This window comes from Oncorhynchus mykiss, chromosome 6 (assembly GCF_013265735.2).
Source record: "Oncorhynchus mykiss isolate Arlee chromosome 6, USDA_OmykA_1.1, whole genome shotgun sequence".
Taxonomy (NCBI): Eukaryota; Metazoa; Chordata; class Actinopteri; order Salmoniformes; family Salmonidae; genus Oncorhynchus; species Oncorhynchus mykiss.
In genome coordinates, this window is record NC_048570.1 from 50910970 (window position 1) to 50975198 (window position 64229).

At 41.7% G+C, this 64229-nt stretch overlaps 2 protein-coding genes and 1 long non-coding RNA gene across 7 annotated transcripts; 1 reads left to right on the forward strand and 2 right to left on the reverse strand.

The window, feature by feature from the left end:
- Window positions 1-727: 727 nt before the first annotated feature.
- Window positions 728-11137, forward strand: LOC110526128. The gene is made up of 3 exons (XR_005052159.1): window positions 728-1150; window positions 9505-9671; window positions 10132-11137. It is a non-coding gene; the product is annotated as an uncharacterized LOC110526128 (long non-coding RNA).
- An 11443-nt stretch (window positions 11138-22580) lies between these two features.
- On the reverse strand, window positions 22581-39448 carry LOC110526129 (phosphatidylinositol 3-kinase regulatory subunit alpha). Its single transcript, XM_021606760.2, has 16 exons — window positions 39227-39448; window positions 38055-38647; window positions 37343-37435; window positions 37154-37228; window positions 36091-36207; window positions 35649-35850; window positions 34582-34664; window positions 29744-29849; window positions 29518-29616; window positions 27890-28070; window positions 27575-27700; window positions 27350-27492; window positions 24352-24528; window positions 24174-24248; window positions 23857-24027; window positions 22581-23247 (listed from the first exon to the last, which is right to left on the reverse strand). The coding sequence occupies exons 2-16, from the start codon at window positions 38380-38382 to the stop codon at window positions 23058-23060; spliced, it is 2166 nt and encodes a 721-aa protein (XP_021462435.2). The 5' UTR covers window positions 38383-38647; window positions 39227-39448; the 3' UTR covers window positions 22581-23057.
- A 13209-nt stretch (window positions 39449-52657) lies between these two features.
- On the reverse strand, window positions 52658-59604 carry zgc:101664 (uncharacterized protein LOC450064 homolog). Of its 5 annotated transcripts, XM_021606762.2 has the most exons (3): window positions 59019-59153; window positions 54481-54669; window positions 52658-53838 (listed from the first exon to the last, which is right to left on the reverse strand). In XM_021606762.2, the coding sequence occupies exon 3, from the start codon at window positions 53812-53814 to the stop codon at window positions 53056-53058; it is 759 nt and encodes a 252-aa protein (XP_021462437.1). In that variant the 5' UTR covers window positions 53815-53838; window positions 54481-54669; window positions 59019-59153; the 3' UTR covers window positions 52658-53055. The 5 variants fall into 5 exon arrangements, with proteins under 5 accessions (XP_021462437.1, XP_036836297.1, XP_021462439.1 ...); XM_036980402.1 differs by lacking the exons at window positions 54481-54669; window positions 59019-59153 and adding an exon at window positions 59518-59604; XM_021606764.2 differs by lacking the exon at window positions 54481-54669 and having other exon boundaries at window positions 59019-59156.
- Window positions 59605-64229: the final 4625 nt, after the last annotated feature.

Sequence of the window (64229 nt, forward strand, 5' to 3'; positions counted from 1 at the left end):
TTCAACCACAGACCAGGGAGGTTTTCCAATGCCTTGCAAAGAAGGGCACCTATTGGCAGATGGGTAAAACACAAAAAAGCAGACATTGAATATCCCTTTGAGCATGATAAAGTTATTAATTACACTTTGGATGGTGTATCAATACACCCAGTCACCACAAAGATACAGACATCCTTCTGTAACTGTTAAGGTTCCAGAGTTTAATGGTTGTAATAGAAAACTGAGGATGGCTCAACAACATTGTAGTGAATCCACAATATACTAACCTAATTGACAGAGTGAAAAAAAGGAAGTTTGTACAGAAAACAAATATTCTGAAACATGCATCCTGTTTGCAACAATTCACTTTTTGTCCTGAATACAAAGTTTTATGTTTGGGGCAAATCCAACACAACACATTACTGAGTACCACTCTCCTTATATTCAAGCATAGTGGTAGCTACATCATGTTATGGATACTGTGGTGTAAAGTTACAAATTAGACATGCCATGCATTTTGTTACTTAGAGTACTGTCTATTGTTATATGATAGTGTTTTTTCTACTGATACAAACTGTCTTTGAGTAACTTAGTCATGTGGCAAAGGGCCGTTTGGGGGTGACCACAGTAAGTGATACATCCTGTTATTTTGGTATCCACCAAGGGCACAGCTGTGTGGAGATATGCAAGAGAACAGAAACTAGCTGGAGCAGCAGCACCTAAATATCAGCAGAAAATAGTAACAAAACATCACTTGTCTGCACTCTATTCCTCCACCCATGTCTTCACACATCTGCTAACTGCCACGTAGACAGAGGTTGTACTTTTCTATAAAAGCTGAAACCCAACTCCGTTTGTTGGGCTCCTAACTCTGCACCATTGAGTGATTTGTTTACCGCTTCAGATTTAAAAGTCTTATAATAAAGTTGATGTTTTAAGAATCTACAGTCTCTCTTCATTTGGGTTAGAATTTCCACAACAATTCTTGGAGACAAGGATGAGATGTCTAATTCCGCTTGCTGATCGTTCCCAGGGACACCAACGTTAACTGTGCATAGAGGCTAGGTAAGACGTGGCTCAGGGAGCCTACACTCCGATTGAGAGGAGCAGAAGGAAACTGCCTCGGACCCGGCAGGGAGTGAGGCGCCATCCCGAAAATACAGAGTTATGGGTGAGACTGATTTTCTTAAACACAACCTCCAATTGGGGAAAGTTCTGTTAACTTTAAGAAAATCTTGTTCTGGAAACAGGTCATGTGTGTTAGAGATACCAGGACAGTCCTGTTGAAAGCGATTCCATGATAAGATCCTGTGGTACTATAGAGATACCAGGACAGGATCCTGATGAAAGTATTCCAGGACAAGGTCCTGAAGTAATATGCCATGGGTTACGATCGTTAGATGTAAATGCACGAGCTATGTGATTCCAGGACAGGGTCCTGAGGTAGAAATAAGAAATATTCCTGATGGTTAAAACATTTTTTATTGTAGAAAATAAGGAATCAATTAAACAGTTGATTATAATTGGGATTTGACTGTGGTGGAAGAAGAGGAGGACCAATGTGCAGCTTGGTAAGTGTCCATATTGATAATTTATTATCATGAACACAAAAACTAAATAATGAGAACGAACTAAACAAAACAGTCCTGTCTGGTGTCATACACAAAGACAGAAAACAATCACCCACACCACACAGGTGGGAAAAGGCTACCCAAGTATGATTCTCAATCAGAGACAACTAACGACACCTGCCTCTGATTGAGAACCATACCAGGCCAAACACAAAAACACCACATAGAAAAATGAACATAGACAACCCACCCAACTCATGCCATACTAAAACAAAGACAAAACAAAAGAACTAAGGTCAGAACGTGACAACTTGTACAAAAAGTATGACAATTTGTGTAGGATCAACTACCATCTGGGTACAACATGTTAAATTACATAGAGTAATTGAACTTCTTATGGGCAGGTAGGACGGTGGGGTCCCACCTGGCCAACATCCAGTGAAATTGCAGAGTGCGAATTTCAAATTAAAGAAATATAAATATTTAACATTCATGAAAATACAAGTATTATACATCAAAATAAAGAGTTACTTCTTGTTAATCCAGACGCTGTGTCGGATTTCAAAAAGGCTTTACGGCGAAAGCACACCATGCGATTATCTGAGGACAGCGCCCCGCATACAAACACATGAAAAACATTTTTCAACCAGGCAAGTGCCTGGTAACGAGAACGAGAAAGTCAGAAATAGCGATATAATAAATGCCTTACCTTTGAAGATCTTCTTCTGTTGGCACTCCAAAAGGTCCCAGTTACATCACAAATGGTCCTTTTGTTCGATAAAGTCCTTCTTTATATCCATAAAAACTCAGTTTAGCTGGTGTGCTTCATTCGATAATCCACCAATTTCTCTTCTTCAAAATGCATACAAAATGAATCACAATAAACTTATCCAAACAAGTCAAACAATGTTTATAATCAAACCTCAGGTACCCTAATACGTAAATAAACAAAATTTAAGACGGAGAATAGTATGTTCATTACCGGAGATAAATAACAAAGAACGCACGTTCACCCACGCGCTTGGAAACACTACAGCAAAAATGGGAGCCACTTAGAAAAACTACAACTTCTAGCTTATTTTTCCAAAAACCAGCCTGAAACTCTTTCTGTTGACATCTAGTGGAAGCCCCAGGAACTGCAATCTGGGAGGACTTTGCCTCATAATAAGTATGAAAGCCATTGGAAAAAGTGGAAGGCTGTAGTCATTGAATGCTTATAGAGTATCTAATTGGTTAGGACCCAGATTGCAGTTCCTATGGCTTCCACTAGATGTCAACAGTCTTTAGACATTGTTTCAGGCTTGTTTTCTGAAAAATGAAGAAGAATGAGACCTTTCTCTCAGTGGACTGTAGAATCATGCAGTGCTGGTTTTGCACATGACCGAGTGTGCGCCCTTCGTTGTTTATCATTTCTATTGAATATGCAATTGTCCGGTTGAAATACTATCAACAATTGACAACCTGAGGATGAATTATAAACATTGTTTGACATGTTTCGACAAACTTTACTGGTACTATTAGGATGTATTCGTCTGCATGTTTTGACTGAGTTTTTGGGATATAAAGAGTGACTTTATCGAACAAAACTAACATTTATTGTGTAGCTGGGACTCTTGTGACTGCAACCATATGAAGATCTTCAAAGGTAAGTGATTCATTTTATTGCTATTTCTGACTTTTGTAATTCCTTTACTTGGTTGTAAAATGTTGTATGCTTTTGTAAGCAGGGCGCTGTCCTCATGCTTTCGCCATTAAGCCTTTTTGAAATCTGACAAAGCGGCTGGACTAACTTCTCTAGGGTAGGGGGCAGCATTCTGAATTTTGGATGAAAAGCGTGCCCAAATTAAATTGCCTTCTACTCAGGCCCAGAAGATAGGATATGCATATAATATATGCATATATGCATATAATTGTTAAAATAGTGTATGTGAGTATAACAGAACTGATTTGGCAGGCAAAAACCTGAGAAAAATCCATTCAGGAAGCAGGATTTTTTTTGCGACTGTAGTTTTCTATTCAATGCCATTACATTACAATATCCATGGAAGGCAGTTCCTATGCCTTCCACTAGATGTCAACTGTCTTTAGAAATTGTTTCAGGCTTGTATTCTGAAAAATGAGGGAATAAGAGCAGTCTGAATGAGTGGACCCTGCAGTGTCACAGAGCTTTTTCATGCGTGCGACCGAGAGTGCCTTTCTTGTTTACCTTTTATATTGACGACGTTATTGTCCAGTTGAAATATTATCGATTATTTAGGCTTAAAACAACCTGAGATTTGAATATAAACATCGTTTGACATGTTTCTATGTTACATGTTACGGATACAATTAGGATTTTTTGTCTGCCTGTTGTGACTGCGTTTGAACCTTAATCACCCTGATTAACTCCTTAGTTATATCACAGTTGACCTATTTGCTTATGGTTTTGCCTACACCTAGTGACCTGCTTTTTAAATTATATGAACAAAAAATATTCCATTTTATTTGGAACGGCAAACCAGATCAAATTAAAAGGGCCTATTTATATAACGAATATGAATTTGGTGGGCAGAAATGATTAAATATTAAAGCATTAGACTTCTCACTAGGCATCAGTCATACAAAGTTATACTTACTGGTTCCAAACTGGTTCTCTAGTAAATTGGTACGAATGTCTCATCCTATATTCAGGAAGGGCCTTTTCCCCTTTATTCAGATTACACCTGCTCAATTTCGGTTGTTTGAAAAGGAAATAATCTCCAAAATATCTTTATTTTTTTAAACAAGCCTTAGAAAGTTGGTTGCAATTTCAGTTTAATCCACCTGAAAGGACGGAACAAATAGTACAACAAATATTGTGGTTACATTAAAATATACTAATTGATTAAAAAAACTGTATTTATCGAAGACATTTTTTAAAAAGGAATACTTTTAGTGAATGATATCATAAATAGGACAGGTGGAGTTATGTCACACATGCAGCTAACACAGACATATGGAAATGTCTGCTCTACCCAAAATTACAACCAATTAATTGCAGCATTACCACAAAAATGGAAGAGGCAAGTAGAAGGGGAAAAAAGTAAGGAACTTGTATGTCGTCCCTGTATTAAAGAACATAAATGGTTAAACAAAAGTGTGATAAATAAAAAAATATACCATTTTCATTTAAGGACCAAAAAACTGACAGCTGTGCCATATAAATTGCAAAATAGTTGGGAAGAGATTTTCGATGTACCCATTCCATGGCAGAATGGTTTATGAATTGATACGCCGGATTCAAAACTTCAAAATTCTTGCAACTAATAGAATGTTATATATATGGGGGATACAATCTTCCCAGCTCTGCAGATTCTGTTGTGAGGAGGCAGAGTCATTAGATCATTTATTTTGGTATTGTCCATATGTAGCTCATTTTTGGTCACAGGTCCAGGAATGGCTGAAGAATTGCAACATTTGCCTAGAACTAACACTACAGATAGCAATACTGGGTGATTTGAAAAGCCATAGTCAATCAATCAATCAATAATATAATAATTATTTTAGCAAAAATGTTTATTTTTAATTTACAATCTGTAGAAGCTATGAGAATAGGAAGGTTCAATTATTTTGTGAAGCATCACAGCACAGTTGAAAAATATATGGCAAGTAGAAATCCAAAATGGATGATGTTGAGAGACAGATGGGAGGGGTTGAATGGAGCTGAAGGGTGGGACTAATAACAAGATAAACAATGTAAAGCATACGGGATCTGTAAAATGTATATAGGTTCGGAACTTTTGTGAAATAGCATAGTTACAAATAGAAATCAAACTGGATGGACATCAGAAATAGAGGAAGGACTAAGAACAAACAAGAGAGAACTATTGTAAAGTAGACTGTCTGTAGAATGTGTATAAGATGTATGGATTGAAGGTAGAAGCAGAAGTGTTTATTAGTTTACTTCAATTGGGGGATCGGCGGTAGAGTTTGTGGGGAATAATAATAAAGGTATATTCTTTTAAAAAGTATGTATGTCTATATAGGTATGTGTATGTACATATGTGTATATATATGCATGCGTGTTTGGATATATATATTTACCAAAAAAATATGGGGGATTGGAAATGATGCAGACAATTACATTGGAAGCAACATTCTTTCCGCAATCTTAAGCTGATCCACCGTCTAATATAAAAAAAATTAAAAAGGTAAGTGATTCATTGTATCTCTATTTCTGACTTGTGTAACTCTTCTACTTGGCTGGTTACTGTTTGTAATGATTTGTCTGCTGGGTGATGTTCTAAAATAATCGTAAGGTATGCTTTCGCCGTGAAGCCTTTTTGAAATCTAACACCGAAGTTAATCTTTAAACCTATGTAAAATACTTGTATGTTTTCTGAATTTTTATAATGAGTATTTTTGGATTTGAATTTGGTGCTCTGCAATTTCACTGGATGTTGGCCAGATGGGACGCTAGCGTCCCACATACCCTAGTAAGGTTAAGACGACCTGCATTAGCTGGGAAACTACAACCCTACAGACGGTCATTGAACACTGTAAACATGCTGAGAGGCAGCAACTGTCTCAAGAAGATAAGATGAAACAGAGAATGGAAAAGGAGGGCGTGAGACTACAAGCTGCACAGCTGGCCTTCTATCAAGGACAGGGCCAGCAGCGGCAGGCTCAGGGAGGACCTCAAAATGGTGGACAGAGAGGAAAGGAAGGGGTAGAGGAAGAGGAGGCAGAGGAGACTGCTGAAGGATGGGCTGGACAACGGACATCACAAGGTAATAGCTTGACCTGCTATATCTGTGGACAGGAGGGGCATTTCGCCAGAACATGTCGAAGCAAACCTACCGAACATGGGGCAGTGGGGGGGGGGGGGGGGGGGGGACGTGACGACGACCGCCGAAAACGACCACATATTGACGGACATGAGGTAGAGAGTTGACCCCCTTGGACAGCATTTAAGGATTTTTTTCAAGCCCTCGTGAGGAGCCAATGGTTCTTCTCCTCATCAATGGTGAGTCTGTTGAATTTCTAGTTGATACTGGGGCTGCAATGTCTGTCATAAATTCTAAAACCATGTCTGACTCTCCTATGTCAAATGAATCAGTCAGCACCGTGGGGGCCTCAGGAACAATGAATGAATTGCTCACAATGATCCTGCTGGTTAAAATAAGTGTTTCACACACCAATTTATCGCCTCCAAATGGTGCCCTGTCAATTTCATGGGAAGAGAACTTCTCTGCAAATTGGGACTTAACCTCTCTGGGATCGTTCGGGACGTGAGCGTCCCACCTCGCCAACAGCCAGTGAAATTGCAGGGCGCCAAATTCAAACAACAGAAATCTCATAATTAAAATTCCTCAAACATACAAGTATTATACACCATTATAAAAGATAAACTTCTTGTTAATTCAGCCACAGTGTCCGATTTCAAAAAGGCTTTACGTCGAAAGCACACCATGCGTTTATATTAGGTCAGCGCCTAGCCACAGAAAACCATACAGCCACACCTCCTTTTTGTTTGTGCGTTTATCCAGTAATCCAAATGCACAAAACGCGGGCACAAAGTCCAGACGAAAAGTAAAAAAAGTTCCATTAAGGTTCGTAGAAACATGTCAAACGATGTATAGAATCAATCTTTAGGATATTTTTTATCATATATCTTCAAAAATATTCCAACCGGACAATTCCGTTGGGAAAGGGAACGACCGTTGCGCTCACGGCCACGCGCAAGACTAAACTAAAGGCTTTCAGCCTGACCACTTTTTGATACAGCTCTTATTCGATCCCCTTTCACAATACAAGCCTGAAACAACTTCTAAAGACTGTTGACATCTATTGGAAGCCTTAGGAAGTGCAATCTGACCCCATAGACGCAGGATATTGGATAGGCAATCACTTTAAAAAAACTACAAACCTCAGATTTCCCACTTCCTGGTTGGATTTTTCTCAGGTTTATGCCTGCCATATGAATTCTGTTATACTCACAGACATTATTTTAACAGTTTGGAAACTATAGTATTTCTATGCATACCTATGCATATCCTAGCTTCTGGGCTTGAGTAACAGGCAATTTACTCTGGGCACGCTTTTCATCCAAACTTCCCAATGCTGCCCCCTATCCCAATGAAGTTAACTTCTCTAAGATAGGGGGCAGCATTTGGAATTTTGGATGAAAAGCATGCCCAAATTCAACTGCCTGCTACTCATCCCCAGAAGATAATTAGTAGATTTGGATAGAAAACACTCTGAAACTGTTTGAATCATGTCTGTGAGTATAACAGAACTTATGTAGCAGGCGAAACCCCGAGGACAAACCATTCAGATTTTTGGTGTTTCATTGGGAATCCAGATTTCTAAGGGACTTGCTTTCAGTTCCTACCGCTTCCACTGGATGTCACCAGTCTTTAGAAATTGGTTGAGGTTTTTCCTTTGTGTAATGAAGAAGTATCCCTGTTCAAAACGAGGTACTATTTGATAGAGGCGCGTGACCAGAAAGCTGGCGTCAGTTTGTTTTCTTCCTGTATTGAACACAGATCATCCCGTCTTCAATTTGATCGATTATTTACTTTAAAAAGTACAACTAAAGTTGTATTACAAAAGTAGTTTGAAATGTTTTGGCAAGGTTTACAGGTAACTTTTGAGATATTTTGTAGTCACGTTGCGCAAGTTGGAACCAGTGTTTTTCTGGATCAAACATGCCAAATAAATGGACATTTTGGATATATATGGACGGAATTAATCAAACAAAAGGACCATTGGTGATGTTTATGGGACATATTGGAGTGCCAACAGAAGAAGTTTGTCAAAGGTAAGGCATGATTTATATTTTTATTTCTGCGTTTTGTGTCGCGCCTGCAGGGTTGAAATGTGTTTTCTTTCTTTTGTTTACGGAGGTGCTATCCTCAGATAATAGCATTGTTTGCTTTCACCGAAAAGCCTTTTTGAAATCTGTCATGTTGGCTGGATTCACAACACGTGTAGCTTTAATTTGGTATCTTACATGTGTGATTTCATGAGCGTTTGATTTTTATAGGAATGTATTTGATTTTGGCGCTCTGGATTTTCTCTGGCTTTTGGCCAAGTGGGACGCTACTGTCCCACATATCCCAGAGAGTTAACATCCTTTGCAAAGACAAGGGCCTCAGTGTTGTACTGCCCCCGGAGAAATGTAATATCGTGATGCTGTCCGACACGGTCTCAACATGGGATTGGTACTATGCATGGGACATGCAGGATATTGATAGATCACACTGTGATCCTATCGACAATATTTTCTCAACTACTCGCAGTTGTTGGAAACAGAAAGGCATTTTTATGCCACAGACTGACTCATAAGGCAGCGTAAGGCAGTGTACAATTGGCCCAGCATCGTCCGGGTTAAGGGGGGGGTTTGTCCGCCCAAACGTTGTTGTCCAATCGCGCTCTAGCCGACTCCTGTGGCGGGCAGGGCGCTTGCACTCTGACACGGTCACCAGGTGTACGGTGTTTCCTCCAACACATTGGTGCGGCTGGCTTCTGGGTTAAGCGAGCATTGTGTCAAATAAGCAGTGCCAAACCTGCCAAACCAGGTAGAGTGGAAAGACGAGACAGAAGAGGCCTTTCAATTGCTAAAAGATGGCCTGTGTTCTGATCCCGTTCTACAGGCTCCGGACTTCTCACAAGAGTTCATTGTGCAGGTCGACGCATCGGATACGGGGCTCGGGGCCGTACTAGCTCAGGGTAAAGGCGAAGCAGAGAAGCCGATTCTCTTCATAAGTAGGAAGCTCAGCGATCGGGAACAGAGGTATGCTACCGTAGAGAAAGAGGCCTTAGCCATCAAGTGGGCCCACAATTATCTCCGGTACTACCTACTGGGTCGGAGGTTGGCATTAGTTACTGACCATGCGCCCCTCACGTGGATGGCTGGTAAGAGAAACAATAACAACAGAATAGCCAGACGGTTTTTGTCTTTACAACCGTTCTCTTTCCATGTCATCCACAGGGCCGGATCGAGGAACGGGAATGCAGACGCGCTGTCCCGACAGGACCAAGATGGTGCGTCTGGAGCCAGACCCTCCGGTGAGGTCCTGGGGGGGAAAGTATGTGGAAGGCCCACCAGAGGGCAGGCTGGGCTCACGGATAGTAGCCCAACAAGGCATGGGAGACAAGGTAACCAGAGGCAATTGAGCACAGCTGACGGTACTAATGACATATTCTCCTTCCCCTATAAAAGAGAGAGAATGGAACCAGTAGAGAGAGGAGGGGAACACTATCTCTGGAAGATGGCCACCGAGACAGAGGAGCTATCCAGGAAGAACCACTAAGACGGTGACAATCCTGTGACTTTTGTTGTAGTTTAAAGATAATCCTATCGCGTTCCTGTTTCATCTGGAGAAGATGTATGTTTTTCCTTGGAAGGTTTTCATTGATTATGTTGGAGTGTTTGTGTTGACCAAATGCCCTCAATAGAGAACTGTGTTCAATCAAGAAAACCCACTCCTGACTCGTTTATTCCACCTTCCCGCTTTAGAGTGACGCCCAATTACTTGGTCCGCCCACATTAGTAACAGACCAAATGGTAAGTTACTGTCCTGCACTTAACAATGTTCAGAAATCTATTTTTACCCAGGGTAAAAGCTGCTTTAGCTGGACCACTCCACAAACTTCAGCCAGGCGATTGGGTGGTCATCAAGGACCACCGCAGAAAGACTAGGCACCAACAGCGCTGGACTGGTCCATTCCAGGTGCTCCAGACAACACAGACAGTGGTGAAGGATGCAGAGGTCTACTTAGGTTCACGTCAGCCACTGCAGGGAGGTTCCCCACAACCCAGGTGACGAATTGTCGTTGGCGACTCTAGTGGCCACGGGAAGACCAGGACTGGACTCTAAGCATAATTTCGTACACTAGAGTTGAGGAACAATAGGAAAGTAATTCAGTTTTGAAAGTTGATAAACTTAACCTCACTTTTGAAAAAATGGCCCTTGAATGTTTTGGTAAACCTACTGGAGAGCTCTTATTTGTCTACACCCATTCAGCATTGTTCACACCCTCTTAAGCCTTAACCCCGCTCAACATTTTAAGGATTAACATGTGAGGCCATGTACTAAACAACCAAAGATTTCAAGAATAGAGGCTGGTTTATACTACTGGTGTATTTGTACATTGTTATGGGGATTAACATGGTTAAGGTAATGGTAAGATAATGACTAAATGATTAATACGTTCCAATTCATGTTAAGGCCATAACTAACAGTATTCCACCCTGTCACTGTATAATGGAGTAAAATGTGTTTGAATCATAAGACTAGAATTCATGATTGTATGTGCATAAAAAAGAGGAACTGTTACCAGACAAGAGACTGTGGCAGACAACTTGTGACAATTGTGACAACTGTGAAACTGATAACAGGGAAGGAGGTCTCCCCACCCAGGAAGGGGAGAAACCGTTGGGCTTGCAGTAGATTGTGTAACATGTTGCAGGATATGATAAGCAAGGTATGTGTTGGAGAAACCTTGTAAACAGCATTGACAGTGTTAGAGGGGCATTTATATTACCAAATGTGAGGTATAAAAGGCTATGTGCATTGTATGATTTTTAACGCTCTCGTGAATAAACCTTCTGACTATTATAAGCTGGGACTCTGTCTGTTTCATTCAACTAGAATCTTACAAATTCTGGGTTGCAGACTGAGCAGTTTAATTGAAGTTCAGTTGATGAACATTGAGAACATAATTCTCGTGACATAAATTCAATCTGGAGTGCTAGAGTGCGACCTGGGCGTTCATAAACTTAGAGCTTGTCAAATTGCCCTTTTGTAATTTCAGAGCATTTCGCTCTCGGAGCGTTCAGAGCGCACCCTGGACTTTTTTACTCGGCCTAGCAGAGCTGGTTAGTATGTTATGACTAGCAGAGCTGGTTTTTATGTTATGACTAACTGTGCTGCTGGCAACAATTTAATTACACTTTTTTTGCCAACATTTACTTAGACTGGCCATATTCAACGGGTATTGAGCGTTCGCAAATGTGTCAGTTATTCTGCGCTCTGGCACACTCAGATGAGAGTGCTCTGAAATCGGAGTAGATAGTGAGAGTGAATTTACCAGCTACTTTCTGACAAAATTAGATGTTAGATTTAGATATAAAATTAGATTATGTGTAATATCTGAAAATGTAGCTAGCTCTACTGTCTTACCTTATCATGGATAGACACTTCTCCCTCTGTCACGGAGGCCATGGTTGCCCTTAGTTTGAAGATGTAATCCAAAGACTGTTCTTTTTGTCTCCCTCGGCATATTTGCAATCAAAGGCCAGAATTTTCTCAATCTCCTTAGCTATCATATTCAAATTCCACCGGGCCTTTCACTGATTTCAAACCTCGGTCCTCCAGAAAGGGGAGATCAACACTTTGATATCAATTAAAAAAAAGCTGCATTAGATAGGATTACCTACAAATACTGACCAGCTCATGTTATAGACAGAAGCGTGCTACATGGCAGACCAATCTGAACTCATATCTCGGCATGTCCAGCCCATCCATTATCTCAGGCTAGTAATTTAAGGAGTAATTTTATTTGTATTTACAGATGGCATACAAGTTTGTTATTAAGGCACATGAAAGTTCACATGTTCCAGAAGGCATTTCAGCCCTAAAATGCATTTGGATTAAAACAGTTTTTAAAGTTCATATGCCTCTCCTGTGAAGTAGTAATGCGCAAAATATGCCTAGAATCCTGAAACGAGTCACATTTATCAATAACTCTGCCATCTCTTAACTAACCTCTTTCCCCTAACTACACTGAATAAAAATATAAATGCAACAAACATGCAACAATTTAAGATTTTACTGAGTTAAAGTTCATATAAGGAAATCAATAAATTGAAATTAATTTTATTAAAAAGGGTAGGGGTGTGGATCAGAAAACCAGTCAGTATCTATTGGCAGCACCATGCAGCACATTTCCTTCGCATAGAGTTGATCAGGCTGTTGAGTGTGTCCTGTGGAAGGTTGTCCCACTCCTTTTCAATGGCTGTGCTAAATTGCTGGATATTGGCAAGAACTGAAACATGCAGTCATACACATTGATGCAGAGCATCCCAAACATGCTAATGGGTGACATGTCTGATGAGTATGAAGGCCATGGAATAACTGGGACATTTTCAGCTTCCAGGAATTGGGTACAGATCGCTGCAACATGGGGACGGTCATTGTCATGCTGAAATGTGAGGTGATGGCGGCAGTTGAATGGCACGACATTGGGCCTCAGAATCTCGTCACGGTATCTCTGTACATTAAAATTGAAATCAATAAAATGCAATTGTGTTCATTGTCCATCTTATGCCTGCCCACAACATATCCCCACAGCCACCATGGCGCACTCTATTCACATTGTTGATATTAGCGCACTGCATACACACTGTCTGCCATCTACCCGGTACAGTTAAAACCAGGCCTCATCTGTGAAGAGCACACTTCTTCAGCGTGCCAGTGGAGATCAAAGGTGATCATTTTCCCACTGAAGTTGGTTACGACACCGAACTGCAGTCAGGTACAGACCTTGGTGAGGACGACGAGCATGCGAATGAGCATCCCTAAGATGGATTCAGACAGTTTGTGCAGAAATTATTCAATTGAGCAAACCCATAGTTTCATCAGCTGTCTGTGTGGCTGGTCTCAGATGATCCCGTAGGTGAAGAAGCCAGATGTGAATGTCCTGGGCTGGCATAGTTACATGTGGTCTGTGGTTGTGAGGCTGGCAGAGACAGCAAGTGCGGTTCGTTGCTCCAGAGCCTTTCCGTTCACCATAACACTCCTGGGCCAGACTACATTCAATCATATGACCCACTGAAGAGATGAGTCTTCAGTAAAGACTTAACGGTTGAGACCGAGTCTGCGTCTCTCACATGGGTAGGCAGACCATTCCATAAAAATGGAGCTTTACAAAAGAAAGCCCTGGTCCTGCCCCCAGCTGTTTGCTTAGAAATTCTAGGGACAATTAGGAGGCCTGCGTCTTGTGACTGCGTCTTGTGACGTGTAGGTATGTAGGGCAGGACCAAATCGGAAAGATAGGTAGGAGCAAGCCCATGAAATGCTTTGTAGGTTAGCAGTAAAACGTTGAAATCAGCCCTTGCCTTAACAGGAAGCCAGTGTAGGGAGGCTAGCACCAAGAGACGACTGTACAACCATCAAGATTAATTGTCAGATTCAACAGAAGATGTCTTTGTTTCTTGGGACCTAGAACAAGCATCTCTGTTTTGTCCGAGTTTAAAAGTAGAAACACAGGCTTCTAGCGAGGGCAATTTTGGGGCTTCACCATGTTTCAATTAAATGTACAGCTGTGTGTCATCCGCATAGCAGTGAAAGTTAACATTATGTTTTCTAATAAGATCCCCAAGAGGTAAAATATATAGTGAAAACAATAGTGGTCCTAAAACGGAACCTTGAGGAACATCGACATTTACAGTTGATTTGTCAGAGGACAAACCATTCACAGAAACAAACTGAAATCTTTCCGACAGTTAAGATCTAAACCAGGCCAGAACTTGTCCGTGTAGACCAATTTGGGTTTCCAATCTCTCCAAAAGAATGTGGTGATCGATGGTATCAAAAGCAGCTCTAAGGTCTAGGAGCACGAGGACAGATGCAGAGCCTCATTCTGACATCATTTAAAGGTCATTTACCACCTTCACAAGTGCAGTCTCAGTGATATGATGGGGTCTAAAACCAGACTGAAGCACTTCTTATACATTGTTTGTCTTCAGGAAGGCAGTGAGTTGCTGCACAACAGCTTTTTCTAAATGTTTTGAGAGGAATGGAAGATTCGATATAGGCCGATAGTTTTTTATACTTTCTGGGTCAAGGTTTGGCTTTTTCAAGACAAGCTTTATTACTGCCACTTTTAGTGAGTTTGGTACACATCCGGTGGATAGAGAGCCGTTTATTATGTTCAACATAGGCGGGCCAAGCACAGGAAGCAGCTCTTTCAGTAGTTTAGTTGGAATAGGGTCCAGTATGCAGCTTGAAGGTTTAGAGGCCATGATTTTTTTCATCATTGTGTCAAGAGATATAGTACTAAAACACTTGAGTGTCTCTCTTGATCCTAGGTCCTGGCAGAGTTGTGCAGACTCAGGACAACTGAGGTTTGGAGGAATACACAGTTTGACAGTTTGTGCAGAAATGATTCAATTGAGCAAACCCATAGTTTCATCAGCTGTCTGTGTGGCTGGTCTCAGATGATCCCTGAGGTGAAGAAGCCAGATAGTTGGAATAGGGTCCAGTATGCAGCTTGAAGGTTTAGAGGCCATGATTTTTTTCATCATTGTGTCAAGATATATAGTACTAAAACACGTGAGCGTCTCTCTTGATCCTAGGTCCTGGCAGAGTTGTGCAGACACAGGACAACTGAGGTTTGGAGGAATACACAGATTTAAAGAGGAGTCCATAATTTGCTTTCTAATGATCATGATCTTTTCCTCAAAGAAGTTCATGAATTTATTACTGCTGAAGTGAAAGACATCTTCTCTTGGGGAATGTTGCTTTTTAGTTAGCTTTGCAACGGTATCAACATGTTTTTTCTGGATTGTTCTTACTTTCCTCAATTAAGTTGGAAAAATAGGATGATCGAGCAGCAGTGAGGGCTCTTCGATACTGCACGGTACTGTCTTTCCAAGCTAGTCGGAAGACTTCCAGTTTGGTGTGGCGCCATTTCCGTTCCAATTTTCTGGAAGCTTGCTTCAGAGCTCGGGTATTTTCTGTATACCAGGCAGCTAGTTTCTTCTGACAAATGTTTTTAATTTCAAGGGGTGCAACTGCATCTAGGATATTACGCAAGTTTAAATTGAGTTCCTCAGTTAGGTGGTTAACTGATTTTTGTCCTCTGACATCCTTGGGTAGAGGCAGAGGGAGTCTGGAAAGGCATCAAGGAATCTTTGGGTTGTCTGAGAATTTATAGCATGACTTTTGATGCTCCTTGGTTGGGGTCTGAGCAGATTATTTGTTGTGATTGCAAACGTAATAAAATGGTGGTCCGATAGTCCAGGATTATGAGGAAAAACATTAAGATCCACAACATTTATTCCACGGGACAAAACTAGGTCCAGAGTATGACTGTGACAGTGAGTAGGTCCAGAGACATGTCGTACAAAACCCACTGAGTCGATGATGGCTCCGAAAGCCTTTTGGAGTGGGTCTGTGAACTTTTCCATGTGAATATTAAAATCACCAAAAATGAGAATATAATCTGCTATGACTACAAGGTCCGATAGGAATTCAGGGAACTCGGTGAGGAACGCTGTATATGGCCCAGGAGGCCTGTAAACAGTAGCTATAAAAAGTGATTGAATAGGCTGCATAGATTTCATGACTAGAAGCTCAAAAGACGAAAACGTCATTTTTTTTTGTAAATTGAAATTTGCTAGCGTAAATGTTAGCAACACCTCCACCTTTGCGGGATGCACGGGGGATATGGTCACTAGTGTAACCAGGAGGTGAGGCCTCATTTAACACAGTAAATTCATCAGGCTTAAGCCATGTTTCAGTCAGACCAATCACATCAAGATTGTGATCAGTGATTAGTTCATTGACTATAACTGCCTTTAAAGTGAGGGATCTAACATTAAGTAGCCCTATTTTGAGATGTGAGGTATCACAATCTCTTTCAATAATGGCAGGAATGGAGGAGGTCTTTATCCTAGTGAGATTGCTAAGGCGAACATCGCCATGTTTAGTTTTGCCAAACCTAGGTCGAGGCACAGACACGGTCTCAATGGGGATAGCTGAGCTCACTACACTGACTGTGCTACTGGCAGACTCCATTAAGCTGGCAGGCTGGCAAACAGTCTGCTGCCTGGCCTGCACCCTATTTCATTGTGGAGCTAGAGGAGTTAGAGCCCTGTCTATGTTGGTAGATAAGGTGAGAGCACCCCTCCAGCTAGAATGGAGTCCGTCACTCCAGGCCAGGCTTGGTCCTGTTTGTGGGTGAGTCCCAGAAAGAGGGCCAATTATCTATAAATTCTATCTTTTGGGAGGGGTAGAAAATAGTTTTCAACCAGCGATTGAGTTGTGAGACTGCTGTAGAGCTCATCACTCCCCCTAACTGGGAGGTGGCCAGAGACAATTACTCAATGCCGACACATATTTCTAGCTGATTTACACGCTGAAGCTATGTTGCTCTTGGTGACCTCTGACTGTTTCATCCTAACATCGTTGGTGCCGAGGTGGATAACAATATCTCTGTACTCTCTACACTCACCAGATTTAGCTTTAGCCAGCACCATCTTCAGATTAACCTTAACGTCGGTAGCCCTGCCCCCTGGTAAACAGTGTAAGATCTCTGGATGATTCGTTTTAAGTCTAATACTGCGGCTAATGGAGTCACCAATGACTAGGGTTCTAAATTTGTCAGAGCTTATGGTGGGAAGCTTCGGCGTCTCAGACCCCGTAACGGGAGAAGTAGGGACCAGAGAAGGCTCGGCCTCAGACTCCGACTCGCTGCTTAATTGGGAAAACCAGTTGAAAGTTTCTGTCGGCTGAATGAGCGACACCGGTTGAGCATTCCTACAGCATTTCCCTCCAGAACCATGAGAAAGTTGTCCGGCTGCGGGGACCGTGCGAGTGGATTTGTACTAACGTTACTATCTGTACTTACTGGTGGCACAGACGCTGTTTCATCCTTTCCTGCACTGAAATTACCCTTGCCTAACGATTGCGTCTGAATCTGGGCTTGCAGCACAGCTATCCTCGCCGTAAGGAGATCGTTCTCCTGTATATTATGATTACATCGACTGCAATTAGAAGGCATCATGTTAATGTTACTATTTAGCTTCGGCTGGTGGAGGTCCTGACGAACCATGTCCAGATAAAGCGTCCGGAGTGAAAAAGTTGAATGAAAAAGAAAAAAGTTGAGTGAGGGAAAACTAAAAATTTAAACGGTAATTAAAAATGTAAAACCGTAAAGTTGTCAGGCAGCAAAGTAAGGTTGGCAACAAAACGCACAGCGACACGTAAACAAGTCTGGGAGTAGTTTGACACAAACCGATGGTGCCATCCTGTCATCCCAAGGAACCGTTGAAGGGCATTGAGGGTGGTTGGCACAGGAAGTCTTGGTCTTTTCAGGATCTACATGGATGCCGTCAGAGGTCACCATAGGAGCTTCAGGGAGGTTTGGCAGAAGTTACTCTTCTTCATGTTCAATGTCAGACCAGCTTCTCTAAGCTTGTCCAACACTGCCTGAAGATCTTGAAAGTGTTTTTCTCTGGTCTGGGCATAGATAATAACAGTATATATTCCAGGTAGGCGAAACAGATCTTCCCTTTGAGCTCACCTAACGTAGTCTCCATGACTATTTGGAAGGTGGCAAGCGCATTCTTTAATCCAAAAAGCAGGAATGTTTTATGCTTCAGGAGTTCGGTGCTTATCAGGCGTTAACTGTACCGGAGCAATGGCAGAGAAGACTGCCACACTTGGACCCCAATCTTGTAACTGTATAGCTTCTGCTTGGAAGAAATGCTTCTCGCTCTGATTGTGTGGAAATCATCAGTAGTGCGATGTCCATCTGGACACCACTGAACCACATGAAGTCAATTCCCAACACGACAGGAAAAGCAATAACAGAAGGAATCATATAGGAGTGGTTACACAGGCGGATTCCCACCTCACTCCATCCGAGTGGTCTTTTAGCCTCACCGTCAGCCAGATATAATGGACCTATTGTCCATGGCTTCCTGTTCTATTGTGGACCTTTCACAGCTTCTCATTGAGCAGCGTGTAGGATGATCCAGTGTCCAGGATGGCACTTCCTGTCCAAGGGCCTATGGACAAGGGTAACACCAGCTGGTGCGGTATTGGCTGAAAGGAAGGGGATGCCGATGGGTGGGTGTAGGCAGTGACTCTTGGGGATTCAGCTCTGGTCAGAGCACCCGGAGTAGAATGGCCGTTCTTGTGATGGGAGTTAGGTGTGTTAGCCTGTTGTGACTTGCTGTACAGATTGTGGTTTCTGGATGAGTTTACTTGATGCTGATTTGGACATGTAGCTGGAGAATGTCCCGCTTTGCTACATCTCCAACAGAACACCGGAGGGATCGATGGCATGGCTTGGGTATTTGTTTGGGTGTCTGTTTCTTTCTCTGTTCATATTGCTGATGACATTCACTATCATTCTCGAACAGCTGTCCCAGTCTAACCAGTCCATCTACATTGGTGACCGAGTTGATAGGCTAGCAGAGGGTTGTTTTTTTCCCTTCAAGATCAACTTAATAACCTCTTCCTCCTCAATGCCAGGTTTCCACTCCTGCACAAGGAGTAGTAACTGTATGCAGTCACGGATACTCTCACTCTCTTCTTGAACTCGATTCCTGACTCTGTCAGCCAGCTCATCTGTGTAGTCCTCAGACAGAAAGGTAGAAGACGCAGGCCTCTATAACTCTGCCTCTTCCTTTTTCTAGTGTCAGGGATTTGGGCCTAGTCCAAGATGAGCAGTATTTCCTTCACCGCCGACTAATTGAAGTAGAAATCCTCATCGAAGGTTAGTGATCACTTTTCTGACGTCAAGAAGTTATGTTCGGTCATAGGAAACAACGTAAGAAACATTATCTAAAGAAAAGTTACAATAAGTGGGAAAAAACACAATAGCACAATCGGTCAGGAGCCCCTGATGAAAAATCTGAAAATAAATTTGAAAATTACATAATTCATATGTATTTTGTCATTTCTCATTACTGTAAAACATTACCATTGTTAAATATTATTTGTCATAATCACTTGTGTGATAAATGTGTTTTACATCTGGAGGAAACCTGGCACCATCCCTACGGTGAAGCATGGTGGTGGCAGCATCATGCTGTGGGGATGTTTTTCAGCAGCAGGGACTTCTAGACCAGGGAAAGATGAACAGCGCAAAGTACAGAAAGATCTTGGATGAAAACCTGCTCCAGCGCGCTCAGGACCTCGGAAGGTGAACCTTCGCCCCAGTCTAACAGGACAACGACCCTAAGCACACAGCCAAGACAATGCAGGAGTGGCTTCGGGACAAGTCTCTGAATGTCCTTGAATGGCTCAGCCAGAGCCAGGACTTGAACCCGATCAAACCTGATGACGAGACCTGAAAATAGCTGTGCAGCGACACTCCCCATCCAATCTGACAGAGTTTGAGAGGATCTGCAGAGAATGGGAGACATTCCCCAAATACAGGTGTGCCAAGCTTGAAGCATCCTACCCAAGAAGACTTGAGGCTTTAATCGCTGCCAAAGGTGCTACAACAAAGTACTGAGTCAAGTGTCTGAATACTTACGTAAAAGGTGTTTTTTTTGTTTTTATAAATTACCATTTTCTAAAAACCTGTTTTTACTTTGCATTATGGGGCAGTGTGTGTAGATTGAGGATTTAAAAAAATATATATTTTAGAATAAGGCTGTAACGTAACAAAATGTGGAAAAAGTCAAGGGGTCTAAATACTTTCCGAATGCGATATACATACATACGTCCTCCATGGAGACCATAAGCATGTAGCCCTCGTCCTCAGTTGCTCAGACTAGCTATGTTTGAAGTGTGACAAAAAAAGTGTTTAGCTCATCGGGTAGGGCAGCTTTATTTTTGTAATCCCAGATTGTTAGAAGCCCTCGTGTTCGACCCGCTCCTCCACTTTGTCCCTATACTTGTGTCTACCATATTGATCAATCTGCATAGGTCGTATTTGCACTGTTGAAGCATAAAATTGTCCCAATTGGCAAATACATGTAAGTAAAAACAGAACAAATTTAAATGATATTTCATGAATTTGGTGCTTTAATGTTCCCTATGTCATATCAAGTCAGGCATGGCATGAATTACACAAGAAAAAATATTTAACAGTTGCAACTAAAGAATTCTAAGTAAACATTTTCTGATACAGAAAATACAGGATCAAGGAATGACATTTTCTCTCTCTCAGGGACACCAAATACTTCACTGGCCTTTCTATGAGGAAACAGGGTGGTTTATATGCATTCACAACAGGGAATATTAGTAACACAATAACACAACATAAAATAATTAAGAGAAACAAATCATCTTTGCACAGGGTTTCTGGGTCAAAAGGAAATAAATAAAACCAAATATATATATATGCATACCAGTCAAAAGTTGACACAGCTACTCATTAACATTTTAACTATTTTCTGCATTGCAGAACAATAGCTTAGACAAACTATGAAATAACACACGGAATCATGTAGTTAGCAAAAAAAAAAAGTGTATTTTATATTTGAGATTCTTCAAAGTAGCAACCCTTTGCCTTGATGACAGCTTTGCAGACTCTTGGCATTCTCTTAACCAGCTTCATGAGGTAGTCACCTGGAATGCATTTCAATGAACAGGTGTGCCTTGTTAAAAAGTAAATTTGTGGAATTTCTTTCCATCTTAACGCATTTGAGTCAATCAGTTGAGTTGTGACAAGGTAGGGGTCGTATACAGAAGATAGCCCAATTTGGTAAAATACCCAAGTCCATATTATGGCAAGAATAGCTCAAATAAAGAGAAACGATAGTCCATCATTATTTTAAGACATGGTCAGTCAATGCGGAAAAAAATTATTCAAGTGCAGTCGCAAAAACCATCAAGCGCTATGATGAAACGGTCTCCCATGAGGACCACCACAGGAAAGGACCCACAGTTACCTCTGCTGCAGAGGGTAAATTCATTAGTCAGATTGCAGCCCAAATTAATGCTTGAAAGAGTTCAAGTAACAGACATCTCAACATCAACTGTTCAGAGGAAACTGTGTGAATCAGGCCTTCATGGTCAAATTGCTGCAAAGAAACCACTACCAAAGGACATCAATAAGAAGACAAGACTTGCTTGGGCCAAGAAATACAAGCAATTACATTAGACAGGTGGAAATCTGTTCTTTGGTCTGATGAGTCCGAGATTTTTTGTTCTAACCGCCATGTCTTTGTTTGACGGAGAGTAGGTGAACGGATCTATGTATGTGTGGTTCCCATCATGAAGCATGGGAGAGGTGTGATGGTGCTTTGCTGGTGACACTGTCAGTGATTTATTTAGAATGGAAGGCACACTTAACCAGCATGGCAACCACAGCATTCTGCAGCGATACGCCAGCCCATCTGGTTTGCGCTAAGTGGGAATATCATTTGTTTTTCAACAGGTCAACGACCCAACACACCGCGTGGCTGTGTAAGGGTTATGTGATCATGAAGGAAAGGGAGATACCTAGTCAGTTGTCCAACTGAATGTATTCAACTGAAATGTGTCTTCAACATTTAACCCAACCCCTCTGAATCAGAGAGGAGCAGCTCAGGGGCAGAACAACAGATTTGTAACTTGTTGTTGGATCGAATCCCTGAACTGACCTTCCGGTTACGGGTCCAACACACTAACCAATCTGCCGCCCCTAAAAAGGAGGGTGATGGAGCGCTGCATTAGATGACCTGGTCTCCACAATCACCCGACCTCAATCCAATTGAGATGGTTTGGGATGAGTTGGACCGCAGAATGAAGGGAAAGCAGCCAAGTGCTCAGCATATGTGGGAACTCCTTCAAGAATGTTGGAAAAGCATTCCAAGTGAAGCTGGCTGAGAGAATGTCTAGAGTGTGCAAAGCTGTCATCAAGGCAAAGGGTAGCTTCTTTGAAGAATCTAACCTTTTTGGTTATTACATGATTCCATGTGTTATTTCATAATTTTGATGTCTTCCCTATTATTCTACAGAAAATAGTCAAAATAAAGAATGAGTAGGTGTCCAGATTTTTGACTGGTACTGTGTCATATATATATATATATATATATATATATATATATATATATATATATATATATATATATATATATATATATATATACACACACATTTAAAATTACTCTAATGTGAATGCTTTTAACATTTTACTAAGTGTAAACCAAATAAGTCTTGTGTGTAGAAGTAGAGAATGAAAAATGTCCCACACTATGTCTAGCTAATAGGTAGCCTACATCGATGGCCAATAATCATAAAAAAAAAAAATACTAATATATTTAGGGTACATATTAATTCTGAGGACGCAGACAGCATTGCATAGCACAACAAAAACTTACACTTGACAGTGTCAGGATGTTGAATGAAGACTTTGGTATTGAAAGCCAAACATTTCAGTTAAATGCAAACACTGAAAATGCAGTTTCCCAGACACAGATTAAGCCTAGTCCGGGACTAAAAAGCTATTTCAATGGAGACTCTCCATTGACCATGCATTTTAGCACAGGACCAGGCTTAATCTGTGTCTGAAAACCTGTCTTAAAATGTCACATGCTGCTTGAAGTCTCTCCTTGTTCAATTAGTAGGCTTGACTACACATACCATGCTCACTCACACATATGTAATCATGGCTATCCAAAGGAAAAAGCACAAAAAAACAACAAAAAAAGATTAAAACGAGGACCATCTCCTGATTTTTGAAATTTCCAAAATGTCAAAACACCTGTACCAATGTTTCCCTTTTTTAATTGATACCATCCTAGGCATTTGCATTTCCAAAGAAATCATCTTGATTGTCCATCATGAAGTCCAAGTCCTCACCATGAGTTCCTCACCGCCTCTTCTGTGTGTAAACTGGGTAGGCGAGCGTGACATTTAAAGAATCATTGTGCTGTACGAGTGACGTGTGGTGGTAATGCAGGACTAGTTCTTTTAGGGAGCCATACAGGTTATACGGCTCTGCAAATCCATAGCCCGTATGACTCTTGTTGATAACACAATGCTTCACCTCACCCTCAACACTGCAAAGAAAGACATTTTAAATTAGAATACATCAAGTTCAGAATACATCCAAATTCCATGTATGGACTATTTTACATGGTTCCCGAAAATAAAGAATGACCTGGTTCTGTTACATGTTGTCAACTTGATCATTTAGAAACACACCATGGTCAACTTTTCCTTCTTCCTTCGGTCTCTCTCAATATGTAGCATGAGGAGAATCAGTTTGTTTATTATGAATATGCTAATCAAGTTGCCAATACTAATGCTGCATATTAACATCATAAAATCTGTCAACACATTAAGACTGAATAATCGGATCTCATTAAATAAGATTGATTAACTCTATGAAACATGAGTGTTTAGGTCTTAAATTATCATGACACTAAACTCAAATCATGTGTCTTCATGTGGAATTTTTTTCAGTGTGATTAGGTAGCCTAAAAATCTGTCGCTATTCCCTTGAGTAAGGCACTTAACCCTAATTGCAACAGCAGTGCTATACAATAGTGACCCTGGCCCCACTCCTTGTGGGTGTCTCAGGGGGGAGTTGGGATATGCAAAAAAACACATTTCCATTAACAGGACAAATATAAGCATCCCGCAAACTTGTATTATTAGATACATACACAACACTGCAGGCGTAGCAGCCAGCTTTGCTACTGTCCCGGACCAGGAATGTTCCGTCCTTCTTCCCCCGGAGCAGAGCTTCTGCCTGCAGCCGGTTGATGTTACCTAGCCTCCACGAACGTTCATCATGATGTGGGAGGTCCTCGTCATCTTCAACCATTGAGTACTCACTGCAATACAATAATCACATTAGTTTTATACAACACTAACTTCTGTTTGAATTACTAATTTAAAAAGAAACATGCAAAAGGAGACAACTTTGAAGTGGATCTTTAAAAAACAGTCCAAAGTAAAAGTGTGGGAAATGGATACTTACTCCTCTGGGTTTTCATTCTTGATACCCAACCATTCATTCAGCTTCTTCTGCCTCACTCCCTTTTGTGTCAGCCACCTACCATGAGAGAACAAAAAAAAAAGGTTTTATGTCAGACATTTAGTAACGGGACATTATAGACAAAATATTTGATAACAGAAAAGACTGGTGCTATACTTACATTAGGTAATGGTCTCTGGTCTTGCGGAGCTGAATCAGATCAGGTTTGATGCTGTTCATCTTCTTATCGATCTCCCTGTAATCCGCTGCTTGCTTTTTCAGATCGTCCTCCAGGTGCCGTTTGCTGTCCACAATCTCACTTATTCTCGATTTCAGTTTGTCGTAGTTTCCCATGATTCTAGGAGAAACAATTATTGTTGTCAAAAATATATCACCTATTGTCAATATATGAGACAGCTGTTGTACTTCTATAAGAAAGGCACATTTGGCTTCTCCAACAGTGAAGCAATCTGAGTAGTTGTGGCATCAACAAAACTCCAGTGATTCTGTGGGTATACAAACTTCTACTATACTATTACCATTAGTGATGCACCGATATGACATTTTTGGCCGATACTCGATATTTTCCTTGCCAAAAACAATACCGATAACCGATATTTAAACATTTAGCGGCCTTTTAAGCATTCTAGTACAGTTAAATAGTTACACACACACGGACAAAGCGGTTTAAGGCACTGCATCTCAGGGCAAGAGGAGTCACTACAGTTCCTGGTTTGAATCCAGGCTGTATCACATCCGGCTGTGATTGGGAGTCCCATAGGGCTACGCACAATTGGCCCAGCTTCGTCCGGGTTTGGCCATTATTGTAAATAAGAATTTGTTCTGAACTGACTTGCCTGGTTAAATAAAGGTTTTACACACCACACTGACCAATAAGTTATTTTGTTGGTCCCCATTACCAGTAAAACATAATCAAAAGCTATTTCTTTCACTTACACTTACTGAATATGACTGCATGTCACATAATAATTGAACACGTTTTATTTTTTTATGTAGTGATTACACTATCACCTGTATTTAATATGTCACAACGATTCATCGATATTTATGCTACGATGCTTGTAAAGTTGTCTCGCGCACCTACATTGCTGGTCATAAAAAAAGCTAGCTAGAACATGGATGCAAACAATGTTCTTCCCCCAAAATATAGCAAAAAGACAATCTGTTTCAGTAGCTATAGTTGGCTAGGTGTCACCATCTAAAATAACCCTAATTTATAAGACAGTTCTTATTTGATTAATGGTGGTCGGACTCATCTATGTGAAGATAGCCACAATAGTGTACTTTGCAGTTAGCCTTCAAAATAAAATAATGTAATTGACAAGAGATGCAAATGAACACAAATAGTAGAATTATTCCATAATTGAATAAATCATGCTAAACAATGTTGGAATGTTATATAAAACCAACAAAAGACAATTAGTTAATTTGACAAAAATCTGAAATCACACAATGTATTTTACTTTAAAATTGCATTGGGAGGAGGTGCATACTTATTTCACTGTACAGTATTACCTATGGATTGTGGATCAATGACATGGGGTTTCAGTCTACTCAGTGACACCCAGAGAACATTAGTGTCGTAGCTCTTATTGCGGGACTCAAACAACTTGAGCCACATTTATTGTCAACCTATGTGTATTGAACACTATTCCCGAGGAAAAAACATACTTTGTGGATATTTTGGAGTCCGATAACTGAGGATGTTGGGAAAAAATAGCTTGGGTATTGAGTAGACTAATACCCCATTTCATTGATCCCCAATCCTTACGTGAAGCTGTACAATATGAATGTCAATACACACAATAGGCTGACTGGGGAGGTGATTTCACACAGTCACAGTCCCGCGATAAGCGCTACAACGCTAATATTTATGTAAACTCTTCAGTTGTGTTCTGTGAGTGTCACCGAGTAGACGGATACCCCATTTCATTGCTTCACATTCCAACCTTGTTTAACATTATCTAGTCTAAATATGGAATGATTCCACCAATTGTAACCTTCTGCATCCCTTTCAAAGGAGGTACTTTTATTTTGAAGGCAAACCGCAAATTCCCCTATTGTGCCTAGCTTAACAACACATAACCCGGTCCTGTCGAGCCTCACTAGCCAGATGAAGCTAGCTGGCTGCTTATAACGTTAACTTTGGGCAACAGGGTTAAGTAGCTGGCTAGCTATTTATTTTCATGAACTGAGGTTCAATTTCAATAGGTGAACAACAAGTGGCTACCTAGCTAATACTTACCAGGATTCCTAAATCATTGCTAAGAATAATAAAAAGGACTGAAGTTTCGACTGGTCATTGTTTTCAGGCTGGTTGTATTGGTGCTAGCTAGGTACCACGCTAAAGCTAGCTAGCTACCCCAGAAGTTGCGGTTGAACAAATAACGCTTTATTACCAACACAGTGTTTTCTTGTTTGCAGACTTTTTGTACAGCTTTGACAGTGCTACTGATAGTAGTGGTGGCGCTTGGCTTGCACGTGCAAATTCAGAACACACAACATTCTATAGTAGAACTGTCAAATAAAAAAAGCTTATTAAACGCATCAAGTGGTGTTATTGTCAAATAGTGTTATTTGACACGCAAAATACCCAAATGGCGTTCCATAGTATGTTGTGAAGCTAAGTGGAGTGACGTTATTACTGTGTAACTCCGGTAGGGCAACATCTGAAAAATAGAGCACTTGGTAGTGTGTGCCGGTGCTCGACCAGTCGCGAAAGAGAACGGTTGATTGTCAAGGGCAATGAATTCCATAATCTTGGTGTTAATGCATTTCGCCTTTGAGTTGTCTCGCTGAAATGTTCTTACTCTTTCAAATGACCACTCAAATTGAACTTGTTGGAAGCGTGCGCTTAGTATTTTTCTGCTTTTGTTCTGTGTAGCGCTGTATTTTTCATGGCGTCATTACATGATCTACTTATATTATATATATAGGTATGCACGTCAGCTTTGACATCGGTTTTGCACATCGGCGTTAAACTAGACATCGGGCCGATGCTGGCATTTTTAGCTAATGTAGGCTGATTCTGATACGCTCACTGATACATTGTGCATCCCTAACAGACATTAACCACTTTATCATAGAACTGAACTGTGATTAGTGTTAGCTACATCTTTGGTTGAAAAGATAATATAAAAGATAATTTTCATTATTACCTCTGGATTTCTTTATCGTTACCCTCTCTCCTGAACTTTTCAATGTACTCCTTGCTATAGCGCTCTTGGGTTTGGCACTGCTCCTCAAAGATCTTTATGGTTTCATTGAATGCCTCAATAGCCGTTCTCTTCATTTGAATTTCCTGAGGAAAACAAAGAACCGGAGGTTGGATACAGTACAATCAGAAACGATTCAATCACAATTGAATGACAATAGCAATTCACCTGTGATGTTCTTGTATACTCCTCGTACAGACGATCGTACTCTCGGTTCTTCTCCTGGAACTGAAGGTGGTACTCCTGCAGCCTTTTACCGACAGCTTCAATGTTGTCCTCTTTAACAACCTGGTCCTGCAGGAGACAACAAAGCAGTTAGAGGAACAAATCTCACTCTGGCAAAAAAAAGTTCTGGGTGACACTCAAATGCCAGATATGAAAATGAAGCACTGACTGTGCTCATAGAATAATCTGACCAAGGGATCTCTTATCTTTGAATACGTGTAGCTTCCATTTGTGTTTGAATTGTGGAGGCACCCTTACCTGCTGGAGCCTTGACACTGGGTACAGCAGTCTCACGTCCAGCTTTGGGTTGTACTGGGCTAAGGACTCGTGTCTGTAGTGATTGATGAGCTCAACCACCGAGTTGAATGTCAGTGGGTCCGAGAAGCCGTACTTCCCATCCCGATGGAATATTTTGATCAGTTTGTTATTTCCTCCTTTCCTATGAGCGAGATCAAAAAGGGAACTTTGAAAATGGCCATGTGTCTTTAGGCCAGGGTTTAATTTTAAATATACCGGACATTTGAGAAATATACCGGACCCATATGCATTGTGTAATTAAGGGCGTCCACCAACGGTGCTCAGAATGACAGAAATCACATTTAGATTATGGTAATTCATCTTAACAGAACATGCAACTCTAGGATGCAACGGTGTGTGTCCTTCTAACCGAATTCTGATGCGCACTTTGAAGACGTTAGAATAACTGCCACTTTTCCTCAGCCAACAAGACGAGTTACAAACACCAAAATCACTAGCCTATGTCAATCTACTATTCTCCATAGTAGAAAAGTTGACCTATTCTCTTGGTCAGTTTGCAGTTCTAGCCTATTCCAAACAGACTAAGACAGTTGTGGGATCCCTAATTTATATAACCAATTTAGCTACATGAAAATAACGTTAGAAAGCAAAATCAGGCTGAGGCAACAGATTTGAACGTTTAGTTTAAAATGTTGATAAACTATTATTTCTTCGCATTATAAGCTCACGAATGCTTGTTCCATAATTTCATTAGCCGGGAAAATACCGTTTCCAAAAGCGCACCGCACATAAGAGCGGAAGAGATCAAAATATCCGTTAGAGATTAAGATCTAATGATGCAACAACTAGGCTTCTAATATGACTAGGATTGTGTCTTTGGCTACTGGACAATGAAAAAGTTTATTTGAAAACCATTTGAACATGAGAAAAAAAATAGGCTACTGGTTTCAATGGCATATGGAAGTCTATATAAAGCAATTGTTTCTATGGTCAGATTTTGGCTAGGCTACTTCAAAGCAAGGTAAGACATGCCTCATAATATGAAGCAAAACAATCATGTTTAAAACAATTAAGTTTGTTTTTTAAATGCATACTGCCCCTAGCTCATTGCAAAGTGACACACTGAAGCCTGCCTGCCTACCCTTGCCTGTGCACTTGAATGGCAAAATGGGAAGCGTGCGTCAATGACCAGTTGAAAAATAAGTTTGCTATTTTAAAAAACAGATTTGATAGCCACGATTTAACATGCGACTGCGTTTAAAATGGATGCGCATTGGAAGTTATAAAAGCATGTTTCACTCCAGCAGAAAGGAACGAGCTGTAGTAGCAGCTCTCGTGCGCATTATCTGTATGCTGCCAATTGAATTCCACTCAATTATGCAAATTACCCTACAGACCGATAAGCATGACTGGTCAAATTTCCATCGACTGGTATTTCCATCAATTAATAGGCTAAAAGCATTATTTTGCTATGGGATTTTTTATTTTCTTTACGGACAATTTTATTTATTGACTTTTCAATTATTTTATTTAAAAATCGTCTACCGGCTAACAGAAACCCTGCATTAGACAGAGCAGGATATTAAGAGTTCCATATTAATTTAGCAACCATGCGATTCACAACGTACCTCAGAGTCAGTGTGTAGTCTCCATGCATTTTGGTGGATGCATCTCGGACCAGAAACGTACCATCAGCTGTGTCTCTCAGCTTCTCATTCACCTCCTCCCTACAAGATAACGAAGGGTTACGCTACAGTTTCTTCACAAATCCAATAGGACTCATTATCAAACTGGAAACCAAGAGATTTTCATCACAAGATTAATTGAATTATCATTAAGATCATAAGGGCTTGCCTTGAGATGTCTCCCCAGTACCACTCCCCATCTTGCAAGGCCATGTTGTTGTTGAACCCGTTGTTTGGAACTGGGGTAGGGGCCTTTGGTGGTTTCGGGGGCAAAGCTGCGGCAAGAAGAGAGAACGAAGCTGTCAATTTGCAGTCTCACAGCGCATAACTTACCCTTTCTGAACTTGTGAAATTTAAGTTGACTTGATTAGGTGCGTGAGGAAGATAGTTATCAGCTACCAGAAACGGGCTTAAATTCCTCAAAAAATTGCAACGGTTCATAACAATATGAGTATGAGGGGGGGAAAGTGGAAATGTGTTATTTGGCCACATTTTAATGTAACAATATCAAAATATTATGATGACAGACTAAATAAATAAAAAAATGGAGAAAATGAGGCCTGAATGCAAAGACATTAAATCCAAAAAGAAGTACGCCTCTGTACACCATAACTACTCCTGTGTGAAATAGTAGTACTTCGCTGCAGTTCATCTGCTCTGCCAAGCTATCAATGTAACATAGCCTAATCATCACAATGCACATCCATGTAGAAATACCCACAATGAAAATACATTATACAGCCTAATGGTAACATCTCACCAAAAAAAATGATGTAGGAGGATGCCAAAGAAACACATGCAAACCACAGATGGCGAACAGATGTTGCGCTGGAGGGGATGGCTCCCATTTTATGGGCTCTTAACCAACCATGCTATTCGTTATTTATTTATTTTTCGCATTGTTTGTAAATCATTTTGTACATAATGTTGCTGATACCATCTCTTATGACCGAAAAGAGCTTCTGGACATCAGAACTGCGATTACTCACCTTAAACTGGACAAAAAAAAAGTTTATTTGACGAGTTGGATGAGAGGGATTTACTCCAGACAAGGCCCTCATCCCCAACATTCGCAGGAGAAAGAGACATATCGTGGAAGGAGGCCGGGGTGCCTTGTGAGGATACGGCGGCGAGCGGCTAATCTGCCTTTACCATCTTTACTATTGGCCAACGTACAATCGTTGGATAATCAAGTGGACGAACTACAAGCACCCATATCCAGGTCATTAAAAACTGTAATATCTTATGCTTCACCGAGTCGTGGCTGAACGACGACATGAATAACATACAGCTGGCGGGTTATACACTGTATCGACAGGATAGAACAGCATCCTCTGGTAAGACAGGGGTGGCGGTCTTTGTATATTTGTAAACAACAGCTGGTGCACGATATTTAAGGAAGTCTCAAGGTTTTGCTCGCCTGAGGTAGAGTACTTCATGGTAAGCTGTAGACCACACTACCTACCTAGAGAGTTATCTATATTCTTCGCAGCGGTCTATTTACCACCACAAACCGATGCTGGCACTAAGACCGCACTCAATGAGCTGTATACGGCCATAAGCAAACAGGAAAACATGACTGCCTGACCAGGCACGACTCCAACACCATCAAGTTTGCCGATGAAACAACAGTGGTTGACTTGGAGCCTCAACTCGGGACTCGACTGATGACTTGAAATGATCTGGTCAGGTTTTGTAAAGTTGTCACTCATTGTGGCACACAGTTTCCGTGGATTACTGGTGTTCTAAAATGGCAGACGGAAGGGAGGGTGGTGCGGCAGGTGGCGCTTCTCCTACGAATGCTGTTATTTTATCTAAAGCATCAGGTGTACGCCGACCCCAGCTAAGTAACTCACGCAAAGATTTAAAGCTCAATGTGTTTTATCTCCAGTACATTGCCATGATTGTCAGTTATGTAGCTGCTCTACTGATAATCTCAGTGCATCCTTGCTGGGATGACAAACAATCTACTGGCGGGGAATATCAACACCAAACACATTGGTTCAATGTTCCATGGGAGAGGACAGTACACAGCATACCATAACATTCTGAATAATGGCCAAGTCTACCTCGCTCCCTATTCCACTGAACCACTTAGGCATAACAAAGACAAGTCTAACATTTATCGGAAACTGTTAAACTACCTGTTCACTACCCTCCTGCTCTCCAGGGATGTGCAACTCAATCCTGGGCCTAACATCACCGAGCCAGCGATACTCACCGGAGTGGAAAGCAGTGTATGGCCTTGTCCACTGATCGTCGCCACTATGGAAGTGGGTGAGTGCTATGATCCCATGGTTTCACTCGACTCCAGGATGGAATTTGACTCTTCAAACATACCCAAGTCACTATATGCAATTCCTGACTCTGCTTCTGGTATGCAAGCCGTTTTAATTAGCTCCCCGCATCCAGTGCACGCAGGAGGGATAGTTAATTACGCTACCGAACTGCCCCTAATCAAAACAGCCTTAACCCAGCCGTCAGAATACACAGAAAATGTAACTTTTTTTTTCAATGTGTCAATCACTCTCGAGTCATCTGGGACCCACGAGCTAAACCCAAGGGACTACTAGTGGGACACTTGAACATTCGTAGTGTCATTCCAAAAAGTGATCAAATTCAACAATGACTTTTACCCTTATTGGAATGTACCTTCCACCAAAAGTGTGTTCTTTCGATAAGTTTAATAACATGCCTAGGGAATGTGATTTTGGGAAAGAGGTCATCTTAATGGGAGATTTTAACATTAATTACGAAGACAAGTCTTGTAGGAAAACCCTTAAACGGATCACTAATACCTTTGACCTTACACAGCTAGTTAAAGGGCCAACCAGGGTGGCTCTAAAACATAGATTAATTTGAGCTATCTGATCATAATCTGACACTTATAGCCAGAAAGCTTTCTAAGAACAGGTTTAACCTCTCTATTGTTAGAAGGCTGGATCAACTAAGAATACCTAAGAGTGAATTAAATTATTTTGAAAATGCAATTAAGGGAATTAACTGGAATGATCGGTCCTATACAGATGTGGAAGCTGAAAGAAAAACCTATCCACAATCCAGACTACCTACAATAAATGGTTTCCTTAAAAAAATCTAATCCAAACCTGGCCAAAAGAGCACTCTTCCTTGGCTAAACGGAGAAATCTGGAAATTGATGGAAGAACGAGATTATGCTCTAAAAATAGCCCGAAAATCCAAATTAAAGCATGACAGACGTAGGTTTACCATGTTGAGAAATAAGGTTATGTAAGAAATCACAGGCCAAGGCAAACTTTTTTATTAACATAATTGGTGAAGCAAAGGGAAATTCTAAATTGATCTGGGAGAATCTAAAAAAGTTAACAGGGAAAGACAATAGTAACACTGCAAAAAGACTAGAAATCATGGTGAATAACAATCTAACACAGGATGCAGTCGAAATAGCAATAACCTTCAATTCCTACTTTATTGACTGTCAGGGTACTGACACAGAACCCCTCTGCTGCAGAAGATAAGTTCATTGGAGTTACCAGCCTCAGAAATTGCAGCCAAATTAAAGGTTCACAGAGTTCAAGTAACAGACATCTCAACATCAACTGTTCAGAAGAGACAGCATGAATCAGGCCTTCGTGGTTGAATTGCTGCAAAGAAACCACTACTAAAGGACACCAATAAGAAGATACTTGCTTGGGCCAAGAAACACGAGCAACGGACATTAGACCAGTGGAAATAAGTCCTTTGGTTTAGAGTCCAAATGTGAGATTTTTGGTTCCCCAACCACCGTGTCTTTATGAGACGCGGTATGGGTGAACAGAAGATCTCTGCATGTGGGTTTCCACCGTAAAGCATGGAGGTGGTGGTGTTATGGTTATGGTGTTGGGGTGCAAACCAGATACACCATCTCATCTGGTTTGGGCTTAGTGGGTCTCAGCATTGGTTTTTCAACAGGACAATGACCCAACACCTCCAGGCTGTGTAAGGGCTATTTGATAGAGAAGGAGAGCGATGGAGTGCTGCATCAGATGACCTGGCCCCCACAATCCCCCGACCTCAATCCAATTGAGATGGTTTGGGATGAGTCGGACCGCAGAGTGAAGGAAAAGCAGCCAACAAATGCTCAGCATATGTGGGAACTCCTTCAAGCCTTCCAGGAGAAGCTGGTTGAGAGAATGCCAAGAGTGTGCAAAGCTGTCATCAAGGCAAAGGGTGGCTATTTGATGAATCTCAACTATATTTTGATTTGTTTAACACTTTTTTGGATACTACATGATTCCACGTGTGTTATTTCATAGTTTGTATGTCTTCACTATTATTCTACAATGTAGAAAATAGTACAAATAAAGAAAAACCCTTGAATGATTATATGTTCTAAAACTTTTGACCGGTAGAGGCTGGAAGTAGCACAGTGTCAGCCGCAGAGAAGCTCCACTTGAGCAGGTTAAGTGCCTAGCTCAAGGGCACAAAGGCAGTAGATTGCATCAGAGATTCTGATACAAGCAACCCTTCAGTTGTCAGCTCACTCCAGTTTACAAAGTGAACTCCGGTAACTGAATCCTTCTCAGTACCAAGATGCTTCTATAAAACAATAATCAGCGCCATCAGTCACTATCATCAGTGAGCCATGTTCTTGTAGCCTGGGGCAACAGACTACAATGCATCATATTGAGCTTAAAATAGACTACATCTTTACCAAATAGCTACAATACTGTATGGTTACAGTATTCGCTCTCCCTCTCACGCAAACACGGAACAATCATTCAACCTTAAATTCTCACAAAAAAACATATCCATAAACGATACTAATACGCATGAGCATCTCAGAAAACAGTTTGTGTACTTGATAGTTTAATCCAGCACTAGAACATATACTGATACTATTTAGTAATTACTAAAAGAAAAAGTAACCAGCTATGGCCCATGCAAGAGTTTTCTATCTTCGAGATCTATTGTCAGCAATTAGTTCAGCAGACATGAAAATCACATTCAATTCCAAATATGAAACATAAAAAATATGACTTGTATTACCTGGAGCAGCCTGGGTTTCACTCAATTCACTGTTGACCAAGATCTCTAGAATCTTGATAAGGGAATCCGGGCTGGCCTCACAGCTGAGAGATAGGAAATGGTTACATTTATTATCTGCTGCGTCCTTATTTCATTGACCTGTCAAAGGCTTTCGATACTGTTGATCACTCACTGCTAATTCAGAGGCTTTCCTCAATTGGTCTTGACCAGGATGCATGTAAATGGTTTAAACATTACGTGACAGATAGAACTCAAAGTACCATCTACTGATGGTGTTAAATCCGTCTTCCTGGATATTACGAAAGGTGTGCCGCAGGGGTCGATTCTGGGTCCTGTAGTTTTTACCGTTTACATTAACAATATTGACTTGTCTGTAAAAAGTTGTAACCTGTACTTGTATACCGATTATACTGTTGTATATGCTATTGCCCCCACGGTTGACCAGGCACTATATGAACTACAGTCTTCCTTCATTGTATTACAGAAAAACTTTGAGCTGAAATTAGTTCTGAAAACAGGTAAAACTAAGTATATGTTGTTTTCTAGAGCGCATAAAAATAAGTTTGATGATTTAAGCATATGTACTTTAGATGGTGTCCATATTGATCGTGCCCCTGTTTACAAATATCGGGGCATCTGGATAGATGAAAATCTGTCTTAAAGAGCATATTGATGAGTTAGTTTAGAAGCTGAGAATAAAAACGGTCTTCTTCTATAGAAATGGGTCCTGCCTCTCGCTAAATTGTAGACTGTGTTTTTTTCTTTCTTTCTGCTTGCATATTTATATTCTGATGTGTGTATTTTCTGTAATTTATGTAATTCAGGGCTCATCTGTAAAAGAGACCTTGGTATCAGTATGACTCCTTGATCAAATAAAGGTTAAATAAATTTGGTATGTGTATTTAAACACACAAAAAATAATCTGTTCACATTCTACAGTTACTGTGAGTGTTACTGTCTCGATGACATGTTGTTCTTATACTGCCCTCATACATAAAAGCATTCCTGTCAGCATAATTGCCCCTTGTGGGAAAAATAAAGTATTTAAATTGTAATTGTATACTGACCTTGCTGGTTGAAGCCTGAAAAGCACAGGGCTAAAGATTTCCGCCAAGTCTCTGACACAGAGTTGGTTTTTGCTGGTGTTCTGAGAAATCCGGCAGAAATGTTTGATGAGGCAGTAGAACGTGAGGCAGTATTGGGGCGGATGGTTAGATGAGCTGGCTATTCTGCGCAACAACTGGGCACAGTCCTTTGGATCCTTTACCTCTGTGAGCATGAAAAGAGGAAACAGTCACACAAGGTAAAGATTAAATCAATGACAACCACTATTAAAATGTACTGCACAGCATTGCCCTGGAAAACTTGCCACAACATACTATAACTTTATTTGTATGGTGAGCCACATATAACCGGCTTGCGGGCCGGATTTGGTCCGTGGGCCGCTTCTTGAGTATACATTTGGTTTGAGGGATTCTATTAGTTTTATAGCCATCAGGTCTTACTTACCCTGTGCTGCATGAATCATCTCACTTTGGAGAGAGGTGGGAACAACTGGATTAGGCAAATCCTGCAGGTATCTCCAAAGGCCATCACATAGCGACTGTAGGTCCAAAGGCTCCAAATCTGTAAATGCATCAATAAACTTAGATGGTAGAGATGAATGCAACAAATATGACAGTTACAACAATCACTTGGTTAAGAAAAAAATTCATATTTCTCAAGAACTATTAAAAATGGGAGAAGTAGTATGGTGGAAAAATTGCAAGATAATGTTATAATACTTTTATTGCATCAAATGGCTGTTTTATGCAACAGAATAGAGTATTCTGTTAACTATTGTGTGTGTGTTCTACTGAGGATGGGCCTCTGGGAGATAACACTGACAGGAGATTTACAATGTCTTTTGGGTGATAAAACCTAAAGAGCATTCCAGAGCATGAGTTAATGTTTCTGTTCTATAAGGGTCCAGACACTAGTCTCTATACAATGAAAACTGTTGACACAGCAGATACTGTCTGCTATGTATTATAGAAATCTTCCATACAAATCTTAACCTTGTGACCCATTCTATACATCTGTTGTTCGTCAGGGGCGGCAGCGTAGCCTAGTGGTTAGAGCATTGGGACTCGAATCCCCGAGCTGACACGGTACAAATCTGTCGTTCTGCCCCTGAACAAGGCAGTTAACCCACTGTTCCTTGGCCGTCATTGAAAATAAGAATTTGTTCTTAACTGACTTGCCTAGTTAAATAAAAGGTAAAAAAAAATGTTTTAAATGTAGGTTGGAAGGGGTGTATCTTGACTATAAAATACCTTTGTACATTTGTCTCGGGGCTCTCAACTAATCATCTGAGCGTAAATTGTCAACCAGCCATGACCAGCCATCATTATCGTAGAGCACTCAATCGATTCACTTTATGTGTGCGCGTTGTATTGACCTGCTCCCTTATTAATAAGTGATAAAATATTTAGTTTAAGTATAACTCTGACTTGTGTGATAAGTTTGTCTCGCCTCATTTGATAGTAAAGAAATTAACCACCACATTAGGCACAATCTGCCACTCACTCACCACAGTCAGTGAACTGTCTCATATCCAGCCCACAAGCTGCTGTGAAAGTTCTATAAAGGGTTGGACATTCCAAACCTGCAGGACAGAAAATAGGATCAGGAGGTGGATTTGATTAACCATTTCAATGTAAAAGCAAAACATTCACCATCGTTAACTACTCCCATGCACCAGGCCACGGTCTCTTCTTACCTTTGCCTTCTATTGCCTCCAGAAGCTTGACCAGGATGGGTGATGCAGTCTCTGGAGGAGCAAACTGTTCTGGCAGATCTGGCAACATGAAGCCTGCACAACAGAAAGATGACGTACCTGAAACTTTCTAAACTGCTACCGGACAGTTGATTGTTACCTGATAACAAATACCCATCTTGCTCACCTTTCCTTTATAGGTATTCAATTAAAATTAAGATCTTACACACATCAATGGTTGTGTCGCATCTAACAAGCCTGCACAGATATTCATTTTTCCTTGCGGAGTCACAGCACTGTTGTAAGTATAGGCCTGCCTTACAGTAAATTATTAGTATCAGATCAGAGTTACACACAAGCATTTGCTGTTTTGCCTCTTAAGCTTCCTTTGTAAAAGCTTATGAAGCACTCTAATCCTCCACATCAGCGTTTTCATAGATCCATAATCAGCACAGCTGCTCTTCCTTGGCTTGCTGCACATCTGCAGCTCGGTGCTTAATACTAGTTGTAACCAAATCAAACTGATAAAACAGAAAACCAAGGAAGAGCTGAAACACAAACTACAGCCTGCAATTCATGTCTATGCACAATATCATTCAGAATCAACAGTGCAAAAAGATAGGTCACGGTAATTTATAATCAAATTGGTAATACAGTACTTTAAAACCGACAAGATAAAAACATCAGCAATGTAACCTGATGTACAACTACTCACCCTCTGATTCTGAATCTGTCCTGGCTAGATCTGATGTGGAAGGAAGAGGCCTAGGTGGCCTTGGTTTTGGTGTTGGTGGTGAAATTATTTTTCTTCCCACAAACTCAACATAAGTCCCGGGGAAGTCACCTTTTTCATGAGTTGTCTCATTGAATCCTGGCAGCCACCCAATCTCATCTGGTTTTTCTTCAGCCCAATTAGGGCAGCCTAGGGCCAGCAGAGCACCCTTGCTCACCACAAGTATATCGCCTACATGCAAATCAATGTCCTCCTCCCTCTCCTTTTTATAGTCATACAGTGCTCTGTACTGGAATCCTTCTGAAGTCATCTTGATATATGATATATTTTTCCCAATACACAATTTAAGACCAATAAGATTTGGCCTGAGGTTAAAAATCGACTATATTCTTTCTAACAACGCATGTTTCCTCCATCTCCATTTTATGCAGATCTTCTTCCCCCAAAAGTATGCAGATTCAGCACCTCCAAATGTTAACATTAAGGTTCTGTCCTGTTTTTCAATTCACCCTCATTATGCTTCATGCAATACAATCCCATCAAAGGCATCGGCATCTGTAGTCCCATGAAAGCATCTGTCCAGGATGGAGACAAAATGTATATTCAGAAATCAAAATTAAAGAACTGTGGTAGCTAGATTGTTGAAATCATGTGTTGTTTCACAAGCTAACGTTTTCAATTATTTCAATCACCAACAAAACGGTGATTGTCTATGAATAAGAAACGTTAATATCTAGCTAAAGTTACTGTATACTTGAAGCTATATAAAGTTCCACATTGGATAAAGCAATGTGTCTTTGTTCGTGACAAAGCTAGTTAGCTTGGACATACTGTACTAGCTATACACCAATAGTCTTAGCTGGGGATTGGGGAAGTAGCTAACGTTATTAGCTATCCGGGTAGCTACGTCTATTAAGACACATCCACAAACCCGGTGCAAACACACCATCCAAAGGACAAACACAAAAATAATTTAAAAATACAAATTATTAAAAAAATTCGATTAAATAAGCCATGCCATTCGTTAGTATGTAACATTATTAGCTAACGTTAGCTAGCATGAACACAGGCCCGTGAAAATGTGGAAATTCCACGGCCTCAGATTTGGCAGATGGCTACTTTAGCTAGCTAACGTTAGTTGAATAGTTAGTTACCTTATTGTTATTTTCCTCTGAAAAAATCTTCAGAAAAAAACATAGATCAGATTTAATTGGGAAGTGCAGGATAGACGCGGTCTCCAAACTATAGCTAGCTATGATATCGAAAATGCATCCGGGTGCAGTAACAGCTAGTAGCAAACCGCAGTGCAGCTAGTTAGCCGGTCGTCACTAGTTAACACAGCCACAAAGTCAGGGTTTATGTCCGAGGTAAAAAAGTAGTGGATCATCGGTTCTCTCAGCAATAGCTATTGAACCAAGCATGCCATGACAATAAAGATATTCTGAATAAGGGGAGGATGGTCAAAAATCCACTTTTTTTTTGTAGAGACAATTCAGTGTATATTGTATTTCTCGTTGTTGCTTTCAATCTTCCATAGCTCTTACACAAAGCATGGCATGACTATGAAAATTATATATTCTGAAACGGGGAAAGAAGGACAAAAATCTACACCCCCCCCCCCCCCCCCCCCCCAATTCTAATGTCAATAATAAAAAAATTAAATTGCAGACAAGTATATTTCTATAACATGTTTGAGATTGTAAATTGATCATGCAAATTACATTTGTGAAAAGACAGTAAACAGAATAGTCATAGTCAGTCCATTGAATAGGTGGCCACTAATTATTTCTGTTTTGTGGTCAAAACAACAAAGAGAAGAGGTGCGTAACTTGCTACAGTATACAAAAGTTTCGGTCTCACAACCTTCATGAGACAAAGGTCTAAAGTTGAATGATGGGGAAATGTAACCAAACTCTTAAACAGAGCTCTAGATGCAAGGACTGGCAGTCCCTGATAATGAATTACACCATGAAACATAAATCACATTAAGTTAAAGGGGGGCTTTTAAGGAACCATTCAGCAATTGTGTGATTTTGTTAACAGAACCACTTCACTCGTTCTGCTTCCACTGTCGGATGGAGAACCTGGAGGGCAAAAATATGTTTGATTGGGTCGAGGTAATATGTACATGTAGGTACATGGGGGGCAATGCAAATAGTCTGGGTAGTCATTTGATTAGCTGTTCAGGAGTCTTATGGCTTGGAGGTAGAAGCTATTTGGGAGCCTCTTGGACCTAGACTTGGCGCTCTGGTACTGCTTGCCGTGCGGTAGCAGTGAGAACAGTCTATGACTAGGGTGGCTGGAATCTTTGACAATTTTTAGGGCCTTCCTCTGACACTGCCTGGTATAGAGGTCCTGGATGGCAGGAAACTTGGCCCCAGTGATGTACTGGACCGTACGCACTACCGTCTGTAGTGCCTTGCGGTCGGAGGCCGAGCAGTTGCCATACCAGGCAGTGATGTAAGCTGCAAAAACCTTAGAGTATCTGAGGACCCATGCCAAATCTTTCCAGTCTCCTGAGGGGGAATAGGTTTTGTCGTGCCCTCTTCACCATGGTCTTGGTGTGCTTGGACCATGTTAGTTTGTTGGTGATGTGGACACCAAGGAACTTGAAGCTCACAACCTGCTCCACTACAGCCCAGTCGATGAGAATGGGGGCGTGCTCGGTCCTCCTTTTCCTGTAGTCCACAATCATCTTCTTTGTCTTGATCACACTGAGGGAGAGGTTGTTGTCCTTGCACCACACAGTCAGGTCTCTGACCTCCTCCCTATAGGCTGTGTCATTGTTGTCGCTGTTGTGTCATCAGCAAAAGTGATGGTGTTGGAGTCGTGCCTGGCCGTGCAGTCATGAGTGAACAGGGAGTACAGGAGTGGACTGAGCACGCACCCCTGAAGGGCCCCTGTGTTGAGGATCAGCTTGGCGGATGTGTTGTTAAATACCCTTACCACCTGGGGGCGGCCCGTCAGGAAGTCCAGGATCCAAATGCAGAGGGAGGTGTTTAGTCCCAGGGTCCTTAGCTTATTGATGAGCTTTGAGGGCACTATGGTGTTGAACTCTGAGCTGTAGTCAATGCATAGCATTCTCACATAGGTGTTCCTTTTGTCCAGGTGGGAAAGGGCAGTGTGGAGTGCAATAGAGATTGCATCATCTGTGGATCTGTTGGGGCGGTATGCAAATTGGAGTGGGTCTAGGGTTTCTGGGATAATGGTGTTGATGTGAGCCATGACCAGCCTTTCAAAGCACTTCATGGCTACAGACGTGAGTGCTACGGATCGGTAGTCATTTAGGCAGGTTACCTTAGTGTTCTTGGGCACAGGGACTATGGTGGTCTGCTTGAAACATGACAGTATTACAGACTCAGACAGGGAGGTTGAAAATGTAGAAGACACTTGCCAACAAATAAGTCTATAGGGTACTAGAGGAACTAACCGCTGGCTGTTGTGCCCTTGGGCGGAATTTAATAATTAGAATTCCCTTCTCCCAACTGTCGTGCTCCGAAGCACCTCACACTCACATGGCTCTCTCAGATATCTCAATTCTTATTAGCTAACGGACATCATGTGATGGGGTCCTTTTCAAAGGTATGACACATCATGACGCAACTGTGCGAGTCCCTCGTATCAAATTCCGAGGTGCATATTGAAGACATTCACATTTACTTTGTCAGCCAACAAGATGAGTAGGCCTAACGAACAGCAAAATCACTAGCCATGTCAAGCTACTATCCCCAATAGTATGAAAGTTGACCTGTTCTATTGGTTAACTTGTCCTTCTGTGCAATAAATAAATATTCCAAACATGCTCTGGGACAGTTGTGGGATGCGATAGATCCCAAATTAATACACCCACTCCCATAAAAAAAGATTTAAAAGCAATGAGGCTGATGCAACAGATCAGAACATTTAGCTTAAAAGGTTAAACTATTAGGCTATTTCTTCACAATATAAGCAAGAATGTGTGAAAATGCAATCAATTAGAAGGAAAACACTGTTCTCAAAAATGACCGCAAATGACACTATGCATGTAATGCTTTATTATCATTGAGCATTTTTATGGTGAAAATGTTCTTCCCCAAACTTGAAACTGTATGCCAGTAAGGCTCTAAACCGGTTATAAAGTAGATTAATGTGCTTATTTGTAAGTAGTTATTTGGCCACTTTAGTTGTGATACAAACTGAATCAAAACATATACAGTGCCTTGCAAAAGTATTCATTCCCCTTCGCGGTTTTCCTATTTTGTTGCATTACAACCTGTAATTTACATTGATTTTTATTTGGATTTCATGTAATGGACATACATTTTAATATTCCAAGTTGGTGAAGTGAAATAAAATAAAACACTTTTTTTTTTAAACTCTAAAAAGTAAAAATGGAAAAGTGGTGCGTGCATACAGTGGGGCAAAAAAATATTTAGTCAGCCACCAATTGTGCAAGTTCTCCCACTTAAAAAGATGAGGCCTGTAATTTTCATCATAGGTACACTTCAACTATGACAGACAAAATGAGAAAAAAAATCCAGAAAATCACATTGCAGGATTTTTAATGAATTTATTTGCAAATTATGGTGGAAAATAAGTATTTGGTCACTTACAAACAAGCAAGATTTCTGGCTCTCACAGACCTGTAACTTCTTCTTTAAGAGGCTCCTCTGTCCTCCACTTGTTACCTGTATTAATGGCACCTGTTTGAACTTGTTATCAGTATAAAAGACACCTGTCCACAACCTCAAACAGTCACACTCCAAACTCCACTATGGCCAAGACCAAAGAGCTGTCAAAGGACACCAGAAACAAAAGTGTATACCTGCGCCAGGCTGGGAAGACTGAATCTGCAATAGGTAAGCAGCTTGGTTTGAAGAAATCAACTGTGGGAGTAATTATTAGGAAATGGAAGACATACAAGACCACTGATAATCTCCCTCGATCTGGGGATCCACGCAAGATCTCACCCCGTGGGGTCAAAATGATCACAAGAACGGTGAACAAAAATCCCAGAACAGAATTCTCCGGTTGGACCTAGTGAATGACCTGCAGAGAGCTGGGACCAAAGTAACAAAGCCTACCATCAGTAACACACTATGCCGCCAGGGACTTAAATCCTGCAGTGCCAGACGTGTCCCCCTGCTTAAGCCAGTACATGTCCAGGCCCGTCTGAAGTTTGCTAGAGAGCATTTGGATGATCCAGAAGAAGATTGGGAGAATGTCATATGGTCAGATGAAACCAAAATATAACTTTTTGGTAAAAACTCAACTCGTCGTGTTTGGAGGACAAATAATGCTGAGTTGCATCCAAAGAACACCATACCTACTGTGAAGCATGGGGGTGGAAACATCATGCTTTGGGGCTGTTTTTCTGCAAAGGGACCAGGACGACTGATCCGTGTAAAGGAAAGAATGAATGGGGCCATGTATCGTGAGATTTTGAGTGAAAACCTCCTTCCATCAGCAAGGGCATTGAAGATGAAACGTGGCTGGGTCTTTCAGCATGACAATGATCCCAAACACACCGCCCGGGCAACAAAGGAGTGGCTTCGTAAGAAGCATTTCAATGTCCTGGAGTGGCCTAGCCAGTCTCCAGATCTCAACCCCATAGAAAATCTTTGGAGGGATTTGAAAGTGCGTGTTGCCCAGCAACAGCCCCAAAACATCACTGCTCTAGAGGATCTGCATGGAGGAATGGGCCAAAAATACCAGCAACAGTGTGTGAAAACCTTGCGAAGACTTACAGAAAACTTTTGACCTCTGTCATTGCCAACAAAGGGTATATAAAAGTATTGAGATAAACTTTTGTTATTGACCAAATACTTATTTTCCACCATAATTTGCAAATAAATCCATTAAAAATCCAATTTGATTTTCTGGATTTTTTTCCTCTCATTTTGTCTGTCAGTTGAAGTGTACCTATGATGAAAATTACAGGCCCCTCTCATCTTTTTAAGTGGGAGAACTTGCACAATTGGTGGTTGACCAAATACTCCCCCCCCCCCCCCCCCCCCACTGTATGCATTATTAGTATTGGATAGAAAACACTCTGAAGTTTCTAAAACTGTTTGAATGATGTCTGTGAGTATAACAGAACTCATATGGCAGGCGAAAACCTGAGAAAAATCCAACCAGGAAGTGGGAAATCTGAGGTTTGTAGTTTTTCAAAGCTTGGCCTACCGAATACACAGTGTCTATGGAGTCAAGTTGCACTTCCTACGGCTTCCACTAGATGTCAACCGTCTTTAGAAACTTTTTTCACGCTTCTGCTATAAAGGAGGGGCTCATGAGACCTGTTTGAGTCAGTGGTCTGGCAGAGTGTCTCAGGCTCATGATGCGCGCTCCCAACAGAGTTGCCTCTCGTTCCAGTGCTTTTCTTCAGACATAGAATTCTCCGGTTGGAACATTATTGATGTTTTATGTTAAAAACATCCTAAAGATAGATTCCATACATCGTTTGACTTGTTTCTACGACCTGGAACGGAACTTTTCGAGTTTTTGTCTGGACGAAGTGCTCGCGCCTCATGAAGATGGATTACTGGGCTGAACACGCTAACAACAAGTGGCTATTTGAACATAAATTATGGACTTTATGGAACAAATCAGTCATTTATTGTCAAACTTGGATTCCTGGGAGTGCCTTCTGATGAAGATCATCAAAGGTAAGTGAATATTTATAGTGATATTTCTAACTTCTGTTGACTCCAAAATGGCGGATATTTCTCTGCCTGGATTGGGCTCTGAGCGCAGTTCTCAGATTATGCTTCTTCCGTAATGTTTTTATGAAATCTGACACAGCGGTTGCATTAAGGAGAAGTCTATCTTTAATTCTGTCAATAACACTTGTATCTTTTATCAATGTTTATTATGAGTATTTCTGCAAAATCACAGGATGTTTTGGAATCAAAACATTACTGCACGTAACGCGCCAATGTAAACTGAGATTTTTGGATGTAAATATGGACATTATCGAACAAAACATACATGTATTGTGTAACATAATGTCCTATGAGTGTCATCTGATGAAGATCATCAAAGGTTAGTGATTCATTTTATCTATATTTCTGCTTTTTGTGACTCCATCTTTGGCTGGAAAAATGGCTGTGTGTTTTTTTGACTTGGCGGTGATCTATTTTTATTTTATTTTATTTCACCTTTATTTAACCAGGTAGGCTAGTTGAGAACAAGTTCTCATTTACAACTGCGACCTGGCCAAGATAAGGCATAGCAGTGTGAACAGACAACACAGAGTTACACATGGAGTAAACAATTAACAAGTCAATAACACAGTAGAAAAAAAGGGGAGTCTATATATACATTGTGTGCAAAAGGCATGAGAAGGTAGGCAAATAATTACAATTATGCAGATTAACACTGGAGTGATAAATGATCAGATGGTTATGTACAGGTAGAGATATTGGTGTGCAAAAGAGCAGAAAAATAAATAAATAAAAACAGTATGGGGATGAGGTAGGTGAAAATGGGTGGGCTATTTACCAATAGACTATGTACAGCTGCAGCGATCGGTTAGCTGCTCAGATAGCAGATGTTTGAAGTTGGTGAGGGAGATAAAAGTCTCCAACTTCAGCGATTTTTGCAATTCGTTCCAGTCACAGGCAGCAGAGAACTGGAACGAAAGGCGGCCAAATGAGGTGTTGGCTTTAGGGATGATCAGTGAGATACACCTGCTGGAGCGCGTGCTACAGATGGGTGTTGCCATCGTAACCAGTGAACTGAGATAAGGCGGAGCTTTACCTAGCATGGACTTGTAGATGACCTGGAGCCAGTGGGTCTGGCGACGAATATGTAGCGAGGGCCAGCCGACTAGAGCATACAAGTCGCAGTGGTGGGTGGTATAAGGTGCTTTAGTGACAAAACGGATGGCACTGTGATAAACTGCATCCAGTTTGCTGAGTAGAGTGTTGGAAGCAATTTTGTAGATGACATCGCCGAAGTCGAGGATCGGTAGGATAGTCAGTTTTACTAGGGTAAGTTTGGCGGCGTGAGTGAAGGAGGCTTTGTTGCGGAATAGAAAGCCGACTCTTGATTTGATTTTCGATTGGAGATGTTTGATATGGGTCTGGAAGGAGAGTTTAGAGTCTAGCCAGATCTAACAATCATATGTTGTGCTTTTGCTGTAAAGCATTTTTGAAATTGGACACGATGGGTAGATTAACAAGAAGTTTCTTTCATTTGCTGTATTGGACTTCTTAATGTGTGAAAGTTACATATTTCCAAAATATATTTTTGCATTTCGCACGCAGTCTTTTCAGCGGAATGTTGTTGAGGGGTTCCGCTAGCGGAACGTCTGCCCTAGAAAGGTTAAATGAAGTCCACCTGTGTGCAATCTAAGTGTCACATGATTTGTCACATGATTTCAGTGTATATATATATATATATATATATATATATATATATATATATATATATATACACACACACACACACTTGTTCTGAAAAGGCCCCAGAGTCTGCAACACCACCAAGCAAGGGGCACCACCAAGCAAGCGGCACCATGACCACAAAGGAGCTCTCCAAACAGGTCAGGGACAAAGTTGTGGAAAAGTACAGATCAGGGTTTGGTTCTAAAAAAATATCAGAAACTTTGAACATCTCACGGCGCACCATTAAATCCATTATTAAAAAATGGAAAGAAAATGGCACCATAACAAAACTCACAGACCAGGAAGGAGGGCATTAATCTAAGACGCAACAAAGAGACCAAAGATAACCCTGAAGGAGCTGCAAAGCTCCACAGCGGAGATTGGAGTATCTGTCCATAGGACCACTTAAAGCCGTACACGCCACAGAGCTGGGCTTTACGGAAGAGTGGCCAGAAAAAAAGCCATTGCTTAAAGAAAATAAATAAGGAAACACGTTTGGTGTTTGCCAAAAGGCGTGAGAGACTCCCCAAACATATTGAAGAAGGTACTCTGGTCAGATGAGACTAAAATTGAGCTTTTTGGCCAACAAGAAAAAACGATATGGCGCAAACCCAAAACCTGGTCAGAATTTAATGAATGATGGATGGCGCTAAATAGTGGGATATTCTTGAAAGAAACCTGTTTCAGTCTTCCAGACATTTGAGACTGGGACAGAGGTTCACCTTCTAGCAGGACAATGACCCTAAGCATATTGCTAAAGCAACACTTGAGTGTTTTAAGGGGAAACATTTAAATGCCTTTGAATGGCCTAGTCAAAGCCCAGATCTCAATCCAATTGAGAATCTGTGTTATGACTTAAAGATTGCTGTACACCAGCAGAAACAATCCTACTTGAAGGAGCTGGAGCAGTTTTGCCTTGAAGAATGGGCAAAAATCCCAGTGGCTAGATGTGCCAAGCTTATAGAGACGTACCCCAAGAGACTTGCAGCTGTAATTACTACAAAAGGTGGATATACAAAGTATTGAGGGGTTTGTCATGTTTGTTTCACAAGAAAAACAATTTTGCATCATCAAAGTGGTAGACATGTTGTGTAAATCAATAGATACAAACCCCCTAAAAACTATTTTAATTCCAGGTTGTAAGGCAACAAAATAGGAAGAATGCCAAGGCGGGTGAATAAGGCACTGTAGGTGCATTTAAGAATCAGCTGTCAGAGCAGCTTACCTGTACACAGACAATCTGTAAATAGAACACTCTACCTCATCCCCATATTATTACTTACACTCTTGCTCTTTTGCACCCCAGTATCTCTACTTGCACTTCTATCACTCCAGTATTAATGCTGAATTGTAATTATTTTGACTCTATGGCCTATTTATTGCCTACCTCCCTACTCTTCTAAAAGCTGCCAGTCCTCAATGCCTCATTGCCTGCATCCGTAATGGGTCAGCGGTCAAACGACCTCCACTCATCACTGTCAAACGCTCCCTGAAACACTTTAGCGAGCAGGCCTTTATAATCGACCTGGCCGGGGTATCCTAGAAGGATATTGATCTCATCCCGTCAGTAGAGGATGCCTGGTTATTTAAAAAAATGCCTTCCTAACCATCTTAAATAAGCATGCCCCATTCAAGAAATGTAGAACCAGGAACAGATATAGCCCTTGGTTCTCCCCAGACCTGACTGCCCTTAACCAACACAAAAACATCCTATGGCGTTCTGCATTAGCATTGAACAGCCCCCGTGATATGCAGCTTTTCAGGGAAGCTAGAAACCAATATACACAGGCAATTAGAAAAGCCAAGGCTAGCTTTTTCAAGCAGAAATTTGCTTCCTGCAACACTAACTCAAAAAAGTTCTGGGGCACTGTAAGAAGAATAAGAACACCTCCTCCCAGCTGCCCACTGCACTGAAGATAGGAAACACTGTCACCACTGATAAATCCACCATAATTGAGAATTTCAATAAGCATTTTTCTACGGCTGGCCATGCTTTCCACCTGGCTACCCCTACCCCGGTCAACTGCACTGTACCCCCCACAGCAACTCGCCCAAGCCTTCCCCATTTATCCTTCTCCCAAATCCAGTCAGCTGATGTTCTGAAAGAGATGCAAGATCTGGACCCCTACAAAATCAGCCGGGCTAGACAATCTGGACCCTTTCTTTCTAAAATTATCTGCCGAAATTGTTGCCACACCTATTACTAGCCTGTTCAACCTCTCTTTCGTGTCATCTGAGATTCCCAAAGATTGGAAAGCAGCTGCGGTCATCCCCCTCTTCAAAGGGGGGGGACACTCTTGACCCAAACTGCTACAGACCAATATCTATCCTACCCTGCCTTTCTAAGGTCTTCGAAAGCTAAGTCATTAAACAGATTACCGACCATTTCGAATCTCACCATACCCTCTCTGCTATGCAATCTGGTTTCAGAGCTGGTCATGGGTGCACCTCAGCCGCACTCAAGGTCCTAAACGATATCTTAACCGCCATCGATAAGAAACATTACTGTGCAGCCTTATTCATTGATCTGGCCAAGGCTTTCGACTCTGTCAATCACCACATCCTCATCGGCAGACTCACAGCCTGGGTTTCTCAAATTATTGCCTCGCCTGGTTCACCAACTACTTCTCTGATAGAGTTCAGTATGTCAAATCGGAGGATCTGTTGTCCAGACCTCTGGCGGTCTCTATGGGGGTGCTACAGGGTTAAATTGTTGGACCGACTCTCTTCTCTGTATACATCAATGATGTCGCTCTTTCTGCTGGTGAGTCTCTGATCCACCTCTACGCAGACAACACCATTCTGTATACTTCTGACCCTTCTTTGGAAACTGTGTTAACAACCCTCCAGGCAAGCTTCAATGCCATACAACTCTCCTTCCGTGGCCTCAAATTGCTCTTAAATACAGGTAAAACTAAATGCATGCTCTTCAACCGATCGCTGCCTGCACCTGCCCGCCTGTCCAACATCATTACTCTAGACGGCTCTGACTTAGAATATGTGGACAACTACAAATACCTAGGTGTCTGGTTAGACTGTAAACTCTCCTTCCAGACCCACATCAAACATCTCCAATCCAAAGTTAAATCTAGAATTGGCTTCCTATTTCGTACATACCCTTGTAAAACATACCCTTGTAAAACTGACCATCTTACCAATCCTCGACTTTGGCGATGTCATTTACAAAATAGCCTCCAATACCCTACTCAACAAATTGGATGCAGTCTATCACAGTGCCATCCGTTTTGTCACCAAAGCCCCATATACTACCCACCATTGCGACCTGTACGCTCTCGTTGGCTGGCCCTCGCTTCATACTCGTCGCCAAATCCACTGGCTCCATGTCATCTACAAGACCCTGCTAGGTAAAGTCCCCCCTTATCTCAGCTCGTTGGTCACCATAGCATCACCCACCTGTAGCACGCGCTCCAGCAGGTATATCTCTCTGGTCACCCCCAAAACCAATTCTTCCTTTGGCCGCCTCTCCTTCCAGTTCTCTGCTGCCAATGACTGGAAAGAACTACAAAAATCTCTGAAACTGGAAACACTTAACTCCCTCACTAGCTTTAAGCACCAGCTGTCAGAGCAGCTCACAGATTACTGCACCTGTACATAGCCCATCTATAATTTAGCCCAAACAACTACCTCTATCCCTACTGTATTTATTTTGCTCCTTTGCACCCCATTATTTAACCGTAGTCTGGCTTTTTTATGGCGGTTTTGGAGCAGTGGCTTCTTCCTTGCGGAGCGGCATTTTAGGTTATGTCGTTATAGGACTCATTTTACTGTGGATATAGATACTTTTGTACCCGTTTCCTCAAACATCTTCACAAGGTCCGTTGCTGTTGTTCTGGGATTGAGTTGCACTCTTTGCACCAAAGTACGTTTATCTCTAGGAGACAGAACGCATCTCTTTCCTGAGCAGTATGACGGTTGTGTGGTCCCCTGGTGTTTATACTTGCGTACTATTGCTTGTATAGATGAACGTGGTACCTTCAGGCGTTTGGAAATTGCTCCGAAGGCTGAACCAGACTTGTGGAGGTCTTGGCTGATTTTTTATTTTTCAAGCAAAGAGGCACCGAGTTTGAAAGTAGGCCTTGAAATACATCCACAGGTACACCTCAAACTATGTCAATTAGCCTATCAGAAGCTTCTAAAGCCATGACATAATTTTCTGGAATTTACTAAGCTGTTCAAATGCTCAGTCAACTTAGTGTATGTAAACTTCTGACCCACTGGAATTGTGATACAGTGAATTATAAGTGAAAAAATCTCTAAACAATTGTTGGAAAAATTACTTGTGTCATGCACAAAGTAGATGTCCTAACCGACTTGCCAAAACTATAGTTTGTTAACAAGACATTTATGGAGTGGTTGAATAACAAGTTAATGACTCCAACCTAAGTGTGTGTAAACTTCCGACTTCAACTGCACACACACACACACACAAAAGTATCGTGTTGATGAAGAAACACTTTCTCGCAAAAACCTACAGTGGCTAGGTTCCCATTCAATTTGCAGCAGATTTTGATGCATATATTTCTAAAATCTAAATAATACAATATGAGCATATTCCTACCAGATGTTTCCATCTGATTGACTTTGAGGATAAAAGGCTGTGGGTGATGATACTGCACATAAAAATAAACTATTGCCGTTAAATTCTCATGTACAGAATTAAAAATACAAGTTGAATGGGTTTCCATCAAATTTTCAACTCTACTGATGGTTTTGTCGCAAAAACGTTTGGTTATATAGCAAATGTGCCCACTCTGGTCTTGGCACATGCGATCTAGCCAACAGTTCGCAGATACAGTGTGGCTAGGCTACCTTCATTGAGATTATTATGGAAAAGAGTTATATTATTTGCATTTGTCAAAACAGCAGCCAAGCATCGATCATCTTGTCATCAGAGTAAGACCCTCGATATTAATTGGAAAGGAGCATCAAGCTCGTCACCTTGTACGTGAAGGTTATCATAACTTATTTCTGCCAATGACTGGAACGAACTACAAAAATCTCTGAAACTGGAAACACTTATCTCCCTCACTAGCTTTAAGCACCAACTGTCAGAGCAGCTCACAGATTACTGCACCTGTACATAGCTCACCTATAATTTAGCCCTATCAACTACCTCTTTCCCAACTGTATTTAATGTATTTATTTTGCTCCTTTGCACCCCATTATTTTTATTTCTACTTTGCACATTCTTCCATTGCAAAACTACCATTCCAGTGTTTTACTTGCTATATTGTATTTACCTTGCCACCAAGGCCTTTTTTGCCTTTACCTCCCTTCTCACCTCATTTGCTCACATTGTATATAGACTTGTTTATACTTTATTATTGACTGTATGTTTGTTTTACTCCATGTGTAACTCTGTGTTGTTGTATCTGTCGAACTGCTTTGCTTTATCTTGGCCAGGTCGCAATTGTAAATGAGAACTTGTTCTCAACTTGCCTACCTGGTTAAATAAAGGTAAAATAAATAAATAAAAAAATGATTTCACCTGTAGCCTAATAAACTGCATGCTTTCCCGAGTCTTAGTGGGAGGACCACACAACATATCGCATGGCCTCAAGTTTACTTCAATATGATGGTTATTATATTAATATTTGCGCATCGAGGTGTTTCCACCACCATGTCTTTCATAATACATTTGACTGACACAAAAAAATCCCACCATGTTGATCAATATATTGGCACCAAGACAAAATTGATTTCATATTTCCATTTTCGTAGTTGAAGTGTTTCCATTGCTCATTTAGGCAAATTGCCCATTAATAAATTGTTGACAGACTGTATGCCCTCCCATTTATCTGTTTTAAAATCAAATTAAATTTTATTTGTCACATACACATGGTTAGCAGATGTTAATGCGAGTGTAGCGAAATGCTTGTGCTTCTAGTTCCGACAATGCAGTAATAACCAACAAGTAATCTAGCTAACAATCTAGCTAACAATTCCAAAACTACTACCTTATAGACACAAGTGTCTTAGGTAGCCCGCAAAAGCCAGCATGGATAGAATGCAGTAACTAACTAATATTTGCCATATTGTAATACTTATCATGTGCCACGGTCTGTGCCATGTGGAAACTTGCACTCCTATAGAACTGAAATAATTGGTTGGTGAAACTTGCCAGCCAACCAGAAAATCAAGGTGAAGCAATTCAGGCATTCTTGAAAGTTAGGACAAGCAGAGTCCTGCAAAAAAACATTTTTATAGTTGAATTATGTTTATTTTGCAAGATGTAGGCATTTAGAATTCAATTGAGGAGTGGAGCTTTATAGTTATGTGGTGTTCTCTGCATCAAGTTCTCTGCATACCTTCCAAATGATTTGGCAATCCTAATTTATTCGAAAAAGTTTCCAGCATCATTTTCCGCAATATCAAAAGTTTGACAGAAGAATAATCCACCCCTGTCAAATGGAGAAAAATGTTGTTGATCTTTAAAAAATGTCTCCTATCTGCTGTTTCAATTACACACGTCTCAGAATTTTTTTTGCGACATTGCTTTAAAATCGAATACACCTGAGTCAATGGAAACCTACCTACTACAGTTAACAAAATAGATGGCAGTGACACACGGATCAAATTCTGACAATCACTAATTTCTATAAAGTGAAAATGTCTCCAAGTCTATGAACAAATAAAGTGATCTGTCCAGTGACTTGAAATTCTTCCTTTAAATAATTTCCAACATATTCACAGTATAATACATCGCAGAACACACAGATTTGTGTCAGATCCCTCTGAATGTTGGCATTGCAAGTTGGAAGCATGGAGTTCCTGATGGCCCGGTTCAGTCCTCTCCATGTATGTTCTATGTCTCCAGTGACAAAGTTCAGTTTGTCAATAACCCATTTTGCTCTCTGGCGCATGTGAAGTCCGTGCCTCCAAACAACCTTGTGGAATTGTTTGGAGAATGTTTGAGTGTTGTGAATGTATAAACCTCTCTGTGAAAAAACACTCCATGATCTTTTCACTTCCCTCTCACTATGGAGAGTATCTTTATGCTGTGCTGATGTTCCAATCTCAGAGCATGCCTGTACATGCAAGGTGGAACTCCCCAAACTGGTTAGAGCCAAGTTCTGAATGCTTTCAGCACAGGGATGGGATGTTAGTAATGGCTCAGCAGACTGCAGATGTGTTTGGATATTTTCCAAATCTTCCAGAGAAATTATCGGCGGTGACTTTAAGGGTCTAATTGGCAGCAATTTGTCACTTTCAGGTGGGAACCATGGTGTAAATATAGGCAAAACACGACAGGGGAAGTCCTCCAAGGCCTTTTCTGTTTTGTCCACTAAGATTTTCAAGCTGCCATCAATGCTTTTGTAATGCAACAAGACATCCATAAGGTTTTGCCATCTCATTCCTCACAAGTCCATATCACAGTCCTACAGAAGATTATAAGAGAAGACATGGTTAAAATCAGTATTGAATGACTGTACATCAAAAGTGCTCTTTGTAAAAATTGGGTGTAACAATCTGTTGGTTTTTTGAAGAACACTGTTTAGAAAAACCTGAAATAGCTCTGTGCTACTTTCATAGCCCAGACTGGGATCTGTCATCAGCATCTGTTATTATATTGTTGTAATGTAACACAGATATGCTGATAGGGCTGGACGATATGGCCAAACTATAATTTTACCATATTTTTCAAAAGTTTCACGGAATGATGGTATTTAGTGTTTTTACATAATAAAAAAGGTTTAAATATGCTTTGAGACCTTAATGACCCTAGGGTGGAAGACATACAGTGCATTCAGCAAGTATTCATACCAGATTACTTTTTCCGCATTTTCTTACTTTACAGCCTTATTCTACAATGGATGAAATCATTTCCCCCCTCAATCTACACACAATACCCCATAATGACAAAGCAAAAACTTGGTACATTTTTATTATTAAGAATTTAAAACTAAAATATCCCATTTACTTAAGTATTCATACCCTTTACTCAGTATTTTGTTGAAGCACCTTTGGCAGAGATTACAGCCTCAAGTCTTCTTGGGTATGCTGCTACAAGCTTGGCACACCTGTATTTGGGGAGTTTCCCATTCTTTTCTGCAGATCCTCTCAAGCTCTAAGGTTGGATGGGGAACTTCGCTGGACATCTATTTTCAGGTCTCTCCAGAGATATCATAACCGCCATTGATTAAAGACAGTACTGTGCAGCCGTCTTCATTGACCTGGCCAAGGCTTTCGGCTCTGTCAATCACCGTATCCTTAATTGCAAAAAAAAGATAAATATATATTTTTTTTTAATTGCTGAAGCTGGAGACTTACATTTCCCTCAATAACGTTAAACATCAGCTATCTGAGCAGCTAACCGATCGCTGCAGCTGTACATAGTCCACTTGTAAATAGCCCACCCAATCTACCTACCTCATCCCCATATTGTTTTTATTTACTTTGCTGCTCTTTTGCACACCAGTATCACTACTTATACACCATCTGCTCATCATCATCTGCTTATCTATCACTCCAGAGTTAATCTTCTAAATTGTAATTACTTTGCTACTATGGCCTATTTAATGCCTTACCTCCTCATACCATTTGCACACACTGTATATAGACTTTATTTTTTTCCCTATTGTGTTATTGACTGTACACGTGTTTATTCCACGTGTAACTGTGTTGTTGTCGTCTAATTCGGCTCGTAAGTAAGCATTTCACGGTTAAGTCTACACCTGTTGTATTCGGCGCATGTGACCTACACAATTTTATTTGATCTCTGAACTTTCATACCAGAAATCTTTATCACAGGTGCCGGAGTGGATGGCCACTGTTTTATGGGCTACTAACCAACTATGCTATTTTGTTACCCGCACTGAGGCAGGCAACACTAAAGCATGCATGAGAGCACCAGCTGTTCCGGACAACTGTGTGATCACACTCTCAGTAGTCGATGTGAGCAAGACCTTTAAACAGGTCAACATTCACAAAGCTGCGGGGCCAGACGGATTACCAGGACGTGTACTCAAAGCATGCGCAGACCAACTGGCAAGTGTCTTCACTGATATTTTCAACCTCTCCCTGACCAAGTCTGTAATACCTACATGTTTCAAACAGACCACCATAGTCCCTGTGCCCAAGAAAGTGATGGTAACCTGCCTAAACAATTACCGCCTCGTAGCACTCACGTTAGTAGCCATGAAGTGCTTTGAAAGGCTGGTCATGGCTCACAACACCATCATGGCGGAAATCCTAGACCCACTCCAATTTGCATTCTGCTCCCCACAGATGACGCAATCTCAATCACACTCTACACTGCCCTTTCCTACCTGGACAAAAGGAACACCTATGTGAGAATTCTGTCCATTGACTACAGCTCAGCTTTCAACACCATAGTGCCCACAAAGCCCATCACTAAGCTAAGGACCCTGACACTAAACACCTCCCTCTGCAACTGGATCCTGGACTTCCTGTCAGGCAACAACATCTGCCACGCTGATCCTCAACACTGGAGCCCCTCAAGGTTGCATGCTTAGTCCCCTCCTGTACTCCTTGTTCACCCACGACTGAGTGGCCAAACATGACTCCAACACCATAATTTAGTTTGCTGACGACACAACAGTGGTAGGCCTGATCACCGACAATGTGCCATCCAGGACCTCTACCAGGCGGTGTCAGAGTAAGGCTGTAAAAATTGTCAGACTCCAGTCACCCAAGTCATAGACTCTTCTCTCTGCTACCGCACAACAAGTGGCACCAGAGGGCCAAGTCTAATTCCAAAAGGCTCCTTAACAGCCTCTACCCCCCCCACATTGACTCGGTACCCCCTGTACCCCCTGTATATAGCCTTGTTATTGTTAGGTAATTTTCTCATGTTACTTTTTGATTAGATTTTTTATTTTTTTATTGTTTATTTAGTAAATATTTTCTTAACTCTATTTCTTGAACTGCATTCTTGGTTAAGGGCTTGTAAGTATGCATTTCACCTGTTGTATTCGGTGTATGTGACAAATAAAATTAGCTAAATAAAAATTGAGATTTGGGACATTGCACACTGTACACTTGAAATACATTGATGAAAAAATGACAGATGGTAGGCTAGTGTACAAATAGCCAAATAAAACAAAATTGAATTAGCTAACCGGAATTTGATTTAAATATCGTTAAACTACACTGCTCAAAAAAATAAAGGGAACACTTAACACAATGTAACTCCAAGTCAATCCCACTTCTGTGAAATCAAACTGTACACTTAGGAAGCAACACTGATTGACAATAAATTTCACATGCTGTTGTGCAAATGGAAGGTGGAAATTAAAGGCAATTAGCAAGACACCCCCAATAAAGGAGTGGTTCTGCAGGTGGTAACCACAGAACACTTCTCAGTTCCTATGCTTCCTGGCTGATGTTTTGGTCACTTTTGAATGCTGGCGGTGCTTTCACTCTAGTGGTAGCATGAGACGGAGTCTACAACCCACACAAGTGGCTCAGGTAGTGCAGCTCATCCAGGATGGCACATCAATGCGAGCTGTGGCAAGAAGGTTTGCTGTGCCTGTCAGCGTAGTGTCCAGAGCATGGTGGCGCTACCAGGAGACAGACCAGTACATCAGGAGACGTGGAGGAGGCTGTAGGAGGGCAACAACCCAGCAGCAGGACCGCTACCTCCGCCTTTGTGCAAGGAGGAGGAGGAGGAGGAGCACTGCCCTGCCCAGCAGAGCCCTGCAAAATGACCTCCAGCAGGCCACAAATGTGCATGTGTCTGCTCAAACGGTCAGAAACAGACTCCATGAGGGTGGTATGAGGGCCCAACGTCCACAGGTGGGGGTTGTGCTTATACAGCCCAACACCTTGCAGGACGTTTGGCATTTGCCAGAGAACACCAAGATTGGCAAATTCGCCACTGGCACCCTGTGCTCTTCACAGATGAAAGCAGGTTCACACTGAGCATGTGACAGACGTGACAGTCTGGAGACACCGTGGAGAACGTTCTGCTGCCTGCAACATCCTCCAGCATGACCGGTTTGGTGGTGGGTCAGTCATGGTGTGGGGTGGCATTTCTTTGGGGGGCCTCACAGCCCTCCATGTGCTCGCCAGAGGTAGACTGACTGCCATTAGGTACCGAGATGAGATCCTCAGACCCCTTGTGAGACCATATGCTGGTGCGGTTGGCCCTGGGTTCCTCCTAATGCATGACAATGCTAGACCTCATGTGGCTGGAGTGTGTCAGCAGTTCCTGCAAGAGGAAGGCATTGATGCTATGGACTGGCCCGCCCGTTCCCCAGACCTGAATCCAATTGAGCACATCTGGGACATCATGTCTCGCTCCATCCACCAACACCACGTTGCACCACAGACTGTCCAGGAGTTGGCGGATGCTTTAGTCCAGGTCTGGGAGGAGATCCCTCAGGAGACCACCCGCCACCTCATCAAGAGCATGCCCAGGCGTTGTAGGGAGGTCATACAGGCACATGGAGGCCACACACACTACTGAGCCTAATTTTGACTTGTTTAAAGGAAATTACATCAAAGTTGGATCAGCCTGTAGTGTGGTTTTCCACTTTAATTTTGAGTGTGACTCCAAATCCAGACCTCCATGGGTTGATAAATTTGATTTCCATTGATAATTTGTGTGATTTTGTTGTCAGCACATTCAACAATGTAAAGAAAAAAGTATTTAATAAGAATATTTCATTCATTCAGATCTAGAATGTGTTATTTTAGTGTTCCCTTAATTTTTTTGAGCAGTGTATATTAGGTCTATGTAGCCTATATTGCATTCATTGTTAGTCAGCTCGGTTTTTGTTTGAAGCGACTTCATATCATTCTCTTGTTATGCAACGAAATGGGAAACTTTGTATTTGTAGTCACTGTCACACATATAATAGAGCTCGTATTCATAATTATATCACATTCGTTCTGAAGTTATGGGGGGGGCGGTGACACAAAGACAACATTGATTTTGTGTTTAAGTGTTTAAATCTTAGTATAAAGTGACGCGAAAGGGCAAACAACTATCTGACCCTCTTAAATGTTCTGCGAATGGTCTGATGCAGTCGTTAAATAACGAGCGTTTTCAAGAACAACTTTAGAAACAGTACAATGGTTTCGGGAAACAGCTCGGAGATGTAACAATGCTCCTACTAAGGGTCTAACGATGAACGTAGCCTTAAGATGCTTTTGGGAAACCGGACCCTGGCCCAAGACAAGTGCGCTTGCCCTATAACATCAGGGGTTGCAGGTTCAAGCCCTACTACTCATCCCTTATTTTATAGTTAAAAAACGATGTGTACCGGTACTCAATGTTGTTAGCAAGCAAGCAAACTATTAACGTTAGCCATCTAGCAGTGAAACCCATGTTATTTAACTGTCACTCGCGGGGCAATGCCTTCAATTGCAAGTTAACTTAATATAATTTAAGAAAATAAGTTAGCTAACAAGCATTATTTTCTCTCTTTGTTTTGGTTAAATATCGTTAGCTAGCTAAGTTAGCGATTTAACGTTAAAGCTACAACTAGCTAGCCAAACTGAGTGCGACAACGTTAGTTTAAATGCTAGATTACTATGCATTTCGCTACTTTATGGTGTACATACATTTGGGTTATCAATATTCGATACTAACCGGTAGTTTTGGCTCAATATCCACAATGAGTCAGTAACCAAAGAGTTAAAAAAATAATAATAATAAGTCCGCAAGCGTGTACATCGTTCACGCCACGGTCTCGCGGAGTATTGTTCATACAAGCACAGAAAATCAGGCGGTCGTCACTAGTTACAACAACCACAAAGTCAGAAGACCCACCTACTCGACCAATCAGATGAGGGATTGTGATGACGCGTATGCCGATTGGCTAGCCGGGGCAGACGAGAAACGTGCATTTATATTATTTTGTGATCCATCAATGATTTGATTGTTTTTTATTATAGCTAATAAATAATCTTTCTAAATGAAGTGGTAATCGGATGTTTTATTCAAACTCAGCTTGCAAGCGTATCATTACGTTTGCCCATATCCATAGTTACTTGTCTTAACCCAAAATAGGTTTACGCCAATATCTGCATTGTTTTTTTTTTAATGGAATGTAGACAAACAAACTGAGTTTTGGTTCAAATATACTTACTGGAGTAACTCAAACTGCATATGTTATGTTTCCATGAGACGCCATTTTAACTGACTTCATTATACAAACCGTTCTTATGATACCTCATTGCTCTCAAATGATGGCGTCTCAAGGAGACATAACATGCGCAGTTTGAGCTTACTCCAAGAGGTAGATTTTGAACTTCGGCTCAGTGCTGCCACCTCTCATTGAATAGCTCAAATTGAAGGCTGACCGGGGTACTGCATGCTGCCAGTAGCAACTACATTATCCTCTACTTTGTGCAATTTTAAAATAATCGGTTGAAGGACATACATCTGATGTATTAGAAACAATTATTGGTACCATGATAGCGTAAATATTTTTTTATTTACACAAAGATTGACCACAAAGATTTACATTTTTCCATTCACTGAATTGGTGGACACAGTTTTCTGTAAACAATGCCTGCAACTATGACCTGCAGTACTGAAGTCACCCTTGAATTTACGTAGCTTCAATGAGAAGGGACAGCAGTTGTTCTTCCCTGGGCTAACCCCATGACCATCTGATTGACTTGTGCTTGTATCAACAAGGCTTGCAATAACATGATGTGAACTCAATCCACATGTCTACAGCCTTTAACTTTCCGGAAACCGACTGATCTAGCAACTCCTGTTGGATATTTAACAAAAATTACCGGTTTGTATCGAATATTGGTTGTACCAGGAAAGTCAGCATATGTTATAATTGGAGTCTTCACATACGAATGAATTGTGTCACGTGATCAATGACTTTGTCCATTCACATACAGTTGAAGTTGGAAGTTCACATACACTTAGGTTGGAGTCATTAAAACTCGTTTTTCAACCACTCCACAAATTTCTTGTTAACAAACTATAGTTTTCGCAAGTCGGTTAGGACATCTACTTTGTGCATGACACAAGTCATTTTTGCAACAGCTGTTTACAGGCAGATTATTTCACTTATATTTCACTGTATCACAATTCCAGTGGGTCAGAAGTTTACATACACTAAGTTGACTGTGCCTTTAAACAGCTTGGAAAATTCCAGAAAATTATGTCATTGCTTTAAAAGCTTCTGATAGGCAAATTGACATCATTTGAGTCAATTGGAGGTGTACCTGTGGATGTATTTCAAGGCCTACCTTCAAACCCAGTGCCTCTTTGCTTGACATCATGGGAAAATCAAAAGAAATCAGCCAAGACCTCAGAAAAAAATTGTAGACCTCCACAAGTCTGGTTCAACCTTGGGAGCAATTTCCAAACGCCTGAAGGTACCACGATCACCTGTACAAACAAAAAGTACGCAAGTATAAACACCATGGGACCACGCATCTGTCATACCGCTCAGGAAGGAGAAGCGTTCTGTCTCCTAAAGATGAACGTACTTTGCTGCGAAAAGTGCAAATCAATCCCAGAACAACAGCAAAGGACCATGTGAAGATGCTGGAGGAAACAGGTACAAAAGTATCTATATCTATATAAATAGCCTGGAAGCTTATAAGAAATCTACCTCGTTCACCCCTTTTCCCACCTGTTCCCTTTTTCCCTCTGATTAGGTCTCTATATCTCTCTCTGTTTCTGCTTCTGTCTTTGTCGGATTCTCGTTTGTGTTACTCATGCCTGAACCAGACTATCGTCGTGTTTGCTGCAACCTTGTCCTGTCCTGTCGGAATCTGCCTGTTCATCTAACCTTGTCCTGTCCTGTCGGAATCTGCCTGTCCATCTGAGCCTACGCGTGTTTCGTCATTAAAGAAACTCTGTTTTGTTAATTCGCTTTTGGGTCCTCATTCACGCACCTGACAGAAGAATCCGACCAAGAATGGACCCAGCGACTTCGGATCCTCTCCACTCAGCCGTCGAGATCCAGGGAGCGATGCTAGGCAGACACGAGCAGGAATTGTCTGCTGCTCGACATGCCGTTGAGACCCTGGCCACCCAAGTCTCCAACCTCACAGAACAGGTTCACCATCTCCGCCTCGATCCACCGGCCACTTCCAGGGCTTTCGAATCTCCGGAGCCCAGAATCAATAACCCGCCGTGTTACTCTGGGGAGCCCACTGAATGCCGCTCGTTCCTCACCCAGTGTGATATTGTGTTTTCTCTCCAGCCCAACACTTACTCCAGGAGCACTGCTCGTATCGCCTACGTCATATCCCTCCTTACTGGACGGGCTCGTGAGTGGGGCACGGCAATCTGGGAGGCAAGGGCTGAGTGTACTAACCAGTATCAGGACTTTAAGGAGGAGATGATACGGGTTTTTGATCGATCTGTTTTTGGGGAGGAGGCTTCCAGGGTCCTGTCTTCCCTATGTCAAGGTAATCGATCCATAACAGACTACTCTATTGAGTTTCGCACTCTTGCTGCCTCCAGTGGCTGGAACGAGCCGGCTTTGCACGCTCGTTTTCTGGAGGGTCTCCGCGCAGAGGTAAAGGATGAGATTCTCTCCCGGGAGGTTCCTTCCAGCGTGGATTCCTTGATTGAACTCGCTATTCGCATTGAGCGACGGGTTGATCTTCGTCACCGAGCTCGTGGAAAGGAGCTCGCGTTCTCCGTTGCCCCCCTCTCCGCATCACTACCATCTTCCTCTGCCGGCTCGGGTGCTGAGCCTATGCAGCTGGGAGGTATCCGCATCTCGACTAAAGAGAGGGAACGGAGAATCACCAACCGCCTCTGTCTCTATTGCGGTTCCGCTGGTCATTTTGTCACTTCATGTCCAGTAAAAGCCAGAGCTCATCAGTAAGCGGAGGGCTACTGGTGAGCGCTACTACTCCTGTCTCTCCTTCAAGATCCTGCACTACCTTGTCGGTCCATCTACGCTGGACCGGTTCGTCAGCTTCCTGCAGTGCCTTGATAGACTCTGGGGCGGAGGGCTGTTTTATGGACGAGACCTGGGCTCGGGAACATGACATTCCTCTCAGACAGTTAAGGGAGCCCACGGCCTTGTTCGCCTTGGATGGTAGTCCTCTCCCCAGGATTCAGCGTGAGACGCTACCTTTAACCCTCACTGTCTCCGGTAATCATAGCGAAACCATTTCTTTTTTAATTTTTCGTTCACCTTTTACACCTGTTGTTTTGGGCCATCCCTGGCTAGTTTGTCATAATCCTTCTATTAATTGGTCTAGTAATTCTATCCTCTCCTGGAACGTCTCTTGTCATGTGAAATGTTTAATGTCTGCTATCCCTCCTGTTTCCTCTGTCTCTTCTTCACAGGAGGAGCCTGGTGATTTGACAGGGGTGCCGGAGGAATATCACGATCTGCGCACGGTGTTCAGTCGGTCCAGGGCCACCTCTCTTCCTCCACACCGGTCGTATGATTGTAGTATTCATCTCCTTCCGGGAACCACTCCCCCCCGGGGTAGACTATACTCTCTGTCGGCTCCCGAAGATTATTTGTCTGTAGCTCTTGCCGCCGGTACCATAGTCCCCTCCTCCTCTCCCGCCGGAGCGGGGTTTTTTTTTGTTAAGAAGAAGGACGGGTCCCTGCGCCCCTGCATAGATTATCGAGGGCTGAATGACATAACAGTGAAGAATCGTTATCCGCTTCCTCTTATGTCTTCAGCCTTCGAGATCCTGCAGGGAGCCAGGTTTTTCACTAAGTTGGACCTTCGTAACGCTTACCATCTCGTGCGCATCAGGGAGGGGGACGAGTGGAAGACGGCGTTTAACACTCCGTTAGGGCACTTTGAATACCGGGTTCTTCCTTTCGGCCTCGCTAACGCTCCAGCTGTCTTTCAGGCATTAGTCATGATGTCCTGAGAGACATGCTGAACATCTTTGTTTTCGTTTACCTTGACGATATCCTGATTTTTTCACCGTCACTCCAGATTCATGTTCAGCACGTTCGACGTGTCCTCCAGCGCCTTTTAGAGAATTGTCTTTTTGTGAAGGCTGAGAAGTGCACTTTTCATGCCTCCTCCGTCACATTTCTCGGTTCTGTTATTTCCGCTGAAGGCATTAAGATGGATCCCGCTAAGGTCCAAGCTGTCATTGATTGGCCCGTCCCTAAGTCACGCGTCGAGCTGCAGCGCTTTCTCGGCTTCGCGAACTTCTATCGTCGTTTCATCCGTAATTTCGGTCAGGTGGCAGCTCCTCTCACAGCCCTTACTTCTGTCAAGACGTGCTTTAAGTGGTCCGTTTCCGCCCAGGGAGCTTTTGATCTCCTCAAGAATCGTTTTACATCCGCACCTATCCTTGTTACACCTGACGTCTCTAGACAGTTCGTTGTCGAGGTTGACGCGTCAGAGGTGGGCGTGGGAGCCATTCTTTCTCAGCGCTCCCTCTCTGACGACAAGGTCCACCCTTGCGCGTATTTTTCTCATCGCCTGTCGCCGTCGGAACGTAACTATGATGTGGGAAACCGCGAACTGCTCGCCATCCGCTTAGCCCTAGGCGAATGGCGACAGTGGTTGGAGGGGGCGACCGTTCCTTTTGTCGTTTGGACTGACCATAGGAACCTTGAGTACATCCGTTCTGCCAAACGACTTAATGCGCGTCAGGCGCGCTGGGCGCTGTTTTTTGCTCGTTTCGAGTTCGTGATTTCTTATCGTCCGGGCTCTAAGAACACCAAGCCTGATGCTTTATCTCGTCTCTTCAGTTCTTCAGTAGCCTCCACTGACCCCGAGGGGATTCTCCCTGAGGGGCGTGTTGTCGGGTTGACTGTCTGGGGAATTGAGAGGCAGGTAAAGCAAGCACTCACTCACACTCCGTCGCCGCGCGCTTGTCCTAGGA

Bases quoted from the DNA above. Each gene is read 5' to 3' on its own strand.
- LOC110526129 (XM_021606760.2), bottom strand. From the start codon at position 38,382: ATGACTTCAGAAGGATTCCAGTACAGAGCACTGTATGACTATAAAAAG. The intron at 36,208-37,153 runs GTGAGTGAGTGG...ATGCATTTACAG, and splicing joins GAGACAGTTCACTGACTGTG to ATTTGGAGCCTTTGGACCTA. The intron at 23,248-23,856 runs GTATGTATCTAA...CTTTCTTTGCAG, and splicing joins TGCTACGCCTGCAGTGTTGT to TGTTGAGGGTGAGGTGAAGC.
- zgc:101664 (XM_036980402.1), bottom strand. From the start codon at position 53,814: ATGAGATGGCAAAACCTTATGGATGTCTTGTTGCATTACAAAAGCATT.